General features: G+C 39.2%; 2 protein-coding genes, 1 long non-coding RNA gene and 1 pseudogene across 3 annotated transcripts; 1 reads left to right on the top strand and 3 right to left on the bottom strand.

Moving 5' to 3' along the window:
* Window positions 1-21,386: 21,386 nt before the first annotated feature.
* LOC141623536 (uncharacterized) lies at window positions 21,387-25,861 on the bottom strand. Its single transcript, XR_012533436.1, has 4 exons — window positions 25,633-25,861; window positions 23,516-23,615; window positions 22,204-22,304; window positions 21,387-21,610 (listed from the first exon to the last, which is right to left on the bottom strand). It is a non-coding gene; the product is annotated as an uncharacterized LOC141623536 (long non-coding RNA).
* A 459-nt stretch (window positions 25,862-26,320) lies between these two features.
* On the top strand, window positions 26,321-26,749 carry LOC141618133 (putative mitochondrial protein AtMg00860). Its single transcript, XM_074435244.1, has one exon. The coding sequence runs from the start codon at window positions 26,321-26,323 to the stop codon at window positions 26,747-26,749; it is 429 nt and encodes a 142-aa protein (XP_074291345.1).
* Window positions 26,750-27,949: 1,200 nt separating this feature from the next.
* On the bottom strand, window positions 27,950-68,814 carry LOC141618132 (uncharacterized). Its single transcript, XM_074435243.1, has 3 exons — window positions 68,602-68,814; window positions 68,194-68,357; window positions 27,950-28,088 (listed from the first exon to the last, which is right to left on the bottom strand). The coding sequence occupies exons 1-3, from the start codon at window positions 68,812-68,814 to the stop codon at window positions 27,950-27,952; spliced, it is 516 nt and encodes a 171-aa protein (XP_074291344.1).
* On the bottom strand, window positions 32,798-32,898 carry LOC141625064 (small nucleolar RNA R71; annotated as a pseudogene).
* Window positions 68,815-72,089: the final 3,275 nt, after the last annotated feature.

The raw sequence follows: 72,089 nt of genomic DNA, 5'->3' as shown, positions 1-72,089 counted from the left end.
GCTCCAGCCGTGGGGCCTGGGTTTGACGGGATGGGCTCGTCGGATATTTGAGCTTCCGTCGCCAGCGGCAAAGATTCCGTAATGCCGCCTCCCGAAACCCGCTGAAGTTTGATCCATCATTCTTCATCGAGTAGACGATTCATCCGATTTATGAAGATCCGGCCGGACTCACGGTCCAATGTGGCACTTGGCATTGGGTCGTCAGCACGGCCAGCCATTTTGTTATTAGCAGTTTAAGTGATCGTGATCTACACCGCAAAAGAAAGGAAAAACAAAACGAAATAAGCAACTCATCGAGGTGATTTAAGTCTATTTAAAATTCATTTTTAACGTGTAGACTCATTGCACTTGTATAATCGGTCTACCTCAAGAATTATACAAATGATCCCAAGACTCAATTTCCGTAAATTGATAAGCCAACTGTTTAGCTAGTTCTATCGTTAGAACTCTTGGTCGATAGATTTCCGTAAATCCTATCTATAGTCCACCATAATCACAGGATCGTACGAGTGACCATAGTGTTGAGATAAAAGAGGTCAATCAGTTCCAACTTACCCGACGTAGAAGGGGTCATATTATGCATACCGACGAAGAAGGGATTCATTGGAGTTTGACCTATAAAGACTATTCTCAATCTTTGGTTATACGAGGAAGATCCCATCAACTTAGTTTTAATTCATTTTAAGTGAACGAAAAACTAGCATTGCGTGAATGAATTAATTTAGGGATGGCTTATAAAAACGTGTGATATCTGTATATCATAGAAAACTAACGCGTAACCTCTATATGAGTCAGTTTTTATGCAAATATTAGGTGGTTTGGTTTTAGGCGGAAAATGATGCAAACTATCGTTACAATAAAAAAAATGTAAAAGAATGCAAAACGTAAATAAAAGTCCTAGTGTGGCCTATCCTAGTAAAAAGAACATAATACAACTTTGGAATCCACCGTTGGACCCGAGAAGCTTGTCTTGATGTTCCATCTTTTGTCCATGCAGCGGGAGTGAGCATCCGATCTCCATCTTTGGTCTTCTCAAAATTACAATTTAAAATTTACAAAATATAAACCTATTTACATTCTAAATTAAAACTGTAATTACAAGGAAAAAACAAAACGGAGATGCGAGATCTCAAAATACAACCAAGACCGTGTTCCATCATTACGGTAACACGTTCTACTAAGGCCACACTAAGTTACAACCGTTTGTAAAATTAAATACGTAATAAAACATTCAAGGCATTCAAAATAACGATAAATAAATAAAAATGCATCAACTAAAATAAAATTTATTCGTGACATAATTCCGTAATTATGTTAAATTTATCCAAACCACCTTTAATGATTAAAATTATGTGACAAAACCGCTTTAATCAACTTAATTTTAATCCATGATAATTCGTTAATTTAAATTGATTTAAAATAACTAAATGGTACGTGAGTGAACCGTTTCACTATCAAGCGAGTGCACAAAATCCGTATTATGCACATTATGGCCGAGGAAAAAAAATAAAAACACGAAAAATTTATTTTTCTTTCTTTCTTTCACGGCTGGACCGAATTTTTTTTTTTTATTAATCAGCTCAAGCCGAGAATAATAGCACAAAAAAAAAATTAGGCTGCCTCATGCCGTGAGCAACAACAGCCAAACAAAAAACACCAATTGCAATTTGAACATAATCCGTATTAAAACAAAATTACAATTGAGAAATTTTTAACATATTGCTATGATTATCGTTTAAAATAACAATATGCAAAGAACAAATCGAAAAACAAAATCAGACGATTGAGACTGATCAGCAGTAAGCCGTGTGGCACGGCTTCCAATGCAAAAAAAATTTAAAAACAGCCGTAAAAAAAAAACTGGCCGCACGTTTTTTTTATGCAAAAATTTGTCGAGTCAATTCGTTTAATGAAAATCAACATGAAAAAATTACGTGGCCTCGCTCTGATACCACTTGTAGTGAAATATCCGTAAAATTCCCTTAAATTTTAGGACTATAACGTAAGTTTAACATGCGATTTATGGTCATAAACGAAAAACAATAGAGAAACGATAAAGAACAAGAATCAACCTCGGGTCCTTTGTGAATGCGGCCTAAGAACAGAAATCAATATAGATTTCCTCCTAATCGTTGCACCCAAGACCGTCTGAGACTATGCCCCTTGTGCTAGAAAGTACTCTCTAATTGCCTTGCAATATTGAGAGAGTTTTTGTGAGGTTTTCGATGTGAGATCTAGATTTCAGAGAGAATGCCTCCAAAAACCTAATTTTTGTACAAATGACAAAAGCTTAGGTCAAAAGGAGAGAGTCCTCTCCTTTTGTTCATTCGGCCAAACCGAGTATATGGGAGAGAGGGGGCTTTCACTTTCTCCTTATTTTTAACTCGTGGTCCGACTCAAAATGCTAAAATGTATATGACGGGATTTTATTATAAATCGTCATCGGTTATCGGTTATTAAATATCAACTAGTAACATGACTCAGTCGATATATTAATACTTGTCCGACAATGACAATATTGTATAATTAATTAATTCAATATACATTAATTAAATATAATCGTTTATATTCAATTTATGAATTAACTGCTTAATTCACTTTAGCCATTATTATTTAATCCGTATTAAATAATTATCTCAACATCGCGTTTGACTAATTATTAGTCAATAACTCCGACTAACTGCTTAGTCAAATTAGGCATCAACATGACTGTATTTTCATACTGTCACATCTCTCAAACGTATCCTATAGGTGTGACTTTTAGGGACCAGTTGATCACCGCCATCAGTATGACAATAACGTCAAACTTATCTAGCAAGCCAACCGTTATTGATAAACGTGGACCAACTGATAATAATACAAAAGTATACCCTTTGATCCTTTTAGAGATTTATATGTCATTGCACTAACTGTAGAGGACACCAGCCCCAACACATATATAGTTGTAAATTAATTACGTTGGTTCAAATACAGTATTTATAGATTACCTTCTTGGAATCATCACCACGTCGAGTAGTTTTCCCAAAATACTTAGTGATACCAACATGCGTTCCTACCCCTCTCACATGACCTGGATGCTCTGATTTGCCGATTGCCCTAGCAAGAATGTCATCACGTCCTTCAGGCTTCCATTTTCCTTCTTGTACCTCCTTCTCACAGATCTTCTACATACACATAAAACCATTAAGCAACTCACAATTATATAACTCCGACAACCAGCGGTAGGGTGACATATTTATTCAAACTTACAATTTTCTCTTTGATGTCCTTATCATATTCAGTTTCCGTTTTTCCATTCTTAAGAGTGTGACCTTCCACCCAAGCTTCGTGACGACTGAATTTTCCAAGCTTTGCCTACAATTCATTCATCACATTGATATCCTCTCAAAATATGTATGATTACTATGAACATATATAACATTCATCACCTAATAGTCTAATACTATAAGAATTATGTAGTTACAAGTTTCTTCTTAATCAATCTATAACCACCTCGGGAGCCGTAAAAGACGGTCTTTTTCTTTGAAATGTTCGCCTTGTTCCTCTCACTCATAGCCTTCATCAAATAAATTGTATCAAGAAACGTAAGCATGACCAAACACTAAACTAAGTATACTTCTTTATTTATTATTATTAAGTTACCTTAAACTTGTCAGACTGCCTATAAGCGATATAGCTATCCCAATGGTCCTCGCTGACATACAGATACTTCTTTTTTGGTGGGTTCTTGTTCATCTCCCCAGTTTCCTTGTTGAACAAGTGGTTCTCAGCAATCTTTAACTTCCAAGATCTGAGGGCTTCCCCTGTCTTTTTTTTAGGTACTTATCATACATTTCGGGGACAACGTAAGCTAACTGCATATATGATGAGTGTAGTTGGTACAAGTGTTTCGGTTAATACACATATCAAGTAGTAACTTAATTTCAGCTAAAACATTTATTATTGTATATACATACCTTTATTCTGTTTATTAGCATGGTGTTCCGTATTTTACTCAGTTCACTGATACGCGGCGTACCGAGAGGCACATACTGTCTTACACAACAACCAATCCAACTCGCAAAATACCCGGCATACTCACCATATGGCAGCCCTGTATCTTTATCCCACTATAAAGGATTAGGTATCTTTGAATTTATTGCTTCTAGGGAAACTGTGGCGCATTCGACCCGTAGTGTGTTGCAAATTATTCTCATCACCTGAGTGTCGCCTGACGCATTTCCATCATTTGTTTTCCGCTTTTAGACCATATCTAAAGCAGAAATTAATAAACAAATAATAACAATGCATACTTATAATAACAAACAAATCTCTAGAGAGGAGGGTTTATTACTTCTTTAAAGAGGAGAATCCGGATTGATCTGGCGGCGGCAATGGCGATAATGATGATGACTGCGATGGCGACGGGGTAGGCTGGTGGTTGAGGGGAAGCTCAATGTTTGAGGATATTATGTGGGGGAGGGGAAGCTCAGAGTATATATGTGTGATAATACAACACTTGCAAGACCTTGTTTATTGGAAAGTAATAAACACGGTATAAGAAAAACCGTTGTATTTTGTTCCCAAACAGACAATGGTTTTGTTTGAAACCGTAATTGATTAGTACTATCTACAACGGGTTAGAAATAACCGTTGTCGGTAATATTTTCATGTTGTTTGATTTTCCCGCCAAGAAATAATGCATCATTTTTATATACATAACAACGGTCTGAACCGTTATAACTGTACACGTCCTGAACAACGGTTTGGGTATAACCGTTTTACTTTATATTTCATTGTGTTTGATTTTACCGCCAAGAAATAAAGCATCATTTTCATATAGATAACAACGGCCTAAACCATTAAACTGTACACGTCCTGAACAACGGTTTAGGTATAACCGTTTTATTTAATAATTTATTTTGTTTGATACGATTTTTCCCTAACCCTCCCGCTGCAACAGCAGAAAAAGTTTACAACAGCAGTTTGATATATAACAGCAAGACAATAATTACACATGACGTAAGATATCTTGATTGGATTGCTGATATTTTAACGGCTGCCGGGAACGTTTTTTGGATTTGCTAGTCTCTTCATTAACCCAAATACCTTCATCATGATCATCCCGTGTATATATGTTTGGAATGTTAACATTTTCAACATCATTACCAAATTGCGATATAGCACTGTGATCAAGTCCTTCAAATTCGACGTCTTCATCATCTGAAATTCGGCGATGGCAAGATAGAACAACTGACCACTTCTTATCCATAGGATCGGTAACATAAAACACTTGTTTTGCTTGTGATGCTAATATAAAAGGATCGTCCTTGTTTCCAACCTTGTCAAAATTTACTAATGTGAATCCTAAATCATCCTTTCTAACACCATTGTTGTTGTCAACCCACTTGCACCGAAATAGAGGTATCTCAAAATCCATGTAGTCTAAAACCAATATCTCTTGAATAACTCCATAATATTGCATTATACCCAAAATAGGATTTTTATCCTTTGAACTAGCAAAATATATTGCCTCAGAATCTATGCAAACTCCACTGTTTTGCATTGTGCTCGCCTCATCTTGGATTTGGGTGTAGAAAGTGGACCCATTGATTGTATACCCGCCATAAAAAGTTGCACGAGCATCAGGACCGAAAGCGAGATGTCGTAGGCTGGTTGAGCAATCATCAATTGGGTTGTCATCATCGTAAATAGTATCCTTAAACCAGTCACTAAATTGCTTGTAATGCTCATTTGCATACCACCTTCCATTCTTATGAGTGTGTTTTCCCTTAAGGTAACTCTGGTGTTCCATACTGTAAGGCTGGACATGATCATCGTTAAATAGAACGTATGTATGAGCTCTATGTCGCATGTCAGATGCCATATCCTTGGAAACCCGACCTCTTACACCTTTTCCATTCATCCAGTCAATATGACGATTCGTAGGAGCTCCAATTAACTCATCCAAGGAGAGGTACGCGTAACAATACGAAAGAGCTTCATCGATAATTGCTCGCTCAGCAATACACCCCTCTGGACGATACCTATTAGATGTGTAATCCTTGTAAACTTTCATCAATCGTTCGAATGGGTACTGATATATCAAATACACTGGCCCGAGATTCAAAACCTCCCGAACTAGGTGGACAGTCAAATGAACCATGATAGTGAAAAATGAGGAGGAAAATACATTTCAAACTGACAAAGACTGGTGACGAGGATATCCTGCAAAGTTTCCGCTTCATCGGGATCAATGACTTTACTGTTGATTGATTTGAAGAAATATCAAAATCTAATTATAGCATGTCGAACCTTTGGAGGTAGAATGGAACGAACGGCCACAACTAGTAGTTGTTGCATCAATGTATGACCGTCATGTGACTTTAAACCAGTAAATTTTAGGTCCTGCAACGAAACAAGGCTTCTAATATTAGATGAATAGTCCCCTGGCACCTTAATACCATGCAAGCATTCGCAAAACTCTTTTTTCTCCTTTTTTGAAAGAGTATGAGCTGCAGGCGGCAAAAAGGTCCGATTTCCTTTTGTTTTAGCTGCCAGCTCGGGCCTAATACCCATCTCAACCATATCATCCCTAGCTGCCTTGTTGTCTTTTGTCCTACCCAGAGCATTCAGCAGAGTTTTGATTATATTATCACAAACGTTCTTTTCAATGTGCATAAAATCTATGCAATGTCTAACCGGGAGGTCACGCCAGTACGGAAGTTTGGTAAAAAATATGGTTTTTTTATAATCACGAGTAGACAACTTAGGTCCCTTCTTCCCATACGTTATCTCAATATCTTTCACTTTCTCATACACTTCATGACCATTCAAAATCTGAGGATTCCCACGTTGCTCAGGACACCCATTAAACGCCTGTACACATGCTTGCGAGAATGCTTCAAATATTCTGATTCAACATCCCCCCCCCCCCCCCCTCCCCACAATGGGCAAACCTCTTTCCTATGTACAGTATGTCCAGAAAGATCGCCGTACACTGGAAAGTCAGTTATTGTACACAATAACATAGCTCTCAGATTGAAACTTTCCTTCTTATAACCATCAAACACGGGTATTCCTCTTTCCCACAGAATCTTCAAATCATCTAGAAGTGGTTCCAAATACATATCTATGTCATTTCCAGGTTGTCGAGGGCCAGATATCAACAAAGACAACATCAGATACTTCCGTGTCATGCAAACCCATGGGGGCAAATTATAGATGGCCAACACAACTGGCCAAGTACTGTGTTAGGTACTCATGTTTCCATGAGGGTTCATTCCATCTGTGGAGAGCGCTAGACGCAAGTTCCTTGTTTCTTTGGCGAAGTCAGGATATTTAGCGTCAAACTCTTTCCACTGTTGACCATCCGCTGGGTGTCTTAACTTTCCATCTTCAATCCTTCCACTATTATGCCAAGTCAACATTCTTGGATCTTCTTCCTTCAAATAAATCCCTATGAATCTTGGTATTATTGGAAAATACCACAACACCTTAGCTGGGATCCCTTCCTTAGTCTTATAACGCCATACAGAGCAACGCGGACAATATGATAATTTCTCATAAGCTTTACGGTACAATATGCAGTCATTGGGACAAGCATGTATTTTCTCATATTCCATGCCCAATTCTCTAATCATTTTTTTAGCCTCATATGTCCGACTCGGAAGAACATTACCGTCAGGAAGCATGTCACATAGTAAAGCTAGAAGATCCGTAAAACTCTTATCACTCCACCCATTTGTCCCCTTCAAGTTATATAACTTTACCACCGCGGACAATTTGGTATAATTCTTACAATCAGTAAATAAAGGCATTTCAGATTGACTCAACTTCTCAATTAAATAATCAGCATTTTTTTCCCCATCACCGGTAGCTTCAAAATCATCGAATCCATCATTTTCAGCAAACTTCTCACCTAAAACAACTTCAGGTGTAGGTGAACGATTGCTTACACACACATCATATGCCCCATTCCCTATATCTAAACCAGCAGCTTCAGGTGTATGATTATTTACCTCTACATCAGATTCCCCATCCTCATCCTCTAATTCTCCATGAAAAATCCAACGCCTATAATCTCTACTGAAACTATTCTTTTCTAAGTGTATTTTAACATCTGGGATAGGCAAAACCCTAATATAACCCCATCTATGACAAGGGCATGGGATTGATGAGTGGAGATGAAAATTTTCACTAACGAAATTGTAAAATTCAGCAATTCCATCATTATAAATGGGATCACCAATTTCACCATCAATCATCCAAGTACGACCCATATACAAGCCAGTAGCTATGAAAATGAGATTACCTTTTTTAAGCTATAAAGATTAATGCCGGCGACGACGGCAAAGATGACTTGTTCACCATCAGTCATCTATTATTAATACCTTTGAAATTTCATTTATTTTTAAAGTTGCATAATCTAAGACGGCTCTTATAAGTACCGTTGTAATTGTGCAAGCATGCATGAGGTGAATAATGGTCAAACAACCAATAAATAGGGCATGCATTGGTAAACTAAAATCACAAACTTTTCAGTTTTCACAGTGGATCTGTTTTTACAACGGTGTTAAGAAACACCGTTGTTAATTGGTGTAATATGACAACGGCTTTAAAATAACCGTTGTTGATATATGTAATATGATAACGGCTTAACAAAGAACCGTTATCATTTTGTCTTATTATTATTATTATTATTATTATTATTATTATTATTATTATTATTATTATTATTATTATTATTATTATTATTATTATTATTATTATTATTATTATTATTATTATTATTATTATTATTATTATTATTATTATTATTATTATTATTATTATTATTATAACGGTTCCAATTCTTATTATCTTATTATGCCGTTTCCATTCTTTTTTATTATTATAAGTAGAAAGTTAGTCATTATAATATTTTATTCGGAAAATGCACGCGGTGCCCTTGAACTTTGATGTTTTGCCCGAAATGCCCAATTTTTTGATCCGGAAATTTTTAAGAGGCTATAACTCGTGTTTACAAGCTCAGAAAGTAACGATTTTTTTTTCAAATTGATTATCTTTTCGAGACCTACGACTTGAAAAAAAAAATTGTCGTGTTTGAAATTTGTGACCAAGAGATATGGTCACTCAAAGTTTGTACGGTAAAAAAAACTTTGATGTACAAAAACTCCTAGCCACGGGATCCAAATACGACAATTTTTTTTTTCAAATCGTAGTTCTCGGAAAGATGATCGATTTGAAAAAAAAAATTATCACTTTCTAAATTCGTAGACACGAGCTATAGACACTTAAAGTTTTCCGGAACAAAAAATTGGGTATTTGGGGCAAAATTCGAAACTTCAAGGGCACCGCGTGCATTTTCCCTATTTTATTTGGTGGATTGCATTTGAGTGTAAGGACTTAATTAAAACGTAGTAACAAATGACATAAATAATTAAACTTTAATTCAAATAACCACCATAATCAAAATACAACTCATAATGTCAGATAATAATTAAAGACTTAATTAGAATCTGATGAAGAAGTAGGATAGTCTTCATGCCCAATTTTGTCATAGATCAAGTCATAGATCGACTCTTCATCATCAGCGGGCAGCGCAGGTGGAATGGCCTCTTTCTCCCATGACATAGGCACGGTGGCAGGAATGTGATACCTCCTGTAATGTGTCAGTAGACGATGATCAACATGGGTCACAACCCATAGATAAGGGCCCTTTTGTTTAGCATCCGAATAGAAGTCCTCTTTCCCCGCATCTTTCCCTGCAAATCTAGCCCCTAATGTTCTTGTCTGACGAAAACTATCATGGCAGTTGGCTTTGTCAAACTCGATAAAAGCGAAGCCTAAAAAACCTTGCTTGTTTGTAGACACAAGGTACACTTTTTTAACCACAGTGAAACCGGAATCATGAAGCATTTGTGTCAACCACCCAAAATTAGGGTTTAAACTCTTTCCATTCCCATCATAACGAACCGGGAGATTATGGAGAATGCAAGTAAAAGGTTGTGCGTAACGATAACGTGATTGTAGCTCCGATACACCATCCATATTTTTTTTAGAGAGAAATTAAAGAGTAAATGTTTGATAATTTAGATTTTGACCTAAAATATTATGAAGACATATTTATAGAATTATTTTGGTCAAATTGAATTTTATTGGTCAAATTGAATATTTATTAAAGTTCTGATAAAGTTTTGCATGCAGTGGTCAAACTGAGAAATCTAATCAAATAGTGACAACACTTGAATTGAAAAACAGTTCTTTCATAATTAAAAATGATAACGGTTACAAGAAACTCGTATCTATAACATAACAACGGGTACCACAAACCGTTGCTGGTGCTAATTTAGTAGCGGTTTTCGAAATGCCGTTTTCTTAAACTGGTAACGGTTGTCTAACAACCGTTGATAAGAGCGATTTTATAACGAGCTTTTGGAAACCGTTAAACGTTTTTGATAACGGTTTGTTAAGTAGCCGTTGTCACATTATAATAACAACGGTTTTCGTGGGAAACCGTTATTCTCATTATCGCGATATAGGTTTCCGCCAATATTTCGAAAACGGTAATCTAAGTGTCGTTATTAAATGCATTAAACCGTTGTGATACGCTCCTTATTGATTGCCAGATTTGGCGTAGTGTGAATCAGAACTATAATTAAGTAACTCTTTATATAAATAACATGTTTAGTGATTGAATTACATAATGAATAAATAAATATAAGTCAAAACTATTACAACCATGCTAAGGAAATCTACATCTACTACTCGTAAAACTCGACTTGATTCCAAAGACCGTGCTCGGCCCGCGTCCCGCTCGATACAAAAACCAAACATGTACTCAAACTGCTCCCCATATGATCGGAAATATCATATGGTTCATCATAGGCCACCCAAATTAATGCAGGCGACAGTTACACACAATCAACACCCGTTAGTTTCAATAATACAAATACTCAGAAAACGACACTTGTATATGAATATGCAACACATCAATGAAGTACACAAGACACCATTCTCTATCCACCAAAACTCCACAACCACCTCACCGGTACCAGGAGCACTTCCACGATATCAACAACACGGTGACGGCACCGTAGCACCGCCTACCAAATAGACCGACCTCAACCCGTAAAATAGGTACTCGGAACACGTTCGTGGTACCGAGCCCGGGCGATAACTGGACCTCTGCCAGGTGTCATGACACCACACAAGCCCCTCCGTACTCAAGTCATAAACGTGCACGTCACTCTTGCGGTGGGAAGTTCCAAGAGGTGACCCAGCCATAAGACGGTCTCTCGACCCGTCTTACGTCTCCTAAAACAACCAAGTATCACACCACCGCATCTCCACCATTAATCTCCAACATCCCCAACAATCACAAGTATGTAATATGCAACACAACATGCCAAAATGTGACTCATTATGCGACACACTCCCAAATATGCCATGAACAATGATTCCTCAAATATTCTGATTCTTTAAGTCGCCATATCTCAATATCATGCTATAATGCATTTCCGACAAAAAACATGAGACTCACAACAATCCCAAATATCATGATATGATGCAATAGTATCTCTATTATGGAAACAATGACAATGGACACATAAACAAGCATTCATATTACCAAAATACCGAGTAGGAAAATCTTAGCTTTTAACATACTCCAAAAGAGCTACTCGAAACAAGCAAGATCCCGTCTCATAAAACCGTCTCATCCTATACAAATCACATAATAACTATCCCAACACATCCTATCCTCGTTTATAATATAAAACCTCTTATTATAACCCTTTAATTACTCATAATATTAATAATAATTACTAATTAACAGCTCCAATAAAACCCCCTATATTTTAGGGTTTGGGTCAACATAAAAATGAAAGGAAAAAGGATAAGCAACTACTTACAAATATAAGGAAATGAGAAAGTGTAGATCTTGACACAAGGTTGTTCATAAACAAGGTTGTTGGAGGATTTTTAGAGGATCTGGGTGGTTGGGAAAGTGTAGGAGGTGTTTTAGGGTTTCAAAAATGGAGAAGAAGGCTGAAAATAGAGTATATAAAGTAAGGCCCAACACACGGAGTCCACACGTGAGTTTTTGGCTCTAGAGACTGAAGGGAAATATCCGTAAAATTCCCTTAAATTTTAAGGATTATAACGCAAATTTACATGTGAATTATGGTCATAAAACATAAATACAAGAGAAACGATAAAGGTAAAGAATCAACCTCGGGTCCTAGTGCAATTCGGCAAAATGAACAGAAATCAACGTAGATTTCCTCCTAATTGTTGCACCCAAGACCGTCTGAGACTATGCCCCTTGTGCTAGAAAGTATTCTCTAATTGCCTTGCAATATCGAGAGAATTTGTTGTGAGTTTTGCTAGATGTGAGATCTAGGTTTCAGAGGAATTTTTCCAAAACCCTAGTTTTTGAGACAAATGAATTGCTTAGGTTACAAAAGAGAGAGAGCCTCTCTTTTGTTAGCCTCGGTCCGCGGGTCTCAAGAGGAGAGAGTGGGCTTTCCACTTTCTCCTTATTTTGACTCGTGATCCGACTCGTCTCGCTAAAATGTATACGACGCGGTTTTATTATAAATTGTCATCGGTTATCGGTTTAAAATATCAACTAGCAACATGACTCAGTCGATATATTAATACTTGTCCGACAAAGCCAATATTGTATAATTAATTAATTCAATATACATTACGAATTAACTGCTTAATTCGTCTTAGCCATTATTATTTAATCCGTATTAAATAATTATCTCAACATCGCGTTTGACCAATTACTAGTCAATAACTCGACTAATCGGTTAGTCATATTAGGCATCAACATGACTGTATTTTCATACCGTCACATCTCTCAAACGTATCCTATAGGTGTGACTTTTAGGGACCAGTTGATCACCGCCATCTGTATGACAATAACGTCAAACTTATCTAGCAAGCCAACCGTTATTGATAAACGTGGACCAACTGATTATCATACAAAAGTATACCCTTTGATCCTTTTAGAGATTTATAAGTCCTTGCACTAACTGTAAAGGACACTAGCCCCAACAAGCTCCCACTTGTCCGTACAAGTGTATGTGCAATGACGTTATCCGCACTAACTGGAGGACACAGCTCCAACAAACTCCCACTTGTCCGTACAAGTGTATGTGCGATAACCGATTCTCATATTCATTTAAAATTTCTCCCACTCAATGTAAAACAATTTGCGATCCGGATCCGCAAAGGTCGTATTTTACAATCGATCCAGTATCAAGAGTGGTTTCCCGACTAGAGAGTAACTCAACCGATAAAACGACCGTATTCGAGCATGGCCATGCATTTCGATTCTGACTCCTCGAGTGGCCCTGAGAAATATCGAGTACCTGATAAAGGCTGAATATTTCCTTCAAATCGACTCCTTCCGAACTAAGCACAAAGATGAAATGACCCGAAAAAAATCTACTTGGCCCCCTGTTACGGATGACCGTGAGAAAGAAACCAAAGTCACTCAAAATCTGCCTTAATCTCAAGAGACAGTCGATAGTCAAAAGAATCGACTCTTAGGATCACCATGGAGGTCCTATCCACGACCTGGCACCGAATGTTATAAAACATTTAGGACTCCACGTCGATGTCACAATTGTGTCCTACGAGATATCCGTATAACTCGCCTCTGTGATTGGTCAGTCAAACGTTTGACTTATGGCTCGTTGAACCCACCATCAACCAACGTCACAAAATAATTACCTTGAGTTATCAGCTCACGTGGGCAATTAAGGACCAAAAATATAATGTTTGTTCAGTTCACTTTGTGGTGTTCAAAATTGTCGTACAAAACCACATGAAAAACAAAATATTTAAATATCAAAACGATGATGTCGTATAGAGTACATAAAGGAATGAATCTAATCCATAAAAGAGTACTACAACTTAGGAACACGTTTAATTCCCATGGAATTAACATGCCCTTCATGCTTATCTTGTCGTAATGGTTTAGTGAGAGGATCTGCTATATTATCATCTATAGCAATCTTTTCTATCACTACTTCCTTTTGCTCCACGTAATCTCGGATTAGATGAGCTTTCCGTTGTACATGTCTAGACTTGTTGCTAGACTTAGGCTCCTTAGCTTGGAAGATGGCACCTCTATTGTCACAATAGATGGTGATCGGGTCATTCGAACTAGGCACTACAGATAGTCCTTGTAAGAATTGACGCATCCATATCGCTTCCTTTGCATCTTCAGACGCAGCATAGTACTCGGACTCAGTCGTAGAATCTGTTTGTAACACTTTGTTTGGAACTCTTCCAGATGGCTGACTGTGCCATTAAGAGTAAAAACGAATCCAGGACTCGAGATTTTGAGTCATCTCGATCCGTTTGGAAGCTAGCATCTCACAGAATCGGTTGCGCATAGCTTTTGATCGCCTCCATAAGTCAATGCCCAATCTTTAGTCCTCCGTAGGTACTTAAGAATGTTCTTGACAGCCATCCAATGTGATTCACCTGGATGCTGTTGGAATCGACTTGTCATACTCAATGCATATGCCACGTCCGGACGTGTGCATATCATGGCATACATGATTGATCCTATAGCCGAGGCATAAGGAATCCGTGTCATGCGCTCTTTCTCTTCCGGTGTCTCTGGTGCCTGAGACCTGCTCAAATGCACCCCTGGAGCCATAGGAAGAAACCCCTTTTTGGAGTTAGTCATGCTGAATCTCTCTAGGATCTTGTCTATGTAAGACTCCTGACTGAGAGATAACATCCGTCGTGATCTATCTCGATAGATACGGATGCCCAAAATTCTTTGTGCCTCACCCAGATCTTTCATCTGGAAATGGTTTTTCAACCATACTTTCACCGAAGTTAAGAGAGGTATGTCATTCCCAATCAGGAGTATGTCATCGACATACAATATTAGGAAGACAATTTTGCTCCCACTCGACTTGATATATAGACATGGTTCCTCGACCGATCGAGTAAATCCATTTTCTTTTATCACTTGGTCGAAGCGATGATTCCAACTCCGAGATGCTTGCTTAAGTCCATAAATGGAACGCTTAAGCTTGCATACTTTCTTAGGATGTTCAGGATCGATGAAACCTTCGGGTTGTACCATGTACAACTGTTCCTCCAAAAAACCGTTTACGAAGGCGGTTTTCACATCCATCTGCCAAATTTCATAGTCATGAAAAGCGGCAATCGCTAAGATAATCCGAATGGAACGCAGCATGACTACGGGTGCAAAAATTTCATCGTAGTGCAAACCTGGCACTTGGGTGAAACCTTTAGGAACTAGTCGTGCTTTATAGATATCTTGTTGACCTTCCACAGAATGCTTTATCTTGTAAAGCCATTTGCATTGAAGGGGACGAACCTTAGCAGGTAAGTCAACAAGATCCCATACGTTGTTCTCATACATAGAGTCCATCTCGGATTGCATGGCCTCAAGCCATAGCTTTGAGTCGGAACTAGTCATGGCACCTTTATAGGTTGCGGGTTCACTACTCGTTAAGAGCAGGATGTCATCTATGTCATGTTCCTCGACCATACCTATGTATCTGTCCGGAGGAATAGAGACTCTTCCCGACCTCCTAGGTTCCTCAGGAATATTTACCGCAGCCGGGATTGAAGGAATTGGTTCCTCCAATGGTTGCTCGGTATTTGGTTCTGGAATCTCCGACAGGTCGAAGGTTCTATCACTCTTTGCATTCTCGAGAAATTCCTTCTCTAAGAATGTCGCGCTAGCCGCAACAAAAACACGTTGTTCGGTTGGCGAATAGAAGTAATGACCAAGTGTTCCTTTAGGATAACCTATAAAGTATGTCTTGACCGATCGCGGGCCGAGCTTATCCTCGTGTCTCCACTTGACATAAGCCTCGCAGCCCCAAACCCGTATAAAGGACAATTTAGGGACCGTTCCCTTCCATAGTTCATATGGAGTCTTGTCACAGACTTTAGACGGACTTCGGTTAAGTATTAGAGCAATGACGAAAGAGCATAACCCCACAATGAGGCAACACGGTGTGACTCATCATGGATCGAACCATATCAAGTAGTGTTCGATTTCTCCGTTCGGACACACCATTCAACTGAGGTGTTCCAGGTGGAGTTAACTGTAAGGCAATCCCACAGTCTTTGAGGTGTTGATCAAACTCGTGAGAAAGATACTCGCCACCACGGTCTGAGCGCAGTGTTTTAATCTTTCTACCCAAAGAGGTTCTGTGCCCGACTGCGGTATTCCTTGAATTTCTCAAAGGATTCACTTTTGTGCTTCATTAAGTAGACATAGCCATATCTACTTAAATCATCCGTGAAAGTGATGAAATACCTATAGCCTTCTCGTGCGGTGATTGACATAGGTCCACACACATCCGTATGTATGAGTCCTAGTACCCAAGTTCCGTAACTTGCGTGGTTAATCTCAATCATATGAATAAAAGTAGAAGAGGAAGAAGACATACCAACAGGTTTAACGCGACCGCTTTTATGTCCTCATGATAAACAGGACATGTCCGCCTCCAATGCCCGGTCTTGTGGCAGTGATGGCATTCCATGTTTTCGGTTTTGCTCTTTGTCGCGCCCGATGAGTTACTTGCCTCACCAGGCCCACTCTTACCCGACGACTTCTTGAACTTCGGTTTGCCTCTGCTAGGTCTCGCTTGAGCTTTGCCCTTACCCTTGCCCTTGTTTGTCACAACGAGAATATCTTGTTTCATGCTCCCACTGAACTTCATGTCCTTCTCGGTCATACGAGAAGGGAGTGCGATTCATGGGGACTTTTATTCAAATCATTCATATAGTAATTGGCTCTAAAGAGCGCAAAACCATCGTGGAGTGAATGAAGCATGCGGTCAATCACAATGTTCTCGCTGATTTTACAATCAAGCGCCTCCGATCTCGATATTCTCAATCATGCTGAGAATGTGTGGGCTAACCGGTTGGCCCTTCTGGAGTCTCGCATCAAAGAAGCGAGTGGTATGCTCATAGGTCACGATTCTCGGTGCTTTCGAGAATTCCTTAGTGAGCGTGGTGAAAATCTTGTTTGCACCTTGGGCTATGAAGCGTTTCTGCAAATTGGATTCCATTGCAAAAATGAGTACGTTTTTAATCGCACCCGCTTCCATGACGAAGTCGCTATACGTGGAGACCTCGTTAACTCGAGCCGTGGGGCCTGGGGCTGGCGGCAGGGGCTCAGTTAGATACTTGAGCTTCCCGTCAGCAGTGGCAGCATTCCGTAATGCCGCCTCCCATTCCGCCAAGTTTGATCCATCATTCTTCAGTCTAGTAGACTGATTCATCTGATTCATGAAGATCCGAAGCCAGGATTCACGGTCCAATGTGGCACTTGGCATTGGGTCATCGAGGATGCCAGCCATTATGTTATTAGCAGTTTTTTTTTAAAAACGTGATCTACGCTGAAAAAGAAAGAAAAACAAAAACGAAATAAGCAACTCATCGAGGTGATTTAAGTCTATTTAAAAGTCATTTTAATCGTGTCGACTCATTGCACTTGCATAATTGATCTCCCTCAAGAATAATACAAGTGATCCCAAGACTCAATTTCCGTAAATTGATAAGCCAACTGTTTAGCTAGTTCTTCCGTAAAAACTCTTGGTCGATAGATTTCCGTAAATCCTATCTATAGTCCACCATAATCACAGGATCGTACGAGTGACCATAGTGTTGAGATAAAATAAGTCAATCAGTTCCAACTTACCCGACGTAGAAGGGGTCATATTATGCCTACCGACGAAGAAGGGATTCATTGGAGTTTGACCTATAAAGACTATTCTCAATTTTGGTTATACGAGGAAGATCCCATCAACTTAGTTTTTAATTCATTTTAAGTGAACAAATAACTAGCATTACGAGAATGAATTAACTGAGGTGATGGCTTAAAAGATCGTGTGACATAAGAATGTCATAGAAAACTAACGCGTGACCTCTATATGAGTCAGTTTTCATGCAATAAATTAGGTGGTTTGGTTTTAGGCGGAATATGATGCAAATTATCGTTACGAAAAATAAATAAAAGAATGCAATACGTAAATAAAATTCCTAGTGTGGCCTATCCTAATAAAAAAAAAAAACATAAAACAACTTTGGAATCCACCGTTGGACCCGGGAAGCTTGTCTTGATGTTCCATCTTGATCCATGTAGCGGGAGTGAGCATCCGATTCTCCATCTTTGGTCTTCTCAAAATTACAATTTAAAATTACAAAATATAAACCTATTTACATTCTAAATAAAAACTGTAATTATAAAAGAAAAACCAAAACGGAGATGCGAGATCTCAAAATACAACCAAGACCGTGTTCCATCATTACGGTAACACGTTCTACTAAGGCCACACTAAGTTACAACCGATTGTAAAATAAATAAATACGTAATTATAAACATTCAAGACATTCAACAATAACGATAAATAAAATGCATCAACTAAAACAAATTTATTCGTGACATAATTCCGTAATTATGTTAAATTTATCCAAACCACCTTTTAATTCATGATAATCCGTTACTTTAAATCGCTTTAAAATAACTATATGGTACGTGAGTGAACCGTTTCACTATCAAGCGAGTGTACAATATCCGTATAAAGTACATTTTATGGCCAAAATAAAATTTAAAACAAAAGAAATAAATTTTAACGCTGCCAAAAACGAAATCCCTCGATCCAGGGACAAAAGTTCTCGATCGAGGACCAAAAGGGCTCGATCGAATGATGCTGCCATTCGATCGAGAGGTTTGCCAAACAGGAAGTACTCGATCGACAGAACTCGTGGTCGATCGAGGACTTATATTAGCAATACTGCTCGATCGAGTACGAGGACTTCTCGATCGAGCAGTGGGGTTTTAAAAGAGGTCGATCGAGTAAAGCATGTGCTCGATCGAACGAAAAACATCACTGAAAAGCTCTCGATCGACAGGAAAGATGCTCGATCGAGAGGAAAAACAAGCTGAAACTTTAAAACCCTCGTGAAAATCGATTTGAAGAAACAAAAACATATCAATTTTGATCAAAACCGCATCAAATCAAATTTACAATGCTCAAAACTTGACATATTGCTACAATCTCCGTATAAAATAACAATATGTAAAATAAAACGAAAGCAAAAGATCTCGTGTGTAAACATGACACGGTTTTCAAAAAAGAAAAACAACCGAAATGAAAATTCCAGCCGCACGGTTTTCTAGACAAAACAAGATCGTCTCAAATCGTTTTTATGAAAAATCACAATGAAAATTTACGTGGCCTCGCTCTGATACCACTTGAAGGGAAATATCCGTAAAATTCCCTTAAATTTTAAGGATTATAACGCAAATTTACATGTGAATTATGGTCATAAAACATAAATACAAGAGAAACGATAAAGGTAAAGAATCAACCTCGGGTCCTAGTGCAATTCGGCAAAATGAACAGAAATCAACGTAGATTTCCTCCTAATTGTTGCACCCAAGACCGTCTGAGACTATGCCCCTTGTGCTAGAAAGTATTCTCTAATTGCCTTGCAATATCGAGAGAATTTGTTGTGAGTTTTGCTAGATGTGAGATCTAGGTTTCAGAGGAATTTTTCCAAAACCCTAGTTTTTGAGACAAATGAATTGCTTAGGTTACAAAAGAGAGAGAGAGCCTCTCTTTTGTTAGCCTCGGTCCGCGGGTCTCAAGAGGAGAGAGTGGGCTTTCCACTTTCTCCTTATTTTGACTCGTGATCCGACTCGTCTCGCTAAAATGTATACGACGCGGTTTTATTATAAATTGTCATCGGTTATTGGTTTAAAATATCAACTAGCAACATGACTCAGTCGATATATTAATACTTGTCCGACAAAGACAATATTGTATAATTAATTAATTCAATATACATTACGAATTAACTGCTTAATTCGTCTTAGCCATTATCATTTAATCCGTATTAAATAATTATCTCAACATCGCGTTTGACCAATTACTAGTCAATAACTCTGACTAACTGGTTAGTCATATTAGGCATCAACATGACTGTATTTTCATACCGTCACATCTCTCAAACGTATCCTATAGGTGTGACTTTTAGGGACCAGTTGATCACCGCCATCTGTATGACAATAACGTCAAACTTATCTAGCAAGCCAACCGTTATTGATAAACGTGGACCAACTGATTATCATACAAAAGTATACCCTTTGATCCTTTTAGAGATTTATAAGTCCTTGCACTAACTGTAAAGGACACTAGCCCCAACAGAGACGTATACTCGGTCGAGTGTACGAAGGCACTCGGTCGAGTTAACCAGCCACTCGGCTAAGTTACACACAAGTAGGGACTGAGTTTAAGCTCAGAGAGCACTCGGTCACATGACTCGGTTGAGTATAGTGCCACTCCGTCGAGTACTCTGCTATACTCGGCCGAGTGCACTGACTATAAAATACGGGGTATTTCAAAAGAGGTTGCTGAAGGAGATGCTCACGTGGTTTCGGGTACTTTTCTAGTCAATTTTAGACCTTATGTTTTATTTGACTCGGGAGCTACCATTCGTTTATATCAAGTGACCATGATAAAACCTTAGAATTGACTGATCATGACAAGATAAGTGATGAAGTAGAGATATCGTCAGGAGAATCAATAAACTGTAATAAGTTGTATAAGAATATTTCTATTATGATTGGGGAGGTTTTATTTCCAGTTGACCTAATTGACTTTCCATTGGGAGGTTTTGAAATAATACTAGGAATGGATTGGTTGGGTAAGAATAAAGCTCACATCGAATGTTACGAAAAGAAAGTATCGGTGAGAGGACCTACGGGTGTTAGGGTGACTTATAAGGGATTCATAGTGAAACCTAAGGTGAAACTTATTGCATCAATTACTTTAAAAGCTTGTTTGAGGAAGGGATGTCAGATGATTCGTTGCCATGTAAGGGACACATGTGTGGAGGAGCCATATGCAGCAGAGATCGGGGCGGTGAGTGAAATTCAGGATGTCTTTCCTGATGAAATTGCGGGATTTCCACCTAAGAGGGAGTTGGACTTTAATGTAAGACTATAAACGGAAACGAGAACTATTTATAAGGCCCCTTATCGAATGAGACCGAGAGAATTAGAGGAATTGAAGAAGCAGTTAGAGGAGTTGCTGGAAAAGGTTTATATAAGACCAAGTGTATGTCCTTGAGGTGCACCGTTGTTGTTCATTAAAAAGAAAGGTGCACTAGTACAAAAATATTTATTTGCGCCACAAAAAAAAGGGCCTTTTGCGGCGTTTTTGATGTAGCAGCAAATAAAGGGGTCGCAAATAAAAACGCCGCAAATAAATGCCTATTTGCGGCTTTTTTTTGAAAAAACGCTGCAAATAAGAATCTTATGGAAAAACGCCGCAAATAGCCAAAAAAAAAGCAATTTTTTTTTTTTTTGCAAAAAATAATCAAAACAAAATTATTTTAATTTAACTCTCAAAATATATTCTTCCATAATACATCTTAAATGATGTTAGGTAATATTCTAAATTAATACATCAAATAGAAATAAAACACATACATGATTCAAAACTAATACAAATCCAATCTAAAACTTATAGAATTTAACTAAATACTCTAGACGCCTAGTAGTAAAACCATCTCAGCTGCTTGGCCATTTCACCTGTTCCTGCACAACAAAATCAAACTAAAAGAAAATACAATCTAAAAGGAAAGGATATTCAAGTGAAACTATTTAAGAGAGTTAACCCCAAATATGTCCCCATGTCAGTTTTATTAAGACGCAAACACAGAAAATTCTCTTAATAATTGATCAAAAGAGCAAGCTTGCTCTCTCCTGTCATACTGGATTCATCAATACCAAGAATATGCCCAGGTGTTAGTACTCCATCAGTCGTCAGAGAACACAAGTTAAGTTAAGTCATATGATGTGCAGGCTTGAGACCTTGAATTTTAACGAGTAAAAACAAGATAATGAGAACTAAGTGAAGCCAGCTTGAAGACATTACACTTCATGTTTCAAGGTCAGACCAGTTCAAGTAACACACATCCTAAAAAAATCAGTTGGAATTGAGCTTTTTCTTCCGATTTACAGCCACTGAAGATGGTGTTGGTCTCTTTTTTTTTTTCAGCTCAAAGAAAATATGGAGCACAAAGACTAGTAACTCAATGACTAGTTTCGCTACAAATACATTAAATGCAAACAGGAAAGCAATAAACTCAATCGATATTAAGAACTTTAAAAGGCAATTTGTAGCTTACCTACGTATATTAGTAGAGAACATCTCATCTTTCAAACAATCTATCGAAAATGCTTGTTGTATTGATATGTCCTCACTGAATTCCTCCCATACTTTTTCTGCCTAGAAATCAGTAAACATAAGCACAACAAAGTTACTACACCAATCATGATACAAAAACCAAGACACTTCATTCATGCCCAATCATTGTGACCAGACTATATTCAAGGCTGCAATATTCAAGGCCTGCAACTATACGTCCAGCACACCTCATTAATTTTACATGGGGGACTTGATCACGGTATACTTACGGTGATATTAGGTGCTAAAAAAGACGGACTTGAGTGAAAGCATTTATGCAGAGGATTGGACAGACGTCAAAAATCGTGTTGACAGAAACGATATCATCCTCTCATCCAGCCGGTAAAAAATAGGAAAATACATACTATTACTAAAAAACAATTAGAAGTCCGTGCCTATAAGAATTAAACCCAAGTGCATAACCAAACTCGGAAACCAACTCTTCTCCATGCTCACAAATCACAACCAGGTCAATAAGCACAATTCTTCACAAAATCACCCTTACGTAAAAGAAAAGAAAAAGAAAATGGGGCATATCGACTGAAATAGAGCGAGTATATTTTATGGCCAATTCCGATCACGCACCCATCATCAATCACTAACTTAACAAAATCACCAAGACATAGTGCAATTGACTATTGACCATCTTGCAGGAAAATATTCCCTTTTAAATTCCTAAACATAACAGTATTTACCAACTACTTCCTCCATTCAACTCCACTCTACCATAATATAAAATGCACAAATATTAAGGTAACAATAAACAAGTAATAGAAGTACAACTGGTTGTGTGAAAGTTGTTTTATTTTAATTAGGGTGGAGTTTGATGTTAATTTGTAGTGGGGTAAGAGTGGCAAAAGTTGTAAATATGAGGTTTTCATTAGGACAAATGGGTCATTTTACATTATTTTTTAGGAAAGTGGTAGAGTGGAGTTGAATGGATGAAAAAGGAAATATGGTAGAGTGGAGTTGAATGGAGGAAGTACATCCTAAAGATTGTACCTTTCATGGATCATCTACACAAAATATCGAATCACAACTACAAAACCTCCATAAATTCCACCAACATAAACTAGAAGCATAGATATAACATGTCCAACTATTTTGCTTAAATCTAAGAACTCTGTAAACGATCAAATATGCAAATCTGCAAAACTATACCATCTGCCAGATTTTTTTCAGATATATCGCTTCCACTGTAGCATCTGTCAGGTAAATGAACATGCTGAGCAATACAAGAGTGGACTCTTTACCTTACAGTTAGACAAAGCATATATCAAGTGAGGTGCACCATAGAACCCAGCCTATCCTCTAAGGCCTAAAGTTGCTTTTCATAATCGCAAATTCAACAACCTGAAATAAAGTAACAGCAACAAGTGTCTAAAGGTCAGCATGACTAGAACTTAGCCAATTAGAAGTAACAGTTGCTACTTGAGAAAAGAGGGAGTAGAATAATAGAGTGAAGAGGAAAATTTTATCTATGAGAGCACATGAACAGGAAAATTTATTCCACAAGATGTAAAAGAAGACTATAGGATGTTGAGTCCAAAGTCAAAAGAAATACGAAAAAAAAAAAAAAAAATTCATGTGGCCTAAGCTTGACTCGAACGAGCCATACCCAGTCTAGACTCTGACCACCTACTCCAAGCTCATACAAAATTCATGTTGTCCATTTTAGAGAAAGTATGAAGACACCACAGCTCATACAAAGTCCAAATGCAATACAAAAGAAAGTAGCAGACCAAGAAAAAACTCTTCACTTTACTAGACCAGGGCTACTAACTTTAAGATGAAGGGAACTATGAAAGAAAGAGCTGAGTCATGGCGACATGGGAATATATATTCCTTTTTCTCCACTGCAATATCAAATTCATCATCTCCTAGAAAAGCACGAGACTTATATCTGTAAGATAGCAACTAAGTCTGCAGCCAATAACAATCACTTGACATTTAGAAAGGTAAGTATACATATCGAGTTCCTCCTCCGTACCATTTATGAGAATAATATAAGAGCAACACATTTTAAATCATTTAAGAGAATAGAATAAGAAGAAAATTTAGATGTTGCCATTAAATAACGAATAGTTGTCTTCCCATCTCTAATATTTCTAATTTGGATCTTTTATAGCCTCAGTAAAAGGAGAACAAATAAAATCTCTCAATACAACCTTTCTTTAAAGACAATATATTCCAAGAGTTCAAATAGGTCAAAACACGAGAACTATTGTCAAGAGAGCAACTTACAGCTGTTGACACTCACCTGTTGGGCCTCAAGTACATGCTAAAAAAAGCTAGTTTTTTTCATTATATTCCCGTAACAAGATATCTATTACTCTACCACAGCTCTAGTTTAGATGAATTAGATCTCATATTACTTGTATGTGTGAAGCAATAGAGTAGTACAGTCTACAAATCATAATGCTTATACTGACTTCCACATAATGCAACATTACCTAGAAGGCTAGAACTAGTGATACCGAGAAAAACAAAAGAAGAAAAGGTAGTTTACATTAATGAACTCTTGGTCAAAAACAGCCACAGCTGCGAAATCTGGAGCAGTGTTGCCGACTAAGGGGAGTTCGCTATGCAAAATGAGACTGGGCATCATGCTTTGCTAAATACTTCTAAAAAATGCTACCACAATATATAGGAAATGTGAATAAATAAGCAGTACAGGGAAACCACCAAGAAATATATATGATTAGGTAGACATAATATCAGATACGTTATGTTCCATCAATCTACCCCAATCTACCACTTGACCATCAAAAGCTGGAAATATACAATACAAACAATAATTAACTACTCTTAAACGGGTTCACTGATCTTGTGAAGAAAACAATCAGCTCAAGAAACTCAGCAACTTTCCATTTCAGAAAAGTGAGGTTACCAACTGAAAATACAAAAGAATTAACTAACCATATAGAAGAAATGCGCAATGTTGTATGAAGCTCATTTATTTACGGACATTTCTTAAAATTTCATAAAAAGAGTTTGAAATATGGCGTATAAAATAAGATATCAATTTCAAAAATTACCAAGGGTCCCTGATGCTTTGCGAAAAAAATAAACAAATATGACAATCAAAAGGATGCAAATAAATTTGCGATTGTGACAAATAACATGATCGGATTAGTTTCTCGCAGTCAAGAGGCAGATGATCTGAATTCACGCCACATTTATCGACTTCTAATTCGGTTTTTGACCTAAAACCCCAATTTCCTACAAACCCTAAACTATAAATTACTTAGTTTAACACTAGTTTATGAACAAAAATTACATTCTTTTACTGTACCATAAGCAAACAACAACAATTACAAAATATAAACAAAAATTAGTATAGATCTTCACATATAATTAGAGTAATTACCTCTCACAGATGGAGAATTGGAGGAGGTTATGAGTATAACAAAGGAAGCGATGATGGCGCTTGAATGATTATAACAAATGAGCCACGACAGTGCTTGAACGAAGTTGGTGAGAGTGTCAGCAACAGCAGTGAATAACCTTGAATGATGGGAGAGGAGGGTATTTTTTTGTTCATGTAAAGAGGGGTTGTGTTACTTGTGTACTTGTGGCTGCGGTGAATAAGGTAGGAGTATGTTTTTATTTATATTTTTTTCTTAAATTTCATTTGCTGCGTTTTCTTTACAAAACGCTGACAATTGCGGCGTTTTTTCTTAAAACGCCTCAAATAGCTTCTATATATGAAAAAAAATTAAAGTAAACCTTATTCTCTATTTGCTGTTGTTTGACAAAAACGCCTCAAATAGGTAGCCGTAAATAAATGTTTTTCTACTAGTGGTGGGAGTATGAGGTTGTTCATAGACTACAGAGAGCTGAATAATGTGATAGTTAAGAATAGATATCCACTACCGCGAATTGATGACTTGTTTGACCAATTTAGTGGAGCAGGTATTTTTTCCAAGATTGACTTGAGGTCGGGATACCATCGGTTGAGAATTAAAGATGGAGATATACCTAAGACTGTATTTAGAACAAGGTATGGGCACTACGAATTTGTTGTTATGCCATTTGGGTTAACTAATGCATCGACAATGTTTATGGACCTTATGAACCGGGTATTTAGTCCTTATGTGTATTCTAAGACAAACGAGGAGCATGAGAAGCATCTAAGACTGGTGTTACAATTGTTGCGAGATAATCAACTATATGTTAAGTTGAGTCAGTGTGAATTCTGGTTGGAGAACATTGCATTTTTGAGTCATGTTGTGTCTAAGGAAGGAGTGTTTGTTGATCTAAGCAAGATTGAAGCGGTGTCCAAGTGGAAGCCACCGAAAAATGTTGTTAAAGTGAGGAGTTTTCTGGGTTTGACTGGCTACTATAGGAGATTTGTAAACGACTTCTCTAAGATAGCTAAGCCGTTGACTGGATTGTTGAGGAAGGATAACATATTTAAGTGGGATGAGAGTTGTGAGACATCATTCCTAACTTTAAAGGAGCGCTTGACTACTACTCATGTCTGAGCTTTACCTAAGGGGAGTGAAAACTTTTAAGTTTATACCGATGTATCCAAGAATGGGTTGGGGTGTGTGCTAATGCAGAATGGTAAGGTTATTGCATATGTTTCGCGACAACTGAAACCTTATGAAGAAAATTATCCAACTCATGAGTTGAAGTTGGGAGTTGTTGTGTTTGCACTGAAGATGTGGCGACATTACCTTTATGGAGCTACATTCAAGGTATTTTCTGATCACAAGAGCCTGAAGTACATTTATACACAGAAAGAGTTGAATATGAGGCAAAGGAGGTGGATCGAGCTGATAGGTGACTACGATATGGAGATTGTCTATCATGAGGGTTAGGCAAATGTGGTGCGGATGCATTGAGTAGAAAATCGGTCCATGCTTTATTCACGGCCATGTCACGCGTGAAATTAAGAGATAAAGTGGAAAATATGGGGATATATGTGATCAAGAAGGGAGATTCGGTTGGTGATTTAACAATTAAACCCGAGTTATATGCTGAAATTCAGGATAAGCAGTTGTTGGACTCCAGATTGGCGGCATGTAGGACTGGTGTCGAGGAGGGTAAGACTATTTGGTTTTCGATTCATGGAGATGGAAGCTTGAGATTTAATGGAAGGTTGTGTTTGCCTGATGATGAGGAGCTGAAAAGAGATATACTGATAGAAGCACATAACACACCATATTCTAGTGGCCTGGAATGAAGAAGGAAGTTGCTGAGTTTGTTTCTAGATGTTTGACTCGCCAATGGGTGAAAGATGAGCACAAGAGACCGCAAGATAAGGTACAATCCTTAGATGTTACTGAATGAAAGTGGGAAAGCATTTATATGGATTTTATTTTTGGATTGCCTCGTACTCAGAAGGGCAATAACATGATTTGGGTGATAGTGGACCGTCTTACTATAACTGCACATTTTTTTTTCTTTTTTTCTTTTTCGCTAAAATGTAAGTAATTTGTATTAATTAAAGAATGATATACAATGTAGCAAAGACACGACACTTTTTTGCTAGAAAAAGCCAAATGCAATAAAAACAAAACTATCCTGCTTCACGATTTAACACCTACTCAGGCTAGTATAAGGAGCTTCTAACCACGACCAAACAAATCGTGACAACCAGCATTGCCATGCACCGCAGTCATCTTTCTTTTAATATCATCAAACATCAAAGACAAAAGCAGCATATAAGTCCTCTGCCCTCAACACCCTTCGAACTGCTGCAGCCAAACCCTGTCTTGATCCCTCACTGGTAATTGCACCAAAGGTAAACATTTAGCCTGCATAATTCTCCTAATTTGAGCACCAACATTTTGAGGTCTCTCAAGCTTGTATTCCAATCTGCAAATATTTCTTTGGTACCAGATATTATAGACACTTGCATTCATTACAGCTCGCATCGTCCTTTTTTTTTTTTTCAGTCTAGACATTCTGCGATTAAGTAGCCATTCCAGTGTGCCTTCTCTATTTATTTTCATTCTCAGCCACGTTTCTAGATATGCAAACACCTGAGAGCTATATTCACACTCAAAGTACATATGATGGACAATTTCTTCCTTTTTTTTCACAGAGGTAACAGTTTCCACTGTCACTAATTCATATTCTTTTCAATCTTGCTCTTGTGGTTATAGCTTCATGATAGACCACCCAAGTGATAAGCCCGTGTTTAGGAATTGACCATGAGCTCCAGACTTTATGTACCAAAGAACCTTTGGTTTTTCTTCTTTCAGAAAATTATATCCTTCCCTGATGCTGTAAGAATCACTCCAGGCCCTTTAACAAAAACCCTGCATCAGCATGTTCTTAACTTGATAGATTTTTTTTCCAACTCCAGCTAGAATCAACAGTTAGGTTATATTCATTCCAATCCCTCTCCTTGAGATAAATATGATTATTCCATTGAACCCAAAACTTGTCAGGGCGATTGTAAACCCACCAAACCAATTGTAATGCTCTCATTAATTAGGAAGCCTTTAGCAAGGACTTCCTAGCAAATGGGAGGGTTGCACATCTCGATTTCCCGAGATAGTGAGTACAAATCAACTACTTAGGAAGACAATTATTATAAATAGGGTTTTTTTGTCAAACACAACCTTTAAAAAAAAAATTCTTCCAAACACCACCTTTAAAAAAAAATTCTTCTAATTTTTTGTAAGTGCTGGTTTGAGGTGAGTGAATTGACCCACGAAAAAGAAATCCTACTTTGACATTCTTTTGAATGTTTTTTTTACATTCAAATTAACTCCCCTCGAACCACCACTTGTAACCAACAACCACAAAAAACAACACAACTACGGCCTACCTTATACTCCCCGCTACCTACATACCAATTTTCAGACCAAACAAAGCATCATAACCTCTTTAAAAGACCCACTAAAAATCCCCGACCACTTGCTAATCTCTCCGACCAGCCTTACTTTACACAACAATAGACCCCACATAAGACCACTTTTGACCATCGTGTTGATAACCCATGGAAAGCTTGTATTTCCACCTTTACAACGAGTCCAAGAACAACTCAAACCGACATCGTTTGCTATCCCAAACATCGATTGAAAGTTACCCCATTGCAAAATGCTAAGTCCTTCAGCCAAAAAGTCGTGTTTGACAACAACAAATTTATTAAAGGTTGTGTTTTACAAACTTTTTTTTAAAGGTGGTGTTTGGAAAAAAAAAATTTTTAAAGGTTGTGTTTGACAAAAAAACCCTTATAAATAAGTTTAAACTTTAAGGAAAATATAATACAAGTCAAAAACTTCAAACCATAGTACCAAAGTTATACAAACCAAAACTATAATCCAAAATCAACTTCTCAAAGCCGCATCAAAGTATCAAAACTACTGTAAGACTAGGTGAAGACTCTCTAACTGAAAACCGCTCCAAGCCTCCAACCCATCATTATGAAAACTAATCAACCTGTCAAATCAATTGCTCCCCATATGACCGGAAATATCATATGGATCACCATATATTTTGAAAATATTTAAAGGTCAGTCTCAATAATACAATTGTTCATGAGATGATATGAATATATGAATATACAATGCAAGAATGAAACACACGAATCACAAGTTTCCTCGAAACCCGACTCCAACTCTACCTCAACTTGGTGACGACATCGCAAAACCGCCACCACCCCACCGGACCGCAACCCGAATAGGTATTCGCATCGCGACACGGTATTACCGAGCCCGGTTCGCGACCCGGACCCCTGCCAGATTCGCATCGCAACACGAATCCCTCATCCTCATATCATTAACGTGTACGTCCTCTTTGAAGTGGGCAACTTCAAGGAGCGACCCGGGCACGAGATGGTTTTCCGAACCACCTCACTCAGCTCACCGCCAAATTCTCCTCACCGCCACAACATAACCACTCCACCAATATCCACCAACATCCACAAGTAACATAATATGCAACACAAGATGCCAAGTATATCACTTTTTCACATGTATAATGAATCTCAAGTATGCCATGAATACAAGTACCAACAATTACCACAATTCTTTAAGACACAATTACCAATTTTCATGATATAATGTAATTCCAACAATTATATTGATGTGACCATTATTTGAGCACATTTAGTCCCCGAATTAGCCTCGTTCCTATGCTTTTTAATGCATATTTGGGTCATTTACTATCTTTAGTCCTTTGTTTTGCATATTCTTTGAGGTTTTGTTTCCTTGGTAGGAGAGGAGTGCAAACCTTGCATTTTCATGGCAAAATAGAGCTAAATTGATCGAATCTAATGACCAAGCATCAAAGAGAAGACAAGACTAGAAGGCCTTTGTACATATTATAGTAGATGGGCAATGATGAAGAAATCCTTGCATCCCCGACTAAATCCCGAGGATTATTGGAAGAAGAAAAGAAGAAAAGGAAGCTGTGACACAATCCGCCCGTCCAACAAAGAAGACGCCCGTCCAAGACGTGAGGAATCCGAGCGTCTTTGCAGAAGGGACGCCCGTCCAAACACTCCACAATCCGCTCGTCCAGCAACCAATCCGCCCGTCCAGCCACCAGGAAATCCGCCCGTCCCGACACCTTGGACGCTCGGATTCCTTTACAGTCCCATACGTCCTTTTCTTCCCTCCATGAAAGATGCGCATATTTATGAAAGACCGGCAAAAAGGAGACTCACATCTTTTCTGAGAGGAGCGATTCCTCAAGAACTTAATCGTCATTTAAGCCCTTAGTAAACCCTAATTTGTGTACCTAATCCCCACTATAAATACCCCATTAGTCTAATTAGGTAATCATGTTCTTCTTACCAATCCTTAGTGTAGTTTATATCATTTTAATCTCTTCTTAATCTTGTAATCAACTTCTAATCAAATCTTAATACAAATCTCATTTCCTTAATTTCTCTTGTGTTCATCTTTTATTTTGGGTAATTGAAGATTATTTGGGTTATTATTGGGAGATTGACAACCTTCCAATCAATCATCAAGTACTTCTATTATTCTTTGCTTTATTTTGGAATCATTAGTAGGTATAATCCTCTTAATCCCTCTTTAATTATTGTTAATCACCTTCATTTATTCATCATGTTTTGCTTTGTTAATGTAACTGACAACCTTGTTAACATGCTAAACTTGATAATGAGTGAGTAGTTTCCTTAACTAGGGTTAATGAGTAATTAGGGGAAACCAACATGGGGAATGATTCATGCTTAATTTAATATGTTTTTATAGTTTATTTGCTTGCTTGTTGTGATCTCAACTTATGCACATGTTATGTTTGATGAAATACGAGCTTATAAATCCTTGCATTTTTTACCCATCACCTACCTTTTCAATGAGACTTGAAGACATAAACCAACTTGAGTCTCATTAGACCATGCATATAGTTGAGTAGGGAGGATTAAGTCGACTTGTAGGTGTTGTACAATCTAATCGATTCGGCTTCGGGACCCAAACCTTCCTAGGATTGTAAGATATAAACCAACTCGATCCATCACAACAATAATTGCTTACTTATAATTTGAGAATATGTTTGTATGATCAATTCCCATGAATCCCCTATGACCCCATGACACCCTAGTGCTTTTAATAAATTGTTTACATCTCATTTTAACAATCTTGCTTGTTTACTTTTATTGCTATTTAGCTTAGTGATCTTCTTATCTTAACCCCAAATCGTGACACCCCTAGACACCGCTACTTGCAATCGAAAATCCTACATCAATACCCGTCCCTTGGGATCCGACCTTTACTTGCCTCTTTACTAATAGTAGAGTTGTTTGTGAAGATATAAATATTGTTTTGGTCTAGGTGCTCCTAACGACAAGTAACCGAAAAGTAAAGCTCCGAGTGAGTGAAACCCGGCCAAAAATGGCGCCGTTGCCGGGGACGGTGTTAACTTGATTTGATTTTCTTAGATTGTTATTAGTTGTATCTTTCTTTGCCTTGGGGAAGTAAAACTCCTCAAGGTTTGTTCTCATTGTTTTCAAGTTGTTTGATATTTTGCATGTCTAGAAGATCACAAGGTAACTTGTTACCCATTGATCACGAAATTGAAAGGACTTTGACAAATAATAGAAGATTTGCTAGAGGTACTTTGAGAGGTATTGGTGAGGTTGTAGATATTCAAACAAACACTATTGAGTTCGTCAATCCTTTTGCAAGAGAAGGTGAGGAGAACCCAACACCCAATCCAACACAAAATCAACCCACAATGCCTAAATTTTCATCACATTCCGTACCAACCGAGGAGAACCTACCCAATGGTACTCCCACACCACAACACTTAACCGGAAATTTCATTGCTAAATCCGTATTTATCCAATTAGTCGAAAGAAGCCAATTTGGGGGATGCCTAGTCAAGACCCTCACTCTCACATGGAGACTTTTGGTGACTATTGTGATGCGATTTCACAAATTGGTGTGACTCAAGACCAAATTCGATGGGTCTTATTTCCTTTTTCTCTAATCGGCACCGCAAAAAAATGGTTGAAAGGCCTTGATAAGGCTACTCTTGGAATTGACTCTTGGAAAAAGTTTGCTCTAGCTTTCTACAAAAAATTCTACCCTCCGGAAAAGACTAACATGCTAAGAGCTCAAATTACGGGTTTTAAGCAAAGGGATGAAGAATCTTTGTATGAAGCTTGGTTCAAAGGAATTTGTTGCTCATGTCCTCATCATGGACTTAGCGAATGGTTCTTGGTACAATAATTTTGGAATGGTCTTTATGAAGACTCAAGAAACATTCTCAACATGGGATCAAATGGTATGTTCACCGAAGTTGACGATAATCAAACTTGGAACAAGATTGAGGAAATGGCGGTCCATAACTCACAATATAGTAGACCTCGCAAGGCTACTAGAGGAGGAAAGCATGAAGTGGACTCTATTACTCAATTGGGTGCTCAACTTAGTGCTCATATTGATACCATAAACTTGAAGTTTGAGAAGGCTATGGCTAAACTTGAAGAAGCTTCACCAAAGCATCATGTTAATGTCATGGTAGCATCTTCATCAATCCCAAGTGGGATATGTGAGAATTGTGGAACTTTGGAACATGACCAAAGTGAATGTAGGGGAACAAATGAACAAGTGAATGCTTTTCAAGCATACAAGAGTGGTACCCCTTATTCCAATTATTACAATGAAAACACCAAATTCCACCCAAATCTCTCATACAAAAGCCAAAATGTTCAAAACCCTCAACCAACATACACCCCATCTCCCATGAGAAACCAAAACCAAAGACCCTTTTTCAACCAAAACCAAGGTTACCAAAATCAAACTCCATACAATCAACAAAATGACCAAGGTTTTGATGTTCAAAAAGCGGTCCTCCAAATGCAAAAGAATCAACAAGAGTTTTTCACTCAAATGCAAAAGGATAGTCAAGCAAAAGACATCACTATCAACAACATCCTAGCCCACACAAAAATGTTGGAAACTCAATTGACCCAACTAGCATCTTCAAGTTCTCAAAGACAAAAGGGGCAATTACCACCTCAAGGTAATCCCCCAAGACATGAAACGGTTAGTGCCATTCACTTGAGGAGTGGTACAAGGTATGAAGGACCAAAGAAGCAAGTTGAGGATGAAGTTGTGGAAGCTAGTGACAAAGAAGAAGTTGTGCAAAACTCCAAGGAAGGAGAACCAACAAAAGAAGAAGTTTCAAAGAAACGTGAGGAGAAGGCCAAGGAGAAAGAGCCCATTGTGATTAGACTCCCATTCCCAAGTCGTCAAGCTAAACCTAAGTTCGATGACCAACTTGGAAAATTTATGGAAATTGTGAAGAATTTGGAAGTCTCGATTCCTTTCACGGAATTAATCAATCATGTGCCGGCCTATGCAAAGTACATGAAGGACATCCTTAGGAAAAAGAAGTCGATCCGGAAGCTTGAAACTATCACCTTCACTAAGGTGAGTAGTGCAATCCTTCAAGGGAGTTCACCTCCGAAACTTAAAGACCCGGGAAGCTTCTCAATACCGTGTACCATTGGCGACACCACGATCAACAAGGCTTTGTGTGATCTAGGAGCAAGCGTGAGTGTTATGCCGTATTCGGTTAGTAAAAGGTTAGGGACGGGAGAGCTTAAATGTACCAACATCACACTCCAAATGGCCGATAGATCGACGAAGACACCGTTAGGGATATGGGAAGATGTTCCCGTGAGAGTTGGGAAATGTTTCATCCCGGTGGACTTTGTCATCGTTGACATGGAAGAGGACTCCAATATTCTGATCATTCTAGGTAGACCTTTCTTGCACACCGCGGGTGCGGTGATAGATGTGAAGCACGGAGAGCTTACTCTAGAAGTGGGAGACGAGAGCATAACTTTCAATCTTGACAAGACCATGAGAGCTCCCCGTTTGCATGAACCATGCTTCATGGTTAATCACTATAGCCGGAAGGATGATAGGAAGAAGTCGGAATTCCAATGGAAAAAGAAAGTTGATGATGCTCCATTCAAAGAGCAAGAGAATAGCAACAAAGAGAGCTTGAAAAGCTCACCCATGACAAGTGAAGAAGATAGCCTCATTGGCCAAAACAAGAAAGAAGAAGAGTTGTCTCTATCAACTCAAGAGATTTTTAATGATCAAGTAGACGAAGTTTGCGGTCTTTGGGATGATGAGTTCGAAGGGATATTCAATCCCTACATTGTTAATGCTATGAACCAAGACCATCATGGAGAACAAGTGCAAAGATCTATTGAGGATCTTTATCATGATAATGAACAAGCTTTCGACTACTTCTTCAAGGTGTTGAGTAACATCAACAACACCTTGAACATGCCCCCTTGACATCTCACATTGGATAAGAGTTTGGTGGAGTCCTCCCTAAACCACCACTTGTAAATATTCTAACTCCTTAACTTGCATTTCAATTTTTACATTGCATTTTTGTCATTTTTGGATTTATATTTTTTGTGCCTTGATCAAGATATTCATCATTTTTGAGAGAAGTGAGGGAGGGACTTATGATTTTATTGATGTGTAGTGCTTTAACTTAGTGTGGGTGTAATACTCCGTATTTATGAGTCTCTGGGTACTTTATCGAGTAGGCCTTACTCTGTCGAGTAAGGGTGAGTTGCGTTTTAAAATAGTTTCTGACCTATTGGGTACTCGATCGAGTAACTGGGATACTCGATCGAGTAAGGGGGCACTCGATCGAGTACCTTAGCTACTCGATCGAGTAGCCGGTTTACGGGGAGTTATTTCTCGGGTTTTGTTAATTATACGATTAAGGTATATAATCTTTTCCGTCATTGTTCTAAACACTTTTCAAAACCTAAATTACTGTCAAGAGAGAAAGCAAAGTACGTTCTTCACTTTAATCGCATTGTTAGCAAATCCCGGAGTTTGGAAGGTCGGTTTTCATCGTTCGTTATACCGTTGAGATCCTTGCGTCGAGGGTAAGACCTATGTACCGTTTTTATGGTATTTCTTTTAAGTTGTTTAAACCCTAATATGGGAATTTGGGGGTTTTGTGTAGATTGTGATTTGGTAGTGTTTATGTGTTTGTATGATAAGAGGAGGTTTTGTAGAAGAGGCTTTTTGATACAGCTGTTGAGACCGTCTGATAGTTGTGCTTTCCAGGTAGGATTTCCTACTCAGTATTAGTCCCATAATGTGATGTTGATGTGTTGTGGTTGATTGAATAATATAGTAATTGTATTGTGACGGTTTGTTGATTGTGATTGTTTGTCTCTAGTTCTCGAGGCGTGTCCTCGGCTGAGTGGGATCACTTGCGGGAGTGGCTTCACGCCCTAGTTTCGCCCTCCGTGGAACCCGCCACGGAAGGGGATGTGCACATTAATGGACAGGGTTATCGCTCATTATACGGAGCGGGGATTTGGTGGGTACGGCTGCGGTCCCCCATCGCGGGGTCCCAAAGTGGACGATCGGTGATTGAGATTGATGGGACCGATGTGATTGTGTGTGTGACGGTGTGAGATATCTGTTTATCGTATTGTTGATATATATATAGATTGTGTGATTAGTACGACCCGTGTTGTTGTTTGTAAAACTGCGGTGATCCATTCGGGGATGGTGAGCGATGAATGAGCAGTTTGAGTTGAGTCACATGGGATTGCTTTGGATGTGCCACCGTCGATGATGATAGAAGTCTTCCGCTGTAGCTTAGTCGTTTAGTAAACTTTACATTTAGTTGATTAGACAGTTGGTTTGAGAACTTGTACCCGTATTTTGGGATTTGGCTTGATTTGTACTTTTCACTAAAGTTATACTATTAAATGTTGTTTCGTTATTGTCTTATGATTATCATGCCTCGAGTAACCGAGATGGTAGTATCCTTATACCTGAGTGGTCCTGGTAAGGCACTTGGAGTATGGGGGTGTTACAAATGGTATCAGAGCGACGATCCTGAAACCTGTAACCAATGAATCTAATGAATATAGGGAGTTAATTAAAATGAACCCGTGGTAGAGGTTGTAGGAGCTAATGCAAAGGCTTGGGAGACGTCCTGAAGTCGCGAACTTGTCCTACAATTTTGAACCGGTCACATGGGGGGTGTATGTCGAGGTCGTATGCGTTGTTTGTCAGCTTGTGTGTGGATGTGATGAAGTATGTGTAATTATTGGATGTTGGGAGTATAAAGTTGAGAATGTGAAAGAAAGATTGATGAGATATATAGAACTGTTGTTGGAATGAGAAGCATGATACATGTTTACTATGTGACGTTTAATAACATGATAGAGTTATTTCATTGATTGTATGAAAAGTTGTGTAACATTATATGCTTAGTTATGATATAATGTTGGGATTTATAAAGTTGTTTATAATGTTGGAATATGATATAACATGCGGGTAGCGTTTTTGAGTTAGCATGACTCGATCGAGTGGGACTGACGTGATCGGGTGGGTATTTGACGAATTTGAATCCAGAATCGTGTTTTTGGGCACTCGATCGAGTACCTCGAGCACTCGATCGAGTAGGGGGTCACTCGATCGAGTAGCCGGGCTACTCGGTCGAGTATGTTAGAGGTCGAAGGTCTCGCTTTTGGGTCCGAGTCGGGACACTCGATCGAGTATGATGGGCACTCGATCGAGTAGCCTGCTATTCGATCGAGTAGGTTAGGGAACTCGATCGAGTATGTCCTGGGCAGTTTGCTTTCGTGTTTTGAGGTCTTGGTACGTATGTTTATATCCACCCCCTTTTCTAATATAGTTTCAAGATGCCGCCCAAGAAGAATGCTTTGTATGCGAGAGCTGAGCTTATGAACATAGATGATATCGTTAAGATGTTGGAGCATCAGGATGCTCTTACGGAGGCTTTAAAGACTGTGGGAAAGGATAAGGATAAGGATAAGGAGAAGGAGGTTGATCACTCTAAAATCAGCCTCTATATAGCGAGGTTTAACCCGAAAGAGTACAAGGGGGTTGGGGAGCCTAACCTTCTTGATAACTGGCATAGAGAGATGGAGAACATACTAGATTTGGTTCACTGTCATGATGAGATGAGTGTAGAACAAGCTGCGTTCTACCTGAGGAAGGCAGCTGGCAAGTGGTGGGATACGGTGAAGGTGAGTGCTAAGGAGTTGTATGCGAACCAAGGTTTATCTGCTATACCTTGGGAAGAGTTTCATAAGGCTATGAGAAAAGAGTTTGTACCGGAGCATGTGAGGAGTAAGTTGAGAGAGGAGTTCGATGGGTTTAAGATGACATCTGACATGTCTGTGGCCGAGTACTACAGGCAGTTTAATGAGAAGTCTAGGTATGCTGAGGATATGGGTTTGAGTGAGGAGAATATGGCGCGAGGTTTGAGAGGGGTTGACCCCTAAGATCATGGACAAGTTACCCGTGGGAGTCCTTACGATGTTAAGGAAGCTTATGAGAGGGGTGGGGAGAGCCGAGAGGTTGGTGGAGATGGCTCAGGAGAGAGTGAGTGAGAAAAGAAAGGCTGAGAGTGAGGGTGGAGGCCAATCTAGTCACAAGAAAGGCAACCACAATCAAGCTAAGGGGTTTTCTTCGGGTCGATTCGATCTTTGGGGCTTCCTTTGGGCGTGGCCGTGGAAGTGTTAGTGGTAGTTGGGGAGTGACCTGCTATAGTAGTGGTGGTGTAGGCCACAAGAGACATGAGTGCACAAGTGCACCTGGAACTTTTCAGAGACCTGCGCAGAGCTATGCGAGCAATAGACCGACTGGATCATGGGCAAACCGGGGAAGTCAGAGCTATCAGAGTGGAGGTAACCGCAACGGCGGTAATTCTTATCAGAAACCATCGACGAACAACAACAACAATCAAGGGACGGGTGCTAAACCAACCACATCAGCCAGCACTGTCCAGGGAGGTGGACAGAAGACCAGTGGAAAGTTGTTCATGATGGAGAAGAAAGCAGCTGAAGATGATGCACACGTTATCACCGGTAGTTTTCTTGTTAACGGTATTCATACCTTTGTTTTGTTTGATTCGGGGGCGTCTCAGTCGTTTGTATCTTCGAGTCATGTTAAACGGTTGGGTTTGAGGGTATATGAGTCGGTTAGTGAGGAAGTTTTTATACCTTCGGGTGAGTCTGTAACATGTGGGAGGTTATATAGGGATGTACCTATGATAGTTGGGCAAGTTGATCTACCTGTAGACTTGCTAGAGTTTCCTTTTAGCGGTTTTGAGATGATAGTTGGGATGGATTGGTTGGGAAAGTATAAAGCTAAGATAGACTGTCATCAAAAGAAAGTGTCTTTAAGAGGTCCTAAGGGTGTTAGTGTGTCTTATCGTGGGTTTCTGGTCAAACCCAAAGTTAAGTTGATTACAGTTGTTACTTTGAAGTCTTATCTGAGGAAGGGATGTCCTTTGATCTTGTGCCATGTGAGAGATGACCGGATAGAGAGTCCGACGGTTGATCAGATACCAGTGGTGGGAGAGTTTGAGGATGTGTTTCCGGAGGAGATTCCGGGGTTGCCACCGAAGAGAGAGATAAATTTCACAGTTGAGTTGAAACCGGGGACGGGGCCAATCTCTAAGGCACCGTACCAGATGGGTTCTAAGGAGATGGAGGAGCTTAGGAAACAGTTAGATGATCTGATAGAGAAGGGATACATTAGACCAAGTGTATCGCCGTGGGGAGCACCAGTCCTTTTTGTGAAGAAGAAAGATGGGAGTTTGAGGTTGTGCATAGCCTATAGAGAGCTGAACCGAGTGACAGTGAAGAACAAGTATCATTTGCCAAGGATAGACGACTTGTTTGATCAGTTGAGTGGCGCATCAGTCTTTTCCAAGATTGATTTGAGGTCGGGGTACCATCAGGTGAAGATTAGAGAGGTGGACATACCAAAGACAGCTTTCACGTCGAGGTATGGCCATTTTGAGTATGTGGTGATGCCGTTTGGGTTATCTAATGCACCGGCAGTGTTTATGGATTTGATGAATAGGATCTTCAGACAGTTTTTGGATAAGTTTGTGGTAGTGTTTATCGATGACATCTTAGTCTACTCCAAGACTAAGGAGGAGCATGAGGAGCATCTGAGGATTGTGTTGCAGACTTTGAGGGAGCATGAGTTGTATGCTAAACTGTCCAAGTGCGAGTTCTGGTTAGAGAAAGTTGCTTTTCTGGGGCATGTGATCTCTAAGGAGGGAGTAGGCAGGATCCGCGAAGATTGAGGCGGTGACAAAGTGGGAAGCACCAAAGAATGTTGCTTTGAGATCGGAGTTTTCTGGTTTAGTGGTTACTACAGACGGTTTGTGAAAGATTTCTCCAAGATAGCTAGACCTATGACAGCATTGATGAGAAAAGAGAACAGGTTTCGTTGGGATGAGAGTTGTGAGACGGCGTTCCAAACATTAAAGGAGCGTTTGACCACAACTCCTATCTTAGCATTGCCTGAAGGGATCGAGAACTTTGAGGTTTATACAGATGCCTCAAAGAATGGGTTGGGATGTGTGTTGATGCAGAACGGTAAAGTGATTGCCTAAGCTTCTAGGCAATTGAAGCCTTATGAGGAGAACTACCCTACTCATGATCTGGAGTTGGGTGCAGTGGTGTTTGCTCTCAAGATATGGAGACATTACCTTTATGGAGCAATCTTTAAGGTATTTTATGATCACAAGAGTCTCAAGTATATTTTTGTTGGAATATGTGTCCTCCGACAATAATGCGATCACGACTGTTGATCATGATGATCACATGTTTAAATCTCATTATAAAGAATACAATTGGGAAGTAATTTTGTTACTGTCAACTGGTCAACATATATCGGTAATGATTGGCTGACTAGAGTTTGACATTACTGTCGTGCGACGGTGGTGATCAGTTGACCCCCTAGGTCATACCTATAGGGCGACACTCTTAATTGATTATTTAATTAATCGTATAATGTTACGAGTTAATTAAATTACTTGAAAAATTGACGGACGATTTTGGAAGTAAAATTTACGTATCAAATTGAAATGTGATTAAATGAGATACGGTCTGAGTAATCGAATTGTATCATTACTCGGATGAAATTATTGTTTAAAGAAACAATTGGATTTGAATGAATTACTATAAATACGATTTATAAATGGAAAAATATTTCGGTGCAAGTAATTATGAAATTACTAAGTCAATTTTTGTATATGACGTATTTTTATTAATACGTTGTTTTTTAATATGTTAAAAATACATGACAATTTTATGTTACATGTGACATGTGACATATTGACAATTGACAAAAATAAAATGGATTCATGTTATCCATATGGACCGAAATATTGGGCATAATTAACATATTCTTATTGTGTTAATTTAGATTAGTGGAATTCATCATTATTTCTCTAATTTAGGCATGCACACCTAGGGTCCTTTTGTGTAAGAGCACAAAGGCCATGCATTGGCCATGCTTCCCCTCCTACCCGGTTCTACATAGAAAAGAACAAGGGTTCTTTTGATTATTTTTAATTATCATTCACCATATGAATGGATGCATGATTATTATTATTCATTCACTTCACAAAATTATTTCTAGTGAGATAAAAATAATTCTCTTCCTCTCCTCTTCTCCTACCCGGTTCTAGGAGCCAAAACCAAACAATTTTTGGTTCAATTTTTCACAAAATTAATATTGTACTAGCTCATATAATATTAATTAGATTAAGAGTTAGCTTTGGGTATTATTCCTAAGGAGAGATTCTACACTTGGATCTTGTTCTTCCATTAAAGGAAAGCTCAAGAACAAAAGAAAAGGAGATTTCTTTTGTGCCCATAAAACCGACACTTCCATTGTAAGAACATGATTTCTTCTCTATTATTTTTTTTTGGTAAAAGAGAAGCGGGATTACCCCAAGCAAAAACAAACAAAATGATTTCTTCTCTATTATGTTAATTTGTTTGCATGCATAAAATCCGTATTTTTTTTTATGACAAATTAATTTAAACATATATGAGTATGTTAGTATGTATGAAGATCTACATTTCCTTCAATCGGTATCAAGAGCCACGGTTGTTTGCATGCAAATCGGTTAAAAGTTTTTCCGAGTTATAAGAATAACAAATAAAACTTGTAAAATTTGTGTTATTGTGATATATCACGAAATTAATCCATGCATGTTAATATTTCTGGTCCTAAAATGTTTTAGGATATTTTGGTTAATTTTACGGATTTTTATTGTTCATAATTTACTATAATGGCATTTAAATGTGATTTTATGAGTAAAAATGTCATTTTTGGTCTAAAATTAGCTATACTTCGAATTTTCCATTGATTTTTGGATATGTTGTCATATATATATTTTTTTGAGATAACCTGTAAATTTTCATAATTTTTGGACTTGTTATGCTCGAAAAATGAATTTTTCATTATTAAATTCGGATTTAGGTCAAAAATAGGTTAATATGAGTTAAATTTCGAATCTGGTCATAGAAAATTAATATGTTGTCACATGCAATTTTACAAGATGTGTGTAAAATAATTGGCTATAAAGAAGTCTTTTTGCATGATTTATGGATTTTTGAAGAAAAATAGCATAAATAGTGACATTATTAGTGGAAAATTAATAAAACATAATCTATGACTTAGGAAAAACGTCTAATGTTGCATTTTATTATCTTTTTCAGATCTAAAATTGAAAAGTTAATGAAAATAATTTTTCCATGTTTTTATGATTATTTTATTAAAAATCGATAAACCGCAACATTGTTTTTCCGGAAAAAAAAAAAAAAATTTCGAAATTTTTAACCTAAGATTTTGAACATTATGAGTGTCATGGTATTTTTCCAGAATGTTCATAAGTTTAAATTTCAAATTTTGAATTTATTTGAAATTTTGTGATTTATTTGAAGTTTATAGCTTATTTTTGTAATTTTTGGTCCACTTATGAACAATTTTATAAAATATGGGTTAATTATGGTCAAATTATTAGTGAAGACTAAATTTTGAGTCCTAAGAGGTTAGGGTAATTAACTTATGCATAAATATGAGTTTATGTATTTTTGTGATTATAAAAATGTTGAAATCACGCAAATCCGTAAAAACCGAGTAATATACGATATTGGCTAATTAAAGGCGATTTAGCATAAAATTGAGCATGTTCATACATTTATAATGCTGCATTTTCTTTATGATTGTCATAATTTTAATTTATGTAATTTTGAAATATGTAATTTTACTTAGTATGGCCTTAGATTTTAATTGGTATTTCCCGAAATGTATGGGAATATCGATTCGGTTGTAATTTTTATTGTGATCTCGTATCACCGTTTTGTAATTTAATAGATTTAGTTTATTTTAAGTTACAAATGTATAATAGGAAATTATGTAATTTATTATGTAATTTTATTCATTCCGGAGTTCCCAAAGACGGATTTCTTCAAGAATGGCGATACATAAAGACGGTGTTACCTCGAGATGCGTGCCACAACCGAAGTTCAAGGGACCAATGGAGTTGGTTTCCGAATATGTAATAGTTAAATAGTTTTTCTATTTTAGGAAAGGCCATACTAGGACTTATTTATTTTATGCTTGCATTTTATTTTATGTCACATGCATCGCTAAATCGCCATAACTAAACATGCATCCTTATTTTATCGAGTTTATCGACCGTGTCAATTCGAATTATCGTAGTTCACCGCTTTAGTTCACTTAAAACGTGATAGATAATAAATTGACATGACCTCTCGCTAAAACAAACAATTGAGACATAGCCTTACCAAATAGTAGAAACCATGAAAACCTATTTCGCGAGGGAGTGCACTCGGCTACCCCCTGTACAAACCTTGTTACGTAGGGGAAGTGGGTGATAAATGTCTATCCACCGAATTCATGTTGATGAGGGTTGCATCGGCTACCCCGTGCCTAAGTTGATGTGGGTTTGGATAATGGACACATTTATTCGAAATTTGGATTGTACTCAACAAAAGTTATTGATAAGGGTTGGATCGGCTACCCCGTGCCCTTGTTGATGTGTTTTGGGCTATAGATAAACATTAGAGTAATTTTATCGACCAAGAGTTCTAAAAGTAGAATCGATTAAAAGGTTAATCCACCGAGTTATATTGATAAAGGTTGCATCGGCTACCCCGTGCCTAAGTTGATATGAATTTGGGTCTTGGAATCATTTATTATAGTTGGGTAGAGGTCACTATATAAATGTTCATATCTTGTTAATTTGCAAGTATGATTTAAAAAGACAAATGTTAATATTTCCTTTCCTCCATATTTGTAGTGCATTACAATGAATCCAACAAATGCTACCGCACCGATAACTATTGAGTCATATCACAATGTTCTTGACAACGTATGCTCCAACAACGATTTCGATACAACTAGAGAACTTCATTTCGGGATAGGTTCGGATGGAAACCTTAACTTCATCACCTCTTCTAAACCACCCACTACTACTAGACCTCGTGTGAGTCCGTCTCAGGAAGACTACCTCATACAATCTATAGGGTCTTTGTCTCTGGAAGATAAAGATGCCCAAGCTAGTGGGAGCTCTAGCAATCAAGTTCTTGCTTCAAAGGGCAAGAGGTTCAAGAAGAAAGGAAAGAAAATCAAAAACTTCAAGCAAGTTAATGATGAGTGCCATTATTGCTATGGCATGGGACATTGGCTTAGGAATTGTCCCGTGTATTTGCGAAATATAAGGGAAGGACTCATTACTCCAAAAGTTACAATTCCTAAAGAAATTTATGTTATTGATATAAATTATACTTCCACTACGACATGGGTACTAGATACCGGTTGTGGTTCTCACCTTTGTAATCATTTACAGGGTTTAAGAGATGTGGAGAGGCTTAGAAAGGGAGATGTGGATCTACGCCTTGGAAATGGAGCTCGGGTAGCGGCCGAATCCAAGGGAACTTATGTTTTAGCTTTGCCAAATGGATTTGAGTTGTATTTGCATAATTTTTTTTATGTGCCTACACTCTCTAAAAACATTATTTCAATCGCCATGCTAGACATGGACGGTTTTTGTTTTGTCATTAAGAACAATCGTTGTACTATTTCTAGGAACGACTTGGTTATAGGCCAAGCTTCCTCTATCAATGGCATTTACATTTTAGAGACCTCAAATCCGACAAATGATATTTATAACATTCAATCAAAGAAACTCAAAACAAGTGACCCAAGTGAAGCGTTCATTTGGCATTGTCGATTAGGTCACATAAACGAGAATCGCATCAAAAGATTAATTTCGACTAATGTGATTACACCATTTGATTATCAATCATTTGGTACATGCGAATATTGCCTACTTGGCAAAATGACTCGTAATCCTTTTAGTGGTAAAGGGACACGAGCTAGTGAGCTATTGGGACTCATACACACCGATGTATGTGGACCAATGACTATCACCGCTCGTGGTAATTATGACTACTTCATAACCTTCACCGATTATTTAAGTAGATATGGGTATATCTATTTAATGAAATGTAAGAGTGAAGCGTTTGAGAAATTCAAAGAATTTCAAAACGAAGTAGAGAACCAATTGAACAAAAGGATTAAGGCACTACGATCCGATCGTGGTGGTGAATACCTTAGTCTTGAATTTGATTCACACTTGAAAGGTTGTGGTATTATATCACAACTTTCTCCACCCGGAACACCACAACTGAATGGTGTTGCCGAAAGGAGAAATCGAACCCTACTTGATATGGTTCGATCCATGATGAGTCAAACCGAGTTACCTAACTCGTTTTGGGGATTTGCAATCAAACGCAATTCTATCTTTAAATAATAGTCCCACTAAAGCCACCGAAAAGACTCCATTTGAAACATGGAAAGGAAAAGTTCCTAATCTATCCTACATGAAAATTTGGGGATGTGATGCTTACGTCAAATCTAAACCCGACAATAAGCTTGCCCCAAGATCTGAAAAGTGCATCTTTGTAGGCTATCCTTTGACCTCTCGAGGTTACTATTTCTATAAACCTCAAGAGAACAAAGTGTTTGTGTCTTGCGACGCTGTCTTCTTAGAACGAGAATTTATTTCTAAGAGACAGTGTGGGAGAAATTTTGAACTTGATGAAGTTCAAGAGCCACAAACCGAGGTAGAGACGCAAGAAGATGTTCCTTCGTCGTCTAACGCGGTTGTACCTCTTCCACTAAGAAGGACGGGCCGAGTAATTCGCCATCCCGATCGATATGTGGGACTTATCGAGGAAGATGGAACACTCGATGTGTTGCTTATAGAAAGTGACGAGCCCGCCACCTACAAGACCGCAATCTCTAGTCCAAATTCCTCCTTATGGCTTGAAGCCATGAAGTCCGAAATGGATTCTATGCATGAAAACCAAGTTTGGGACTTGGTAGATTTGCCTAAAGGGGCAAGACCCCTTCAATGCAAATGGATATTCAAAATCAAGAATGGCATAGAAGGACATGATGATGTCTACAAAGCTAGGCTAGTGGCAAAAGGATTTACCCAAGTCCAAGGTCTCCATTATGATGAGACCTTCGCCCCCGTAGCCATGCTAAGATCCATACGGATTATGTTAGCGATCGCCGCATTTCATGATTATGAAATATGGCAAATGGATGTCAAAACCGCTTTTCTAAATGGGCATTTAGAAGAGGAGGTGTACATGATACAACCAGAAGGTTTTGTTGATTCTAAAAATCCTAACAAAGTGTGCAAGCTTAAGAGATCTATTTATGGTCTTAAGCAAGCATCTAGAAGTTGGAATCATCGATTCAATCATGTTATAAAGGAAAATGGTTTCACTCGAAGTGTTGAGGAACCATGTTTATACATGAAATTCAGTGGGAGCAATGTTGTGTTCCTAATCTTGTATGTCGATGACATACTACTCATTGGAAATGATATTCCAATGTTGTCTTCCATTAAGAAGTGGTTAGGTAACCACTTCCAAATGAAGGATTTAGGAGAGGCACAACGCATATTAGGTATCCGGATCTATAGAGATAGATCCAAGAGGATATTGGCACTAAGTCAAGAGTCTTATGTTGATAAGATTCTTCGACGATTCAGCATGGACAAATCCAAAAGAGGTTTGGTACCTATGGTAACCGGGACGATATTGAGCAAGACTCAATGTCCCTCCGAACCCCATGATGTTGAACGCATGAAGTTGATCCCTTATGCTTCCGCTGTTGGATCAATCATGTATGCCATGATATGCACACGTCCTGATGTCTCGTATGCCTTGAGCATGACGAGTAGATATCAAGGAAATCCAGTGAGAGTCACCGGATTGCTTGTCAAGAACATCCTTAAGTACTTGAGAAGAACTAAGGATTCTATCCTTGTGTTTGGAGGAGACACTGAGTTGCGTGTAAATGGATACACGGACTCAAGTTTTCAAACAGATAGAGATGACTTGAAATCACAAGCTGGTTTCGTGTTTATGCTCAATGGTGGTGCCGTAAGCTGGAGAAGCTTCAAGGAAGTCAAATCACGGATTCGACAACGGAGGCTGAGTACATTGCGGCATCGAAAGTCGCTAAGGAAGCTGTTTGGATCGGCAATTCACGAAGGTCTAAAAGTAGTACCTACCGCCAATGATCCCATCACTCTCTATTGTGATAATAGTGGGACGATCTTCCAAGCTAAGGAGCCGAAGTCTAGTAATAGATCTAGACATGTACTTAGAAAATATCATGTAATAAGAGATTTCATTGAAAGAAAGGAAATTGCGATTTGTAAGGTTGGGACGGATGACAACATAGCCGATCCGCTCACCAAGCCTTTATCGCAGGCTAAGCATGATGGACATGTTACGTCCATGGGACTTAAACGTGTACCAAGTTTTTGTTAGATTTTGAAATGAAATAAAAGTGTCGTTTTTGTTCATGTTCATAATCACATTTGTCTTTTATCTTTAATTTATAAATTGTTACATCCAAACGGGTTGTAGAGACAATTGAACCCCGTTAAAGTGAACACGGATTAACATAGTATTTGCCCATAGTCACTTGTATGAGGTGACGTCTTGAAGTGACTAGAGTGTGATGCGATTGATGGCAAGTTCAAGTGCCATAGAGTCATGTGAGATGACTAGTCGATCACATAGGCAGACTGTTAGGAACATTTTGTCGGGCCTAATGACCGCTTATAGAGTTCTGGCAAATTTATATAGCCTGGTCGTGGCGAGAGCTACTATAGTATTCAAATGAGTCGATTCTTTTGACTAAAGACTATTCGCCTAAGATGGCACAGTTTCAGATTAACTTTGATTTGTGTTACTACGACCTTCGTAAATGGGGTCAAATGGGCATATTTTGGGTTATGATGGCTGTGGCTAGTAGAAGGGAATGAGTGCGATAAGAATTGTCCACCCCTAGTCAGGGTTATAACAATATCTCAGGGCCACTCGAGGAGTAATGAACTGGAAATGCGTGGCCACGCTCGGAAAGTATCTATGATAAATAAGTCCGGTCAATCAGTTATTCTCCAGATCGAGGAAACCACTCTCGATATGATTACTTGCAAGTACGACCTAAAAGACACCTTGCATTGAGTGGGAGATAGTAATAGGACAAGAGAATTGGTGACGCACACTTGTCGAGGACAAGTGGGAGATTGTTGGAATATGTGTCCTCCGACAATAATGCGATCACGATCGTGATCATGATGATCACATGTTTAAATCTCATTATAAAGAATACAATTGGGAAGTAATTTTGTTACTGTCAACTGGTCAACATATATCGGTAATGATTGGCTGACTAGAGTTTGACATTACTGTCGTGCGACGGTGGTGATCAGTTGACCCCCTAGGTCATACCTATAGGGCGACACTCTTAATTGATTATTTAATTAATCGTATAATGTTACGAGTTAATTAAATTACTTGAAAAATTGACGGACGATTTTGGAAGTAAAATTTACGTATCAAATTGAAATGTGATTAAATGAGATACGGTCTGAGTAATCGAATTGTATCATTACTCGGATGAAATTATTGTTTAAAGAAACAATTGGATTTGAATGAATTACTATAAATACGATTTATAAATGGAAAAATATTTTGGTGCAAGTAATTATGAAATTACTAAGTCAATTTTTGAATATGACGTATTTTTATTAATACGTTGTTTTTTAATATGTTAAAAATACATGACAATTTTATGTTACATGTGACATGTGACATATTGACAATTGACAAAAATAAAATGGATTCATGTTATCCATATGGACCGAAATATTGGGCATAATTAACATATTCTTATTGTGTTAATTTAGATTAGTGGAATTCATCATTATTTCTCTAATTTAGGCATGCACACCTAGGGTCCTTTTGTGTAAGAGCACAAAGGCCATGCATTGGCCATGCTTCCCCTCCTACCCGGTTCTACATAGAAAAGAACAAGGGTTCTTTTGATTATTTTTAATTATCATTCACCATATGAATGGATGCATGATTATTATTATTCATTCACTTCACAAAATTATTTCTAGTGAGATAAAAATAATTCTCTTCCTCTCCTCTTCTCCTACCCGGTTTTAGGAGCCAAAACCAAACAATTTTTGGTTCAATTTTTCACAAAATTAATATTATACTAGCTCATATAATATTAATTAGATTAAGAGTTAGCTTTGGGTATTATTCCTAAGGAGAGATCCTACACTTGGATCTTGTTCTTCCATTAAAGGAAAGCTCAAGAACAAAAGAAAAGGAGATTTCTTTTGTGCCCATAAAACCGACACTTCCATTGTAAGAACATGATTTCTTCTCTATTATGTTAATTTGTTTGCATGCATAAAATCCGTATTTTTTTTTATGACAAATTAATTTAAACATATATGAGTATGTTAGTATGTATGAAGATCTACATTTCCTTCAATTTTCACTCAAAAGGAGTTGAACATGAGACAGAGGAGGTGATGGAGCTGATTGGCGACTATGACATGGAAATTATCTACCATGAAGGGAAGGCCAATGTTGTTGCGGATTCTTTGAGTAGGAAGAGTGTACATTCTTTGTGTACAGCTCTATCTTTGATGAGATTGAGAGATGAGGTAGCGAAGTTTGGTATACATATGATCCAGAGAAGAGAGGCTGTGGGAGATTTGACAGTATAGCCTGATTTTTATGAGGATATTCGTGGTAAACAGGCTTTGGATCCTAAGATGGTTGAGTGGAGAGCTGGAGTAGAGAAAGGGACAGTGTCTCGATTCTCCATTCACACCGATGGTAGTTTGAGGTTCGATGGTAGGTGGTATGTCCCTAATGATGAGGAGCTGAAAAAGACAATCATGACAGAGGCACATTGTACACCATATTCAGTACATCCAGGTGGTGACAAGCTATACAAGGATTTGAAGAACACGTTTTGGTGGCCTGGGATGAAGAAAGAAACAAAGAGTTTGTGGCCCGTTGTTTGACATGCCAGAGAGTTAAAGGGGAACAGCGACGACCACAAGGTAAGATTCAGTCTTTAGAGGTACCTGAGTGGAAGTGGGAGTCCATTTCTATGGATTTTATCGTGGGTTTGCCAAAGAGTCAACAGGGTAACAACATGATTTGGGTAATAGTGGATCTACTGACAAAGTCAGCTCACTTTGTTCCAATGAAAGATACATGGACTAAAGCACAATTGGCTATGGTCTATCGAAAGAACGTGCTTAAGTTACATGGAGTCCCTAAGGACATAGTGTCTGACAGAGATGCGAGATTTATATCAAGGTTTTGGAAAGAGTTGCAGGAATCGTTGGGAACAACTTTGAAGATGAGTACAACATTTCATCCTGCGACAGATGGTCAGACTGAGAGAACGATCAAAACTCTTAAGGATATGTTACGAGCTTGTGTGATGGACTTTGGTGGTAGCTGGGAACAGAGGTTGGATTTGATAGAGTTTACTTACAACAACAGCTACCACACTAGTATTGGTATGGCACCGTTTGAGGCTTTGTATGGGAGGAGATGTAGGAGTCCGATTTGTTGGGACGATAGTCTTGAGGCAAAGTGGTTTTAGGACCAGAGATGGTACATGAGATGGTTGAACAGATTAAGATGATAAGGAACGGATGAGAGCAAACTCGGGATAGGCAAAAGAGCTATGCAGATCTACATCGCCGAGATATAGAGTTTCAGGTTGGGGACAAGGTTCTTCTGAAAGTGTCTCCTATGCGTGGGGTAATGAGATTTGGGAAGAAAGGCAAGCTAAGTCAGAATTTTATCGGGCCTTGTGAGATCTTAGAGCGAGTTGGGGAAGTTGCATATCGTCTGGCTTTACCAGCTGCGTTAGAGAGAGTGCATAATGTGTTTCATGTATCGCAGCTGCGGAAGTATGTGAGTGACCCGTCACATGTGTTAGAGGCAGAGAGCTTAGAGTTAGATGAGTCCTTATCATATCTTGAGGTGCCTAAGCAGATTCTTGACCGAAAGGTTAGGAAGACTAGTATTGGTGAGATAGTGTTGCTTAAGATCCTTTGGTCTAACCACGAGACCGAGGAAGCTACATGGTAACCAGAGGAAGCTATGAAAGAGCGTTACCCTTTCCTTTTTGATCAGGTATGTATGGTTACGGGGACGTAACCTTGTTTCTTTTAGGGGGGTAGGAGATGATCGCGAAGAGTTTTAAGAGTTTTTGTACCCTTTTGTATGTTGTGTCGGTATGGTTGTCGGGATGAGTTTGGGTTAGTAACATGTTTTATGTTGAGTTTTGTTTTGGTTGTTGAGTCGGGAGTGTAGTGGGTGTATCTTTGTTTTGTGGTGGTTTGAACTTCGGGGACGAAGTTCCTTTTAAGGAGGGAAGACTGTAATACTCCGTATTTATGAGTCTCTGGGTACTCTATCGAGTAGGCCTTACTCTGTCGAGTAAGGGTGAGTTGCGTTTTAAAATAGTTTCTGATCTGTTGGGTACTCGATCGAGTAACTGGGATACTCGATTGAGTACCTTAGCTACTCGATCGAGTAGCCGGTTTACGGGGAGTTATTTCTCGGGTTTTGTTAATTATGCGATTAAGGTATATAATGTTTTCCGTCATTGTTCTAAACACTTTTCAAAACCTAAATTACTGTCAAGAGAGAAAGCAAAGTACGTTCTTCACTTTAATCGCATTGTTAGCAAATCCCGGAGTTTGGAAGGTCGGTTTTCATCGTTCGTTATACCGTTGAGATCCTTGCGTCGAGGGTAAGACCTTTGTACCGTTTTTATGGTATTTACTTTAAGTTGTTTAAACCCTAATATGGGAATTTGGGGGTTTTGTGTAGATTGTGATTTGGTAGTGTTTATGTGTTTGTATGATAGGAGGAGGTTTTGTAGAAGAGGCTTTTTGATACAGCTGTTGAGACCGTCTGATAGTTCTGCTTTCCAGGTAGGATTTCCTACTCAGTATTAGTCCCATAATGTGATGTTGATGTGTTGTGGTTGATTGAATAATATAGTAATTGTATTGTGACGGTTTGTTGATTATGATTGTTTGTCTCTAGTTCTCGAGGCATGTCCTCAGCTGAGTGGGGTCACTTGCGAGAGTGGCTTCACGCCCTAGTTTCGCCCTCCGTAGAACCCGCCACGGAAGGGGATGTGCACATTAATGGACAGGGTTATCGCTCATTATGAGGAGCGGGGATTTGGTGGGTACGGCCGGTCCCCCACCGGGCGGTGGGTCGAGTGGACAGTCGGTGATTGAGATTGATGGGACTGATGTGATTGTGTGTGTGACGGTGTGAGATATCTGTTTATCGTATTGTTGATATATATATATATATAGATTGTGTGATTAGTACTGACCCCGTGTTGTTTTTTGTAAAACCTGCGGTGATCCATTCGGGGATGGTGAGCGAGAATGAGCGAGTTTGAGTTGAGTCACATAGGATTGCTGGGATGTGCCACTGTCAGATGATAGAAGTCTTCCGCTGTAGCTTAGTCGTTTAGTAAACTTTACATTTAGTTGATTAGACAGTTGGTTTGAGAACTTGTACCCGTATTTTGGGATTTGGCTTGATTTGTACTTTTCACTAAAGTTATACTATTAAATGTTGTTTCGTTATTGTCTTATGATTATCATGCCTCGGGTAACCGAGATGGTAGTATCCTTATACCTTAGTGGTCCTGGTAAGGCACTTGGAGTATGGGGGTGTTACAGTGGGGATAGCAATTGCCTAGGCTATTCATGCCTTTGTAGTGCCCCTACAATGAAGAAAACGAGAATTGAAGAATGAAAATGATACGGGTTATGCAGGACCCACGGATGGACCTGAATCCGTGTGGACAAGGAGGAATCCGAGCGTCTCATTAAGGAATCCACTCGTCTAGCAGAATCCGAGCATCCTATGTAACAATCCGCTCGTCTGGCTGAGCTGTGGAATTTAAAAAATTGGCCTGTCACCGAATCCGAGCGTCCCAGTGAAGAATCTGCTCGTCTGATACAAGATGCTCGTCTTGCAGCAAAGACGCTCGTCTTTATGCTGTTGAATTTTAAGGAATCACCCTGTCACAGAATCCGAGCGTCTTCCAAAGAATCCGCTCGTCTCATATTGAAGAATCCGCCCGTGTTTGCACAAAGACGCTCGTCCTGAGGCGTCTTTTCCTGAAGCAAAACGTGCAGAATCCGAGCGTCCCAGACCTGAATCCGCTCATCTCTGCTGCTGTTTTCAAATTTAACGGGTCTTTTAAACCCCTTCCCCCTCATTCATTTTCATTTCTTCTTCATTCAAACACTACCCAAAACCCAAAAGCCCCAAAAACCCTCATCCTCTACATCAACAAAACAAGATTTCCTCAACCAAATTCAACAAAATCAAATCCAAACTTCCCCACAACAAAAATTAATCACTCCTTTTACAACAACAATTCAATAAACACCAAAATCTTCAACCTTTGAGTCGATTTTTAAGATACAAAGCAACATTCTTTCATCTTAAATCGATTTGGGCATAACTAAAAATTGAAGGTTTTAATATCTCTTTGGTGTAATCAACAATGACAAGAAGTAAAGGAGGTAACAAGGCACCCCCAAAGAAGACACTTTCAAAAAGACAACAAACTCTTCAAGCAAAACAATTGTCAAAGGCATTGGTAGTTCATGAGGCAAGGTTGGAGGTTCAACAAGGTCCCCCTATGGAAGCTACAGCATCAACAACTCCGGTCATTGAGCAACTATCTAATTATCCGGAGGTAATTTTCACTTCTGACTCTCATAGGGATAAATTTGTTCTCTTTGCTAAGAAGACCATTATGCCTACAAAATTTATTTGTGAAGATGCTTTTTCTAAGCTGGGTGTTCTTGAACAAACCAAAACCTTCTTTGAGGCTATGGGATTGGGTAAATTGTTCACCATGAAGGAATAGACATACCCCTCCCTCACATTGGAATTTTTGAGTTCCTTGAAAGTTACAAGGGTGGAAACTAGAACCCACATCGAGTTTCGTCTTGCAAATGTCAATAAACGCATCACTTTTGGTGAATTGAGTAAGATTTTAGGCCTTAGTGATACCCCATACTATCACAAGATCCCCGAAAAGTATGACTCCGCTCCTCTTTGGGAGGCAATTTCCGGAAAGAAATTTGTGCGCTTTCATGATTGTCGTGCTCTATTAGTCCACCATCCGGGCATTAGAGTGTCATAAGGTCATTGGGAATACTTTGGTAGCGAGAAATGACACTAATCATCTTACCAAGCTCGATTTTGTTCTTATTGAGTCGGCCTTGAACATAGGAAGGGAATATACTAAGCCATACAATGCTCTAAGACTTTTGGTTGAAAGATGGCTTAATGTTGATTGTGGTAAAGAGGGCACCACTTTTATTGTGAATGGAGGACTATTTGGCCAAGCACTTCAACCCAAATTTCAACAAAGACAAAACTTATGTGGCGGTCAAAGGAGGTCATCTCCTTGATATTGACACCATGATTCACAAGTTTAAGTGGGTCAAGCATGCTCCTCTTGACACCAAATATGGGTGGTTAACCAATGAAGCTAGATCCTTCACTTTGCCTTCAAAGATTTGCCGATTGAGTGTTCACCGACCCAACTACCTTCTTCCGCTCTCCGAGGAGACCGAGTATATTATTCAACAACAAAGAGGCGAGATTGATTAGCCCTCCTCCTCCATTGTCACACCACCCTACCCATTTGAGTATCACGAGTTCAAACCAAAGGATGTCGAGGTAGGAAATGATTACTTAAATCTACTCATGAGGGAAATGCACAAGCAAGCTTACAATGATAGAGTGGACGCTTACCAGGCCCAATATCCGCCCCTCCTACATCTAGCTAGGCAAGGACTTCTTGATCCATCATGTCCTTTGCCTAGTTGGGCGGATAAGGAAGTTTTCTTTCCTAGCACCTCTAGTGGTGGAAGACCGGGTGGAGAGGAGAATGTTGTTGATGAGGGTGTTGATGAAGAAGGTGAAGAACAAGAAGAGGTTCAAGAGAATGTTGAAGAAGAAGAAGCTCAAGATGAGGAAGAAGAAGGAAGTGAGGAAGAGCAAGGAAGTGAAAGTGGGAGTGGAGATGATTCCACTTCTATGGAGGAAGATGATGGTAATGATGATATGATGGAGGATTAGCAAACCTTGGAGGCTCCTACACTCTTTCACCCCTCTTACGGTTTGTCTACTTCTTTTGTTTTCTTTATTGTATTTTGATCATTTGTTTGGGGAGTCCTAGCAACATGGAGGACTAACACCTTGGCTTCATTAAGGTGTTCTTTTTATTGTTCCCACTTGTAAAATCCAAAATGACAATTTGTAGTTTCATGCATTGCATTCCGTGTGCATGAACTACCCCGAAATTCAAGACATTAGAAATAATGTCTATTTTGGTTTGGGGAAGTCCATGCATACGCATCGGGAGGTAATCTAAATTACGCTCTCCGCCATAACAAAAACTCATGCATCATGTAGTGTAGCTTAGTATAGCTTGCATTTAGTTTAGAAATCATGCATCATGCTTGCATGATTTCTATCGTATTGGCCATTGAGGACAATGCCCATACTAGTGTGGGGATGGGAAATTCTAACTTGAATTTTATTCAAAAATCCAAAAAAAAAAAAAATCGAAAATTTCGAAAAATCAAAAAAATTGAAAATTGAAAAATTCCAAAAACATGTTCATTTCCTTTGTAGTGTAGTCTTGTATATATTGTTTTGTATATATTATGTTTGTTCATCCTTGTTCACATTGATCGACTACGCCACATCCGAGACATGAGGATATTGAAGACCGCATGGAATGATCTTTCCAATCTCCTTTTTCCTCTTTATGTTAATGACTATGTGGCTTTATTTTGATTGATGCGGTATAAACAATGTGAATTTAGGATTGCATTTAGTTTATTTGACATACTAGTTGGTAGAAGCATATGCATTAGGATGTATAAATGTTAGTTGCATCATGGCATGTAGTTGCAAGTTAGAAAAATTTGTGAAACCGTCTACTTGGGAAGCTTGACAAGTGTATATAGGCCCTAGTAGATGCTTTTTCTTCTTAAGACTTTGCTTGTTAGAATACGTGTAAAACACCCTAGGATGTGTCATGCTAGTATCCTTTGACCCATGGATTAAGGCCTAGTCAAGAGTACCTTGTGGTGTGATAACTCCTTGGCTACCGTTTATTCCAAGGTTACCCTTGAAACCATGCAACCATCATTCATCCATGTTCTACCATATTTTGTCATCAAAGGGAATGAGCACAAAAAGAAATTGTTCAAAAATTTGAGTTCAAGAAAAGAAAAGAAAAGAAAAAGTTTGCAAATTGCATCAAAAGAAAAGAGGAGTAACAAAAATGAAAACTCCTATGCTTCAAATATAAGGCACCCTCACTACATATGGGGTGACTTAGAAAATGTTCAAAAGAAAAATGCAAAAGTTGAAAAGTTGTCAAGTATTGAAATGCCAAACATCAAAAGAAATGGCAAAAGAAAGTGTTCTCAAATGTTATATGCCACAGGAAATTGGGGGGGGGGGGGGGAACCAACAAAAGCAAACTCCCAAATGAAACTCAAATACTATCGATCTTTTTATCCATCGTATCCATTTTTGTGCATGGTAGAGAGGGGACGACCCTTCTTCTTGTCTAGGCAAGAGGGGGAATTCCGCGATCCTCCAGTGTTTCTAACACCATAGGGAGTCTATTCTTGACAAAAGCATTTAACGATTGAGGACAAAGGTACCCTAGCTTGACACAACTTGAAAGTGATTTATTGGTGTCCTTCTAGGCTTATTAGTTTGAAGAAATTTCATCTATGAAGGAGTGTGTACCCTTGAATTGCTTCCCCTTTAGATAATTTCCGCCACTTAGATGAGGAAAGTGGCTATTCTTTTGTAGATGCATCCATTACTTGATTTTGTGTGCTTTAATGATTGGATGTGTCGCCATTTTGGCATGACCCACCTTGCCTTGCAAGAAGGCACCCTACCTCATGGTTGTCTTGTTGTGAGTTGAAGAGGCGGAGTGAGACCCGCTAATTGTCTCATATCGGCTATGTTATTAGGTTAGTTTAAATAACGGTCCTAGTTTTGTCACCTCTTTACTCAGGACGAGCAAAGGTTCGGTTTGGGGATATTTGATGTGACCATTATTTGAGCACATTTAGTCCCTGGATTAGCCTCGTTCCTATGCTTTTTAGTGCATATTTGGGTCATTTACTATCTTTAGTCCTTTGTTTTGCATATTCTTTGAGGTTTTGTTTCCTTGGTAGGAGAGGAGTGCAAACCTTGCATTTTCATGGCAAAATAGAGCTAAATTGATCGAATCTAATGACCAAGCATCAAAGAGAAGATAAGACTAGAAGGCCTTTGTACATATTATAGTAGATGGGCAATGATGAAGAAATCCTTGCATCCCCGACTAAATCCCAGAGGATTATTGGAAGAAGGAAAGAAGAAAAGGAAGCTGTGACACAATCCGCCCGTCCAACAAAGAAGACGCCCGCCCAAGACGTGAGGAATCCGAGCGTCTTTGCAGAAGGGACGCCTGTTCAAACACTCCACAATCCGCTCGTCCAGCAACCAATCCTCCCGTCCAGCCACCAGGAAATCCGCCCGTCCCGACACGTTGGACGCTCGGATTCCCTTAAGCCCCATACGTCCTTTTCTTCCCTCCATGAAATATGCGCATATTTATGAAAGACCGGCAAAAAGGAGACTCGCATCTTTTCTGAGAGAAGCGATTCCTCAAGGACTTAATCGTCATTTAAGTCCTTAGTAAACCCTAATTTGTGTACCTAATCCCCACTATAAATACCCCATTAGTCTAATTAGATAATCATGTTCTTCTTACCAATCCTTAGTGTAGTTTATATCATTCTAATCTCTTCTTAATCTTGTAATCAACTTCTAATCAAATCTTAATACAAATCTCATTTCCTTAATTTCTCTTTTGTTCATCTTATATTTTGGGTAATTGAAGATTATTTGGGTTATTATTGGGAGATTGACAACCTTCCAATCAATCATCAAGTACTTCTATTATTCTTTGCTTTATTTTGGAATCATTAGTAGGTATAATCCTCTTAATCCCTCTTTAATTATTGTTAATCACCTTCATTTATTCTTCATGTTTTACTTTGTTAATGTGATTGACAACCTGGTTAACATGCTAAACTTGATAATGAGTGAGTAGTTTCCTTAACTAGGGTTAATGGGTAATTAGGGGAAACCAACATGGGGAATGATTCATGCTTAATTTAATATGTTTTCATAGTTTATTTGCTTGCTTGTTGTGATCTCAACTTATGCACATGTTATGTTTGATGAAATGCGAGCCTATGAATCCTTGCATTTTTTACCCATCACCTACCTTTTCAATGAGACTTGTAAGACATAAACCAACTCGAGTCTCATTAGACCATGCATATAGTTGAGTAGGGAGGATTAAGTCGACTTGTAGGTGTTGTACAATCTAATCGATTTGGCTCCGGAACCCAAACCTTCCTAGGATTGTAATATATAAACCAACTCGATCCATCACAACAATAATTGCTTGCTTATAATTTGAGAATATGTTTGTATGATCAATACCCATGAATCCCCTATGACCCCATGACACCCTAGTGCTTTTAATCAATTGTTTACATCTCATTTTAACAATCTTGCTTGTTTACTTTTATTGCTATTTAGCTTAGTGATCTTCTTATCTCAACCCCAAATCGTGACACCCCTAGACACCGCTACTTGCAATCGAAAATCCTACATCAATACATGTCCCTTGGGATCCGACCTTTACTTGCCTCTTTACTAATAGTAGAGTTGTTTGTGAAGATATAAATATTGTTTTGGTCTAGGTGCTCCTAACGACAAGTAACCAAAAAGTAAAGCTCCGAGTGAGTGAAACCCGTCCATATATAAAACTAACAACAACAATAACATGTGTAAACATTTATACTATTGAAAACCAAGTAGGGGAAACCCTACCTTTTAGCAACTCTTCACAAACAAGCACAAACACTAGACGTCCTCCTCTATGAAGTCGCCTCTGACAAATAATTAAGGAATACATATCACAAAGATATCCTACAACAATATAATTGTAATACTCCGTATTTGTGAGTCTTCGGGTACTCTATCGAGTAGGCCTTACTCTGTCGAGTAAGGGTAAGTTGCGTTTTAGAAAAGTTTCTGACCTGTTAGGTACTCGATCGAGTAACTAGGATACTCGATCGAGTAAGGGGGTACGCGATCGAGTACCTTGGGTACTCGATCGAGTAGCCGGTTTACGGGGAGTTTTTCTCGGGTTTTGTTAATTATGCGATTAAGATATATAACCTTCGTCGTCATTATTCTAAACACTTTTGCAAAACCTAATTTACTGTTAAAGAGAGAAAGCAAGTACGTTCTTAATCCTAATCGCATCGTTAGCAAATCCCGGAGTTTGGAAGGTCGGTTCTCATCGTTGGTTATACCGTTGAGATCCTTGCGTCGAGGGTAAGATCTATGTACCCTTTTTGTTGTCTTTCCTTTGATTTGGTTAAACCTTAAAATATAGATTTGGGGGTTTTTGAGTAGTATGTGATTTGGTAGCATTTGTATGTTGTATGATAGGAGGAGGTTTCGTAGAGGAAGCTTTTTGATACAGCAGTAGAGACCGTCTGATAGTGTGCTTTCCAGGTAGGATTTCCTACTCAGTATTAGTCCCATAATGGGATGATTGTTGATGTGTTGAGATTGATTGTTTGATATAGTAATTGTATTGTGACGGTTGTGATTGTAATTGTGATTGTTGTCTATGGTTCTCGAGGCGTGTCCTCTACCGAGCGAGGTCACTTGGGGAGTGGCCGCCTAGTTTCGCCTTCTATGGAACCCGCCACAGAAGGGATGTGCACATTAATGGACAGGGTTATCGCTCATTATGAGGAGCGGGATTTGGTGGGTACGGCTGCGGTCCCCCATCGGGTGGTCGGTCCAAAGGGACGATCGGTGATTGAGATTATTGGAATTGGTGTGGTTGTGTGTGTGACGCTTAAGCTGTCTGTTTATCTTATTGTTGATATATATTGAGTTGTGTGATTAGTAATCGACCCGGTTGTTGTTTTGTAAACTGCGGTGATCCATTCGGGATGGTGAGCGACATCGAGCGGTGTATGAGATGAGTACTGGGATAGCTGGGATTGCCACGATATGATGATAGAAGTCTTCCGCTGTAGCTTAGTAGTTTCTTTACATTTCAATTAGAACAGTAAACAGTCAGTTTGAGAACGTGTATTATACTTTTGGTTTTGGTTTCGAGAATTGTAACCCTTCCTAAAGTATTTCTATTTAAACGTTGTTTCTTTATTGTTTATTTGATTATCATTGCCTCGGGTAACCGAGATGGTAATATCTTCATACCTGAGTGGTCCTGGTAAGGCACTTGGAGTATGGGGGTGTTACAAATGGTATCAGAGCGACGATCCTGAAACCTGTAACCAATGAACCTAATGAACATAGGGAGTCAATTAAAATGAACCCGGGGTAAAGGTTGTAGGAGCTAATGCAAAGGCTTGGGAGACGTCCTGAAGTCGCGAACTCGCCCTACAATTTTGAACCGGTCACATGGGGGGTGTATGTCAATGTCGTATGTGTGTTTGGTTAACTTGTGTGTGAATGTGATGAAGTGTGTGTAACTGTTGGAGAAGTAGAAAGCTGAGAATATGAAAGAAAGGTTGATGATATATGTAGACTTGTTGTTGGAATGAAAACATGTTGGATGTTTACAATGTGGCGTTTAATAACATGATATAATGATTTCGTAGATCGTATGAAAAGATGCGTAGCATTATATGCTTAGTTATGATATAATGTTGGTTTTATAAAGTTTTTAGCATGTTAGCATATGATATAGCATGCGGGTAGCGTTTCTGAGTTGGCATGACTCGATCGAGTGGGACTGGCTTGATCGGGTGGGTTTTTGACGATTTTGAGTCCAGAATCGTGTTTTTGGGCACTCGATCGAGTACCTCGGGCACTTGATCGAGTAGGGGGTCACTCGACCGAGTAGCTTAGCTACTCGGTCGAGTATGTTAGAGATCAGAAGGTCTGTTTGAGGTCTGATGTTGGGGCACTCGATCGAGTATGTTGGGCACTCGATCGAGTAGCCTGTTACTCAATCGAGTGTGTTTGGGAACTCGATCGAGTAGGTTCTGGGCAGCGTGTTTTCTTGTTTTGAGGTTTTAGCGTGTATGTTTATATCCACCCCTTTCTCATATAGTTTTAAGATGCCGCCCAAGAAGACTGCTTTGTATGCGAGAGTCGAGCTTATGAACATAGATGACATCGTTAAGATGTTGGAGCATCGGGATGCTCTCACTGAGGCTTTAAAGACTGTGGGGAAAGATAAGGATAAGGATAAGGAGGAAGAGGTTGATCACTCTAAAATCAGCCTCTATATAGCGAGGTTTAACACGAAGGAGTACAAGGGGGTTGGGGAGCCGAACCTTCTTGATAGCTGGCTTAGAGAGATGGAGAACATATTAGATTTGGTTCACTGTCCTGATGAGATGAGAGTGGATCAGGCTGCATTCTATCTGAGGGAGGCAACTTGCAAGTGGTGGGATACGGTGAAAGTGAGTGCTAAGGAGATTTATACAAACCAAGGTTTACCTGCTATACCTTGGGAGGAGTTTCGTAGGGCTGTGAGAAAGGAGTTCGTACCGGAGCATGTGAGGAGTAAGTTGAGGGAAGAGTTTGACAGTTTTAAGATGACCGCTGAGATGTCTGTGGCTGAGTACTACAGGCAGTTCAATGACAAGTCTAGGTATGCTGAGGATATGGGTTTGAGTGAGGAGAATTTGGCGTTGAGGTTTGAGAGGCGGTTGACCCCTAAGATTATGGATAAGTTAACCGTGGGAGTCCTTACTGATGTTAAGGAAGCTTATGAGAGGGCTGGGAGAGCTGAGAGGTTGGTGGAGATGGTTCAGGAGAGGTCAGGTGGTGAGAAAAGGAAGTCTGAGAGCGAGGGTGGTGGCCAATCTAATCACAAGAAAGGCAACCACAATCAGTCTAAGGGGTTTTCTTCTGGGTCAGGGTTCAGTGCTGGGGCTTCCTTTGGGCGTGGCCGTGGAAGTGTTAGTGGTAGTTGGGGAGTGACCTGCTATAGCTGTGGTGGTGTAGGCCATAAGAGACATGAGTGCACAAGTGCATCGGGAACTTTCCAGAGACCTGCGCAGAGCTATGCGAGGAATAGACCGGCTGGGTCATGGCCAAACCGGGGAAGTCAGAGTTACCAGAGTGGAGGCAACCGCAACGGCGGTAATTCTTATCAGAAACCACCAACGAACAACAACAACAACCAAGGGTCGGGTGCTAAGCCGACCACATCAGCCAGTACTGTCCAGGGAGGTGGACAGAAGACCAGTGGAAAGTTATTCATGATGGAGAAGAAAGCAGCTGAGGAGGATGCACACGTTATCACCGGTACTTTTCTCGTTAATGGTATTCATACCTTTGTTTTGTTTGATTCGGGGGCTTCTCGGTCGTGCCCGTATCTTCGAGTCATGTTAAACGGTTGGGTTTAAGGGTGTATGAGTCCGGTGAGAAAGTTTTTATACCTTCAGTGAGTCTCGTATCTTGTGGGAGGTTATATAGGGATGTACCTATGATAGTTGGGCAAGTTGATTTCCCTGTAGACTTGCTAGAGTTTCCTTTTGACGGTTTTGAGATGATAGTTGGGATGGATTGGCTGGGAAAGTATAAAGCTAAGATAGACTGTCATCAAAAGAAAGTGTCTTTAAGAGGTCCTAAGGGCGTTAGTGTGTCTTATCGTGGGTTTCTAGTCAACCCAAAGTTAAGTTGATTGCAAAATTACTTTGAAGTCATATCTGAGGAAGGGATGTCCTTTGATATTGTTCCATGTGAGAGATGACCGGATAGAAGGCCCGACAGTTGATCGATACCGATGGTGGGAGAGTTTGAGGATGTGTTTCCGAGGAGATTCCGGGTTGCCGCCGGAAGAGAGATATATTTCACAAGAGAGTTGAAACCGGGGACGGGCCAATCTCTAAGGCACCGTACCGTATGGGTCCTATGGAGATGGAGGAGCTTAGGAAGCAGTTGGATGATTTGATAGAGAAGGGATACATTAGACCTAGTGTATCGCCGTGGGAGCACCATTCTTTTTGTGAAGAAGAAAGATGGGAGTCCGAGGTTGTGCATAGATTACAGAGAGCTGAACCGAGTGACGGTGAAGAACAAGTATCCTTTGCCAAGGATAGATGACCTGTTTGATCAGTTGAGTGGTGCATCAGTCTTTTCTAAGATTGATTTGAGGTCGGGGTACCATCAGGTGAAGATTAGAGAGGTGGACATACCAAAGACAGCTTTCACGTCGAGGTATGGCCATTATGAGTATGTGGTGATGCCGTTTGGGTTGTCTAATGCACCGACAGTGTTTATGGATTTGATGAATAGGATCTTTAGACAGTTTTTGGATAAGTTTGTAGTGGTGTTTATCGACGATATCTTAGTCTACTCCAAGACTAAGGAGGAGCATGAGGAGCATCTGAGAATCGTGTTGCAAACTTTGAGGGAGCATGAGTTATATGCTAAGCTATCCAAGTGTGAGTTCTGGTTAGAGAAAGTTGCTTTTCTGGGGCATGTGATCTCTAAAGATGGGGTAGCTGTGGATCCGGCAAAGATAGAAGCAGTGACAAAGTGGGAAGCACCAAAGAATGTTGCTGAGATCAGGAGTTTTCTGGGTTTAGCTGGGTACTACAGACGGTTCGTGAAAGATTTCTCCAAGATAGCTAGACCTATGACCGCGTTGATGAGGAAAGAGAACAGGTTTCGTTGGGATGAGAGTTATGAGACGGCGTTCCAAACATTAAAGGAGCGTTTGACCACAGCTCCTGTCTTAGCATTGCCTGAAGGAAACGAGAACTTTGAGGTTTACACAGATGCCTCAAAGAATGGGTTGGGATGTGTGTTGATGCAGAACGGTAAAGTGATTGCCTATGCTTCTAGGCAATTAAAGCCTTATGAGGAGAACTACCCTACTCATGATCTGGAGTTGGGTGCGGTGGTGTTTCCTCTCAAGATTTGGAGACATTACCTTTATGGAGCAATCTTTAAGGTATTTTCTGATCACAAGAGTCTCAAGTACATTTTCACTCAAAAGGAGTTGAACAAGAGACAGAGAAAGTGGATGGAGCTGATTGGCGATTATGAGATGGAAATTATCTACCATGATGGGAAGGCCAATGTAGTTGCTGATGCTTTGAGTAGGGAGAGTGTACATTCTCTGTGTACAGCTCTATCTTTGATGAGGCTGAGAGATGAGGTAGCGAGGTTTGGGATACATATGATGCAGAAAGGAGATGCCATGGGTGATATGACAGTGCAGCTTGAGTTTTATGATGACATTCGAGGTAAGCAGGCGTTGGATCCTAAGATAGTTGAGTGGAGAGCTGGAGTAGAGAAAGGGACAGTGTCTCGATTCTCCATTCACACAGATGGTAGTTTGAGGTTCGATGGTAGGTGGTGTGTCCCTAATGATGAGGAGTTGAAAAAGACAATCATGACAGAGGCGCATTGTACACCATATTCAGTACATCCAGGTGGTGACAAGCTATACAAGGATTTGAAGAAAACGTTTTGGTGGCCTGGGATGAAGAAAGAAACAGCAGAGTTTGTGGCCCGTTGTTTGACATGCCAGAGAGTTAAAGGGGAACAGCGACGACCACAAGGTAAGATTCAGTCTTTAGAGGTACCTGAGTGGAAGTGGGAATCTATTTCCATGGATTTTATCGTGGGTTTGCCAAAGAGTCAACAAGGTAACAACATGATTTGGGTAATAGTGGATCGACTGACCAAGTCAGCTCACTTTGTTCCAATGAAAGATACATGGACTAAAGCACAATTGGCTATGGCCTATCGAACGAACGTGCTTAAGTTACATGGAGTCCCTAAGGACATAGTGTCTGACAGAGATGCGAGATTTATATCAAGGTTTTGGAAAGAGTTGCAGGAATCGTTGGGAACAACTTTGAAGATGAGTACAGCATTTCATCCTGCGACAGACGGACAGACTGAGAGAACAATCAAGACTCTTGAGGATATGTTGCGAGATTGTGTGATGGATTTTGGTGGTAGCTGGGAACAAAGGTTGGACTTGATAGAATTTTCTTACAATAACAGCTATCACACTAGTATTGGTATGGCGCCGTTTGAGGCTTTGTATGGGAGGAGATGTAGGAGTCCAATTTGTTGGGACGATAGTGCTGAGGCAGTGGTTTTAGGACCAGAGATGGTGCATGAGATGGTGGAACAGATTAAGATGATCAGGGAACGGATGAGAGCAGCTCAGGATAGGCAAAAGAGTTATGCAGATCTACATCGCCGAGATATAGAGTTTCAAGTTGGGGACAAGGTTCTTTTGAAAGTGTCTCCTATGCGTGGGGTTATGAGATTTGGGAAGAAAGGCAAGCTAAGTCAGAAGTTTATAAGGCCTTATGAGATCTTAGAGCGAGTTGGGGAAGTTGCATATCGTCTGGCTTTACCAAATAAAGTTAGAGAGAGTGCATAATGTGTTTCATGTGTCGCAGCTGCGGAAGTATGTGAGTGACCCGTCACATGTGTTAGAGGCAGAGAGCTTAGAGCTAGATGAGTCGTTATCATATCTTGAGGTGCCTAAGCAGATTCTTGACCGAAAGGTTAGGAAGACTAGGAGTGGCGAGACAGTTTTGCTTAAGATCCTGTGGTCTAACCACGAGACTGAGGAAGCTACATGGGAGCCAGAGGAAGCTATGAAAGAGCGATACCCTTTTCTGTTTGATCAGGTATGTATGGTTACGGGGACGTAACCTTGTTTCTTTTAGGGGGTAGGAGATGATCGCAAAGAGTTTTTAACCGTTTTATACCCTTTTTGTATGTTGTGTCGGTATGTTTTTCGGGATGAGTTGGGTTAGTACCATGTTTTATGTTGAGTTTTGTTTTGGTAGTGAGTCGGAAGCGTTGGGGGAGTACCTTTGTTTAGTAGTGGTTTGAACTTCGGGGACGAAGTTCTTTTTAAGGAGGGAAGACTGTAATACTCCGTATTTGTGAGTCTTCGGGTACTCTATCGAGTAGGCCTTCCTCTGTCGAGTAAGGGTAAGTTGCGTTTTAGAAAAGTTTCTGACCTGTTGGGTACTCGATCGAGTAACTAGGATACTCGATCGAGTAAGGGGGTACTCGATCGAGTACCGTAGGTACTCGATCGAGTAGCAGGTTTACGGGGAGTTTTTCTCGGGTTTTGTTAATTATGCGATTAAGATATATAACCTTCGTCGTCATTATTCTAAACACTTTTGCAAAACCTAATTTACTGTTAAAGAGAGAAAGCAAGTACGTTCTTAATCCTAATCGCATCGTTAGCAAATCCCGGAGTTTGGAAGGTCGGTTCTCATCGTTGGTTATACCGTTGAGATCCTTGCGTCGAGGGTAAGATCTATGTACCCTTTTTGTTGTCTTTCCTTTGATTTAGTTAAACCCTAATATAGGGATTTGGGGGTTTTTGAGTAGTATGTGATTTGGTAGCATTTGTATGTTGTATGATAGGAGGAGGTTTCGTAGAGGAAGCTTTTTGATACAAAGAAGAGACCGTCGATAGTGTGCTTTCCGGGTAGGATTTCCTACTCGATTTAGTCCCATAATGGGATGATTGTTGATGTGTTGAGATTGATTGTTTGATATAGTAATTGTATTGTGACGGTTGTGATTGTGATTGTGATCGTTGTCTATGGTTCTCGAGGCGTGTCCTCGGCTGAGTGAGGTCACTTGCGGGAGTGGCTTCACGCCCTAGTTTCGCCTTCTGTGGAATCCGCCACAGAAGGGATGTGCACATTAATGGACAGGGTTATCGCTCATTATGAGGAGCGGGGATTTGGTGGGTACGGCTGCGGTCCCCCACTCGGCAATGGCTGTCCAAAGGGGACAGTCGGTGATTGAGATTATTGGAATTGGTGTGGTTGTGTGTGTGACGATTAAGTCATTCTGTTTATCTTATTGTTGATATATATTGAGTTGTGTGATTAGTCTTGACCCGGTTGTTGTTTTGTAAACCTGCGGTGATCCATTCGGGGATGGTGAGCAGATATTGAGCAGGTATGAGATGAGTACTGGGATAGCTGGGATTGCCACGATATGATGATAGAAGTCTTCCGCTGTAGCTTAGTAGTTTCTTTACATTTCAGTTAGAACAGTAAACAGTCAGTTTGAGAACGTGTATTATACTTTTGGTTTTGGTTTCGAGAATTGTAACCCTTCACTAAGTATTTCTATTTAAACGTTGTTTCTTTATTGTTTATTTGATTATCATTGCCTCGGGTAACCGAGATGGTAATATCTTCATACCTGAGTGGTCCTGGTAAGGCACTTGGAGTATGGGGGTGTTACAATAATACACATAATCTCTTAATACACTATCTAATTACACATATTCCCAATTAAAACACCCAAAAGACAAAATTCCCAATTTTCTCCAAATTCTAGGGTTTGGGTAAAACAAAAGAAATTAAAAGAGTAAACAAAGACTCACAAGATGAAAAAAGCTAAGAAAAGGTGAAGGATGATGTCAAATATTAAAATCCAAGGATGAATCTTCTCAAAATATGAAGGGAATATGCTAGAGAGGGTTTGAGAGGCTTGAGAGAATGTTTATGGTTCAGCAAGAGAGAGAAAACACTATTCATGGGTATATATATCATATGTCATAAATAGGGAACCAAATCCCTCATTTTTTAGGCCTGAACCGGGGCACTCGGTCGAGTACGCCAGCTACTCGGCCGAGTGCCACTTAGTCAGGACCTGGATTAAACCCAGAACGCACTCGGTTAACTCTGCTCGGTCAAGTACGTGCTACTCGGCCAAGTGTACTACCTAAATTTATGGGTATTACAATTTTCCCCCATTAAAACGAACTTCGTCTCCCAAGTTCACACCCGATCTGCACAAAACACCTATAACACCACTCTCTACATCACAACATCCTAACGGAAGGGTCTCAACAACACATGGCACTAACTTGCCCAACAAGTGAGTTCAAAAAAGATAACTAATGACAACCGTAGCCAACAAAATAACTACAAAGGTTGAGTCGACCCATCTAAACAAATAAACTTGTACTACGCGCGCACCCTCTACCCTTCTAAAAACAAGGTCATGGCCTCGTAACCGAACTCATACCTGTCAAAGAGATGCGGATAGCGCTCCTTCATGGCTTCCTTAGCTTCCCATGTTTCCTCTTCCACTTTATGGTTGGACCAAAGCACCTTCACCAACACCGTATCTCCATATCTTGTTTTCCTTACTTTACGGTCCAAGATCTCTTTAGGAGTTTCTACATAGGTCTATGCATCATCCAATTCTTGATATTTTATGCTTCAAGCACATGAGTTAGGTCACTCACATATTTCCTTAATTGTGACACATGGAACACATTATAGACACGTTCAAGTGCCGGTGGAAGTGTCAAACGGTAGGATACTTTCCCAACTATATCCGAGATTTCATAAGGTCTAATAAAATTTTGGCTCAACTTGCCCCGCTTGCCAAATATCATCACACCTCACATAGGTGATACCTTTAGCAAACCTTATCACCCACTTTAAATTCAATATCCCGACGATGTAAATCCGCATAACTCTTTTGTTGATCTTGAGCTGCTTTCATTCTTTGTCGAATAACATGCACTTGGTCAATCATGTCTTGGATCATTTGCAGTCCTAGCACTACCGCCTCCAAACTATCATCCCAACATACCAGACTCCTACACCATCTCCCGTACAAAGCCTCTAATGACGCCATGCCAATACTTGCATGATAGCTATTGTTATAAGAAAACTCAATCAAGTCCATCCGGTCCTCCCAAGTGCCTCCAAACGGTTTGAATGGTCCTCTCCGTTTGCCCATCCGTTTCTATATTAAAAATGGTACTCATATTTATTGTAGTACCCAACGAGCTTTGCAATTCTTGCCAAAACCTTGATATGAATCTTGCATCTCTATCGGACACATTGTCCTTAGGTACTTAATGTAGCTTGATGAGTCATAATTATATACATATTTATGCCTCCCCTTAGTTTCTTTTGTGAGGATTTTCGTGCTAAATTACATTGTTTATATGTCATTTTTATTAGAATGTCGTTACTTCCGCTATTTGGTGTTTAATGTAGAAATGATGAATTTGTGGAGCAAAAGAATGAAATGTAGCACCACGAAGATAGCATGAGGAATACACGAAGCATGACACGGAAATCTAGAAGAATAAAGGAAGAGAATTGAAGAAGATTAGACGAAGAAAAGAGTTGAAGGATAGAGTACTCGATTGAGTAAGCATAGACTCGATCGAGTGGTTGTGTACTCGATCGAGTATACTATATTCTGATGACTTTTCGGGCAAGTTTTCTAAATCGGTTTATGTTTAGTATAAATACCTAATTAGTGCCCTATTATAATTTACATCTTATTTTACCCTAAAAACTCCTAGAATACTTTAGATTCATTTTATTTACGTATTACTTCCGGATCTATACTCCCTAATTACGGTACTAATCTTTCTCTAGTTATTGATTAATTCAAATTTCTTATTATTACAATTGTTTTATTATTGTTCATCTTATTATGTTCTTAATTATGCTTCCTTCTATCGTTATCGTTGTTGTTAATATTAGTATGAGTAGCTAATTTCATAATCTAGGGTGAATGGGGATCTGGGTTGTTAGAAGGGGGTAATTAATGAATTGTTAGTTAAATTGCTTCTTTGTTGTTGTTGTTCAGTTGATTGTTTTGAATCTAGTTGATAAGTTTCTACAGGATTAATTAACTAGTGTTGCAAACTAGGATTTTCACCAACCGGGTTAAGACTAGTAAAGGCTACAATAACTGAATAGAATTAACTTAATGATAGCGACCACATGTTAAGTTAGATCTTAAGGACATATTAGAATCGACCGATCATGACCTTAAACAACATAAATCGCTTTATCAATTAGTTAAAAAATACATCCCCGGATAACTACCTAGTGAACGTGATCCCTAGACTCTTTAATATTGTTGAATTCATCTTTGATTACATCGCAATCAGTTTTAGCAAACCAATCAAATCCTTCAAGAAAACGGTTACTTTAAGACGGACTTAAATATCAACAAACTAGAATAATTAACTCACCTCCCTATGGATTCGACCTTTCTTACCGCTAGCTATTGAATAGTAGTAATTTAGGTTTATTTTGATATAGGTGATATGACTTTAGCCTTATCAAATTTGGCGCCGTTGCCGGGAAGGCAACAATTTTTCTGTTTGTTTTTTTTTTTTTCTTTTGTCTCATGGAGTATCAGTTCTTTGAGACAGTTTGATATTTTTCTTGTTAGTTCTGTGTATGCCCAGGTCTAACAGGTCGGAGATTATACCTTTTGATCCCGAACTAGATAGGACTTTTCGGTACAGACGGAATTTTTAGAGAGAAATTAGTCAGGTGGAAGACTTGAGTACACTTGACGCATACTACGAGTTTTTTACATTTGCAGAAGATCAGTCCTTGGAAGAGGACAAGCTAATTTCTGCCATAGATCCAATAAAGATGCCCACTCTTGCCAGTCACTCTGACATTACTTTGGCTTCTATTCCCAAGGGATTCAAGCTCCCTACTACAGATAAAGGCACTTTTGAGATTCGTCCATCTTACATCAATTTGGTGGAGCAAAACTTGTTTGGGGGAGGAGCTAATGAGGATCTTGCCAAGCATATGAAGAAGTTTACTGATTATTGTTGCTCCATTCCACTGACTGCTGGAGTAACTCAAGATCAGGTGAAGCAGGTTCTCTTTCCTTTTTCCTTGCGAGATGAGGCGGCCGAATGGCTACGTGATTTAAATATAGAGGATCATGGGGTTACTGATTAGAATACTTTAGCTCTTGCATTCTACAAGAGACTTTCCGCCGCAGAAGACCAACACCTTGAAAAGTCAAATCACCAGCTTCAAACAAAGTCCCACTGAAGATTTTAATGATTTATGGGTTCGCTTCAAGAGGCTAGTTCGTTCAGTCTCTCATCATGGTTTTCAGAAGTGGTTTCTTTGTAACCAGTTTTACAACGGGTTGTATGATGATCATCGAGCTTTACTTGATTCTTCAGCTAATGGGAGATTCCTGGATAATACCAATGATGATAATGCTTGGAAAATGATCGATCAAATTGCTACTCACACTTCTGAGTATGGTAACCCCAAAGGTAGTAAGAGAGGGGGTGGATCGGTTAATGTCGTTGTGGCACAGCTGGAGGCCTTAACTGCTCAAATAGCCAAATTAAAGACATCTCAGTCTTTGGAAAACTAGCAAACGGTTCATGCCATGGTTCAACAAGAAGTATCATGTGAAAGATGTGGGATTGATGGCCACACTGCGGCCAAATGCATGAGTATAATTGAACAGGTTCATGCTTTTCAGTCTTTCAAGCAAGGTACTCCCTATTCTAACTTCTTCCCTGAAAGAAGTCAGAATGTATTCAATCAAACCCTGCATTAGAATGCCTATGTTATTCCCTAGAATCGTGGTAATATACCACAAGGGAATTTTGTTTAACAAAATCAAGGAGGCTTTCAGCAGATGCAACCTCCTCAACAAGCTCCTAGTAATGATATGACAGAGATGAAGGCCTTGTTGCAACAACATTGCTAATTCAACAAAAGCAAACGACTCAAATTTCTTAACTTATAGCTCATAACAAGATGTTAAACACTCAAGTTGCTCAATTAGCAGTTCAAAATCCCTCAAAACAGCCCAGCAACCTTCCTCCTCAAGGCAAACAAGTACATGAACAAGTTAATGCTATTTCATTGAGGAGTGGTACTACTTATCAAAGTCCGGACATGCCCATTGATGAAGATGAGGTCCCATACATGCATCCTTAGGGGTTGAGTAACTTGGAGTTAAGTGATGACGAGAAAGAAATAAGCAAAGATAAAACATGGGATAAGAAAAGAGATGAAAAAGCGAGAAAAAGCAGTAGATACTCGATCGAGTCCAACCAGGATTGATCGAGTATCCACCCCAGATTATGCTAAATCTTGTTTTTTAGCTAC

This window comes from Silene latifolia, chromosome X (genome assembly GCF_048544455.1).
Source record: "Silene latifolia isolate original U9 population chromosome X, ASM4854445v1, whole genome shotgun sequence".
NCBI classification, from domain to species: Eukaryota; Viridiplantae; Streptophyta; class Magnoliopsida; order Caryophyllales; family Caryophyllaceae; genus Silene; species Silene latifolia.
The sequence above is the reverse complement of the archived record's forward strand: the minus strand, read 5'-3'. Positions and strand labels throughout refer to the sequence as shown.

What these genes read in the sequence shown, in the direction of transcription:
- LOC141618133 (XM_074435244.1), top strand. Translation starts at nt 26,321, where the DNA reads ATGTTTATGGACCTTATGAACCGGGTATTTAGTCCTTATGTGTATTCT.
- LOC141618132 (XM_074435243.1), bottom strand. Translation starts at nt 68,814, where the DNA reads ATGGCGTCATTAGAGGCTTTGTACGGGAGATGGTGTAGGAGTCTGGTA. An exon ending in AATTTAAAGTGGGTGATAAG is followed by an intron (nt 68,358 to 68,601) that starts GTTTGCTAAAGG and finishes GATGATGCATAG; the next exon opens with ACCTATGTAGAAACTCCTAA. An exon ending in TATCCGCATCTCTTTGACAG is followed by an intron (nt 28,089 to 68,193) that starts GTATGAGTTCGG and finishes AAATATTTGCAG; the next exon opens with ATTGGAATACAAGCTTGAGA.